This window comes from Chenopodium album, chromosome 27 (genome assembly GCF_948465745.1).
Source record: "Chenopodium album chromosome 27, dcCheAlbu1.1, whole genome shotgun sequence".
NCBI lineage: Eukaryota > Viridiplantae > Streptophyta > Magnoliopsida > Caryophyllales > Amaranthaceae > Chenopodium > Chenopodium album.
The window spans coordinates 8,395,677-8,467,765 of record NC_137860.1 but is presented as its reverse complement, the minus strand read 5'-3'; the positions used below and the strand labels follow the sequence as shown (position 1 = coordinate 8,467,765).

At 39.4% G+C, this 72,089-nt stretch overlaps 4 protein-coding genes across 4 annotated transcripts; all 4 read right to left on the bottom strand.

The window, feature by feature from the left end:
• Window positions 1–11,637: 11,637 nt before the first annotated feature.
• Window positions 11,638–13,760, bottom strand: LOC145619635 (uncharacterized). Its single transcript, XM_081674343.1, has 3 exons — window positions 13,251–13,760; window positions 12,367–13,158; window positions 11,638–12,234 (listed from the first exon to the last, which is right to left on the bottom strand). Exons 1-3 carry the CDS (start codon window positions 13,758–13,760, stop codon window positions 11,638–11,640), a joined length of 1,899 nt encoding a protein of 632 aa, XP_081530469.1.
• A 117-nt stretch (window positions 13,761–13,877) lies between these two features.
• LOC145619634 (uncharacterized) lies at window positions 13,878–15,605 on the bottom strand. Its single transcript, XM_081674341.1, has 2 exons — window positions 14,736–15,605; window positions 13,878–14,636 (listed from the first exon to the last, which is right to left on the bottom strand). The coding sequence occupies exons 1-2, from the start codon at window positions 15,603–15,605 to the stop codon at window positions 13,878–13,880; spliced, it is 1,629 nt and encodes a 542-aa protein (XP_081530467.1).
• Window positions 15,606–23,600: 7,995 nt separating this feature from the next.
• Window positions 23,601–30,713, bottom strand: LOC145620809 (uncharacterized protein C57A10.07-like). Its single transcript, XM_081675524.1, has 3 exons — window positions 29,794–30,713; window positions 25,334–25,455; window positions 23,601–23,959 (listed from the first exon to the last, which is right to left on the bottom strand). Exons 1-3 carry the CDS (start codon window positions 30,386–30,388, stop codon window positions 23,642–23,644), a joined length of 1,035 nt encoding a protein of 344 aa, XP_081531650.1. The 5' UTR covers window positions 30,389–30,713; the 3' UTR covers window positions 23,601–23,641.
• A 5,295-nt stretch (window positions 30,714–36,008) lies between these two features.
• On the bottom strand, window positions 36,009–49,632 carry LOC145621065 (uncharacterized). The gene is made up of 4 exons (XM_081675798.1): window positions 48,817–49,632; window positions 44,924–45,457; window positions 44,589–44,801; window positions 36,009–36,439 (listed from the first exon to the last, which is right to left on the bottom strand). Exons 1-3 carry the CDS (start codon window positions 49,588–49,590, stop codon window positions 44,691–44,693), a joined length of 1,419 nt encoding a protein of 472 aa, XP_081531924.1. The 5' UTR covers window positions 49,591–49,632; the 3' UTR covers window positions 36,009–36,439; window positions 44,589–44,690.
• Between the last annotated feature and the right edge of the window lie 22,457 nt (window positions 49,633–72,089).

The window sequence follows — 72,089 nt, the reverse complement described above, 5'->3', positions numbered from 1 at the left end:
ATTGGAGGACGAGCCTTAGCTGAAAAAGCGACACATTTGGGATATTACTGGCCGAGCTTGAAGACGGACGCCATGCAAATGGTGAAAAAATATGACAAGTGCCAGAGGTTTTCAACCTTTATTCATCGTCCAGCAAATAGTCTATTAGTCATAAGCAGTCCGCTTCCTTTTGCTAAATGGGGCATGGACATTTTAGGGCCGTATACTCCTGCATCCGGCCAGAGACGATATGTACTAGTGGCAGTAGACTACTTCACTAAATGGGTTGAAGCTGAGGCCGTCCGGGGCATTAAATGGACGGATGTGTCAGCCTTCATTAAGAAAAGCATAATCACTCGATATGGGGTGCCTCAGTCAATGGTATTCGATAATGGACCTCAGTTTGAGACGCGCCAACTCAAGGAATGGTTGGGGGACCAAGGCATAACTCATTGTTTTGCCTCGGTCGGCCGACCACAAGCCAATGGTCAAGTTGAGGCCTATAACAAGTTGATCTCAAATGGAATCAAGCGCAAGCTTGAAAAGGCAGGCGGCCTATGGGCAGATGAGTTGGTTAATGTGCTATGGTCCATACGGACAACAGCAAAGAGTTCCACAGGAGAGACTCCATTCTTCTTGTTCTATGAAGCTGAGGCTGTACTCCCAATTGAAATGTACGAGCCCACTTTGCGGGTAATGCTATATGATGAATCGGCCAATTGGGAGGCCATGAAGACCGCCCTAGACTTTCTTCCAGAAGCTAGGGGCAATGTGGCGCTTAGACATGAAATATATCGCTTAAGGATGACAAGGCATATAATCGCCGAGTGTCTAAGCGGTCGCTAAAGATGGGGGATCTAGTGTTGAGAAAAATGGAAGCTGTTGGCCGTGCCAATGAAGACGGCAAGTTGACTCCAAACTGGGAGGGGTCGTACCGAATCAGAGAAGAAGTACGAGACGGCACATATCGCCTTGAGGCAATTGATGGCCGTCAGATCCCACGGACATGGAACACTGACAATCTGAAAAAATATCATGTTTAAGTTTTTTCTCTTTAAGTACTTAGCCAAAAAGTTGTATATACAGCTAGGTCTACTGACCGAGCCATGTAATCAAAGCCATACGGCCATAACAATGTAATTTTGACAAATTAATGAAAAAGTCAAGCATTGTTAAACTATTTTGCTATTTTACTTGTTGTTATTTGCATGTTATGATTTAAGATGAAAGGCCGAGTAGAATCACCTACTAAGTTGCTTCCAACATAGCAACTCGGCCACAAACACAAAAAAAAAAAAAAAAAAAAAAAAAAAAAAAAAAAAAAACTGACTTAATTCAGAAAACAATGCGTCCGCTTCAATTTAAGGCGGACGATTGAGGCAAGGTATTCTGAACTTGGTTAATACAAGTGTCCTTTACAAATAGGGCAAGGGCATACCTAGGCATTTAGCCCGGCCGAGCCAGGAATCTCTAAGTTGAGAAAATACTTGGGATTTCTAGGGTACGTCCGAGCGATAGTTTCAACGGACGACTCGTACAAAGCTCGCTGAATGGCCAACTAAATTGATTCGGTGCTCCACCTAGTCCAAGGGCAATCATTACTATGATTTGATTAACTTGCTAGTTGTCATACCCTTTAAGGCATAAAAACTACCAAGTTAATCAAACCTCTTAGAGTATGGACTAGGCGAACACCGAATAAAGGGGCATACCCCTAGGATCGTACGAAAGAGCATAATATTGAGATGTACAAAAAGCATTCAAAAAGCACAACATTGCGAAAAAATTGCTAAGTATGAAACAGAATTAAAGAACCGCTCAAAAGGCGGACAAAATTTTCATTAATCAGACCGCTCAAAAGGCGGCCGAAATGTTTACAAAACCGCTCAAACAGGCGGCTCCAAAATAAGAACAGAAAAAGAAAAGTACAATAAAAGCTAAGTAAAAGGAAAGCTGATAAAAGGAAAGCTTGAAAGCTGAGCAGACGGTTGCTGGAGGACCTGAGCTCTATTTAGCCGTATCATCTTTGGCAGGCTCCTCCGCACTCTTTGCGCCCTTGGCCGGAGCGGCACCATCGTCCGCCTCCTCCTCATCCTCTTCTTCCCCCTCGTCCTCTCCGGACTCGGGAGAAGTAACTACCAGCTCTGAAGGAGGCTGGCCGGCCTTCTTTGCCTCTTCTCTGAGGCAGACGTAGTTCAGACGCTTTTTGAAGCGCTCCTCATAGTAAGCGGCCTCACCGTAATCCACCATCAGCTCGAAGGCATCGAAGAAGTATGCCTTAAGCCTATCTTCAGCATTCTGCTCAATGCGGACGATTTCCTCCGCGCTGGGCGGCCGAGGAGCTTTGAGCTGCTCAGCATAGTCCGAGACGGACTTCTTCAAGGTCTCAACCTCGGCCTTCAGCGCGTCCGCTTCGTCCAAAGCAGACTTCAGCTCACTCTTCAAGGCCTCAGACGCCTCGAAGCCCTGCCTCCACCTTTCCTTCTCTAGGACGGCCTCATCCCTTTCAACACTCATGGCCTCCCTGGCCAAGGACTCTTGTTCGAGAGCCTTGCCCAGTTTGACTAGGTCTTCTGTTTGCCGCGCCGCCTTGTCGGACATCGCGGTTATTTGGGTCTCGAAATGCACCCTTTGGACGGCGGCCGTCCTAGTTACAGCATCCTCGGCCTTCCTGATTTCGAGCCAAGCCTGCTTCAGCCGCTCGTTTTCCTTGTCCTTCCAATCAAGGAAGGCGTTCAAGCGGAGGAAGAGCTGCGGACAGAAGAATGAGAGTTAGTAAAATAAAAGAAAAATATGCTAAGTGTTGGAAAGAAAATGTAATGAAAGGGAGACGTACCTCAGCACTACAGTTGGGTATGAGGCCGAGGAAGCCCTCATTAATTCCCCGCAGCTTGTTTCGCTGCGCTTGGGGAACTGCGCGAACCATGGCCTCGCGCATAGCCTTCCTGTCCGCGCCAGTAAGTGACTGGCCGGGCAGCCTCATTTGCAACTCCTCTGAGATATCTGCGGACGACCGTGTAAAAAGAGTCAGCTAAAATGTACAAGTACAAGTAAATCAAGATGTACAAAAATAAAGAAGAGAAACTAACCCGTGGAGAAGCTTGGAGGAGAGAGATTGACGGGAGGGGCGGCAGAGAGGCATCCCCCTCGTTTCCTGAACGGCCAGCAGCGTCACTGGCCGACTGACTGGCGTGTAACCAGTCAGATTTTTTGACTAACTCGACATGCGAAGTCGAGATGGGGCCGGTCGTTTTTTCCGGGGACGACTTACCCCCATCGTTCAAAGGGACGGACGCGTCATGGACCTGATCAGCAACAGGGTCCATGGACTTGGAGACCTCGCTTTGTACCAGCCGAGGTTGTTCTCCTTTAGACTGCGTTGGAGCAGTCTACGACTTTGTCTTGGCCGCGGATTTAGAAGCAGGCTTGGTGGCGACCGTCTTCCTTCTCTTCGATGCGTTCGCATCGAGAGTAGAAGAAGCCAGCTGCTTCCTTCTCGCCTTTGGAGTGGAAGAGGACTGTCAAAATACAAGTAAACTTGTTAGGAAAATGGTACAAGGCAAAGAACATGTCAGCGTCCGTGTGAGTTTGAGAAGGAGCTCCCTTCCAACATGCCTGAACGGACGAAATGCGTCCGTGCAAACTCGGGAAGCAGGCTCCTCCCAATACAGCAGGACGGACAATGAGAAAAGAAAAACTCAAAAAAAAAAAAATTAAATAAGTATTTACCTCTTTGAGTTGCTCGTACATCTTGAAACGAACCTTGTATCGAGCAATGTCCACCTCGGACATCTCCACTTCACCCTTCTGTGCAGGGTCAAGCATAGCGTACGCCTCTGCTGCAAAAGAAGAAAAAAGTGTTAGAATAATTTTCTAAGTACAATTTATGTGCGTACAAGAAGTTTATATCTAAGCGTCCACCTTGGGGTATGTTCTGGTACAGGCCGTACGCAGACATGAAAGTAGTGTCCCTAAACCAACTTGATAAAGGAACCTAGTGGCGAGGAACACGGTCAGTTTTGTTACCCCGCTTGACCCTGTTGACCTTGAAGTATTCAAGCTGGTATTCTTGGCTGGGATGGACGGGTGGTTTTTCAGGCTTGTGATCCCCGCGTCCGAGTTGGATAGGTTCAGGACGGCACCTATTCATGCGTAAGTTGAACTCCGCGTCCTTAGTTTTGACGCGGTAGAAACGGTGCTTCCAATCCCTCCACTTGCTGACACGGTCAACCACTACCATGTAGTCCCTGGTTTCACTCAAGACGAGCCAACCGTCCGTGTCCTTCTCCAGCCTTGTTAGTGAGTGCATCTCACAGAATACAGCAAAGTCCGGCTTAAAGCCTTTGCAGATGCACGTCACCAAATACCCAAATACATTTAACCAACTGTTTGGCGTCAGTTGGAAAAAGCCAATGTCGTACTCGTCCAGCACCGTCCGGACGAAAGGATAAAGAGGGAAGCGAAGGCCCACATCCAAAGCAGCCCTGTACACGCAAATGGCCCTTTTGCGCGGCTTCTCATCGTCCCAGGTGGCCACAGCAATGGCCTTCCTGGGAACTTGAATCTCAAACCCCTCCCCAAGATGGAGGGATTCCTTGTACTTCTTGAATTTATGGCCCAAGAACTTCAGGGCCGTCTCTCCCACCGTACAGGCGTACGGGTCTCTGAAATTATCAATGTTGGCGACGTTCTCTTCGGTCGCCGCCTCGCCTTCGGCCGTCTCACCTTCGGCCTCTTTCTCAACTTCTTCTTCTTCCACTAGGTGAGAAGGAGCACTACCAAACTCTGAAGACATCACCCTATCAAGGTCTGCTGCCTCGGCTGAGCTCCGGCCTCTAGAACTGAGTACGCCTATAGGGGAAGTGGCGTCCTCTTTGACTAAGGGATGCTTGCCCTTGTCTTTGGCAGCGGCCACCTCATTTCCCGAAGGAGGGGCGCTGCGAATAGGCAGAACGGACGGTTCTCTGATTGAGATTCCCGTCCTTGGTTTGTCCGTTCTGCCCTGTTGGAGCAGAGATTGAGAGGAAGTGGGGACGGACGAACCAGCAGCGTCCGGCCCAGCTTGGGAAGGATGTTCTTGGCAAAGTAACAGCTCGGCCTCATCCATGACCGTGCTGGCGTATTGGGGGAACCTAAGTTCCGGAGTTGGTGCGGACGAGGCGCCTTGAGCTTGTTGGCGTTCCTCGAATGAAGATGTGACCTCCACGACCAAGTGATGTGAGCCAGTGGAGGCGGTTGTTGTTTGTGTGGTGGAGGTAGTCTCCACATCCATTGTGCTTGGGTTGTTCGGGTCATAAGGGACCCTAGGGTGAACCAGACTACCGTCTGGGTTTCTGGCCACATGACGCTCACGCATACGCATTGTTCTAGCCGTTGCCTGTAGGGACAGAGAAGAACAAGTGGGGGTGAGTACATACGCACTAGACATAGACTCACTCCAAGGAGGAGACAACTTTTCTTCGTCCACTCTAGACTCCTCAGTCCCAGGCGAACGGCCGGCCTCATGAGGAGAGTCGGACGAAGCCGAGTATGGATCCAGAATTGAAATAAAGGAAAAAATACAAGTAAAAATAAAAGAAAGAAGTGTAGACGGCCTACCTTTGTACGTTCTGAAAACCTTGAAAGTGTTCTTGGTGTTCTTGAAGATTGACCGGAAAACTCAAAAAACGTCCGGAAAACTCAAACTCACGGTGGCCCTCTTGAAGATTAAGGAGGAGGATAACTTTCTCTCACTAGAATGCTCTGACTTCTCTCTAGAATTCACAATTGAGTAAAGTGTGAAAATGAGATTTCACCTCCCATATTTATAGAATGAATTTATGGGGGCAAAATGGTAAAACCACCTTTCCCGCCTAAACATTCAAACGGTAACTCTTTGAGAAATTACTCGAAGAAAGAGACGGATGACGTTAGGGTTCTGTTAATTTATATGGAGATCCAGACGGACAATTGAAGGCACGTCAAAGTGAGTTGAATCACAAATTCAAGAAATTTACACCTCCAACACTTAGTCTCCAGAACTCTCAAATAATCTAATGGGGGAATTGCGTCCGCCCAGCTCCCAGACGTTTAGTCCAAAGAGAGATTTCAGACGGACGCAACATGGTGGGAGTACCAGAGAGTACGCCTGAAAACAAGGACGTCCAATCCAAATCTGTGGACGCTCTGGGTAGCTAGGAAATAAGCTCCTGCTAGAGTATGAGGACGTCCAGACCAAAATAGGAGGACGTCCAATCCAAATGTTGTGGACGCTCTGGGTAGCTAGGAAATAAACTCCTCCCAGAGTATGAGGACGTCCAATTCAAATGTTGTGGACGCTCTGGGTAGCTAGGAAATAAGCTCCTCCCACAGTATGAGGACGTCCAGTCCAAAATATGTGGACGTCCAGATGAGCTAGGAAATAAGCTCCTCCCAGAGTATGAGGTCGTCCAGTCCAAAATATGTGGACGTCCAATTAAGCAAGAAAATAAGCTCACCCCAGACTATGAGGACGTCCAGAGCAGAATATATGGACGTCCTGGTAGCAAAAAGAAACCTCAGTCCAAAATATATATGGGCGTCCAGGGCAGATGGGAGGTAAACCCAACCCAGAGTACATGGACGTCCAGATGAAGGATCAGAGGAGGCGGCCAGTAAGCGTACGAGCCACCCCCTCTGAGGGGCAAATGTTTAGGGTAAAAATACCCCAAGTACGTGGCCCAATCTCATAGCGACACGTGGCGCAATAAGAAGGCGACACGTGTCCCTATGAGAGGGCGACACGTGTCCTCCTAATAGGGTGACACGTGTCAGCTGTCCCAAACATATAATAAAACATCAAAAAGAGAAAAAGGCCTTTATTACATCAGGCCTAAATCCCGAGGAAAACCCTTGAAAGCCGCAAAACGGTGCCCCTTATGACACGTGGCGGCCCCTAATTGCGCAGCCAATCACGTCACGAAATTCTAGGGTACAAACCCTAGAGGGGCACATGTTCCCACCCCTATAAATACCCCAATCATTTATGATGGGAGGGGTGGATTGGAACATAACGTTAAAAAGAGCATTAAAGAGCTCCAACTTCTCTCTACTTTCTCTCTCTAGCTTTTCCGATCACCGATCTCTAACTAGATCGTCGGAGGCGAATATTCCGATAAACGGAATATTCGTTGTTTTGCAGGTGTCCGAGTCTCGTTGCCAGTAGAGCGTGACTAGTATCCGAGGAGATCACAAAAAACCCCGAAACAAGCTCCTTTTGCTAACATCAAGCCTTTGAAGATTATCTTTTCAAACTGCCTGCTATTGAAGTTTACCTATCTACAATTTGTTTTATATTATTGTTTATATGCTTGTAAGATAAACTTAAATCACCTAGTGTTGTTTCAGTGCTCTAAGTGTCTATCTTTTGCACTGATGGCTGTTATCATCAGTAACTTTATGATTAAATATATAATATCTCCCTTTTGTATTAAAAAAATGATGGATGTTACCGTTTAACTTTATAATTAATATAATGCCCGCCCAGCCGGGAGCGAGTTCACCTTCAAAAAATGCTTTAATCCGCCCGGTCAACCGGGCACGAGTGAGGATTGTAAAGTAGCAATTTAATCGTTCGATTGCATTACCATTTCCAACAGTTTATACTTCCTCCGTTCCAAATTAAATGACATGGCTTGACTTTGTGCGCTTTTCACATAACTTTTTTTTGACAATGTTTTGTGATTTCGCATTGAGGAAAAGTATAGTTATTTAGGGTCTTGTTAGATTCATCTCAACATTATCTATTTTTTAAACATTAAATTTTTATGATTTTGTTAAAATATAATCAAGGATATTTGCATTAGAAAGTAGGTATTGACAAACTTGCCTAAATGATGTATCATCTAATATGAACGGAAGAACTATCAATTACGGAAATTAACTAATTTAAATGTATAGAAACTAGGGATGTCAATAGAGTAAATTGGATACGAATGTTGATCCATATATTCCTCCCCATCCTCACCAGGTCACCCCATTACTCATAATGAGTATGATTCATTTACATCATTGCCTAACTAAATAAAATTTACTACTACTACCCTAATTTTTATTTTATTTTACTACCTCTATTTTTTTTAGTTAACACGTTTTGACTTTAGCATTTTTTTTACACACACTTCCCTTTCTCAGATGAGAGAATCCCATCTGCCTTTTGGTTTCCCAGCAGTGAGCAGCTCATAGCTTTTTTTTTTAATGCTATACTTACCCTGCCTCATCAAGGCAGGATTATACACACTCTCTCCTTTACTTCACAAATTTGCTTCGAATACCAACTGCAATCAGATAAGATCAAATTTTCATGGATTCATGAAAAATAATACAAGAATTTTAGTAACCTTTAGTCAGCCATAATTTTCTAGCCTATTTTCCCCAAAAATTTTGCCTGAATAAGAGTATAATTTTTAATTGTTGAATAAGGTGTATCAGATGTTATCTAATATTAATATTATAAGGGCTAAGGGAGAGTTAAGACTTGTACTTATAAAATTTTCGTCTAATTTAAACATAATTTATTAAATTTGACCTTAGTTAGAATGATACCAATTTTAAATCAGTTTGGCATTTTTCAAATTTTGAAGAATACAAAAGAATTAAGAAAGAAGAATCATTAAGGGCCTATTAACATTTACTAAACTGAACTGAATTGATTAGAGCTGAACTGAACTGAACTGGACTAAACCGAACTGAATAGAGCTGAAATGAATATTTTATGAGAGAAGGAATTTAGGAGCTGAACTGAACTGGACTGAACTAAACTGAACTAAAATGAAATTAAGCTGAAGTGAACAAGCCCTAAATTGAAGTTTCTGATTGTAGGGAATATTTCAAGCATTACCCCAAAGTTGAACCCCACTGTGATCATACACTTAAGCATGGTGGCGTCCAAAGGGAAGGAAACAAGAGCAAAAGAGTCGCCAACAAGTTTTAGGAACTTGTAAACCGTTCACAGGGTGAAGGTTACACCCCTTAATGATGCAGGAGATCGTCAACTCCAATAGGTCTAGAACCAAGACTGGTGTTCGGGGATGAGGGTACGAATCCAATCTAAAAGAGAAAGAACCCGCCCTATAAAATAGGCCTCTACTTTATTCTACTCGTATTCATGTGCGCTTTCTGACTAACATGCAATCATTATATTAACCCTAAACCTGCTTAATCTATGTTGATTGAATATTAATGCACGAATAAATCTATTATTGGCGATCACTTGAATTAAAATCATATTAGCCTAAACCAAATTATTAATTATATATCTTATTAAGCGTGATTTCAAATACAAACTCCCTTTGAACATGCATAAAAGGCGTGATCAAGCAATAACAATAAATATATATCAAGCAACATGATATCAATCATAATCATAATAAGGCATAATAAAGCTTGATAATAATAGCAAGATCCTAGACATGATACTAACAAGATTAATAACAAATCCAAGCATGTCACTAAACAATAAAGATCAAAGTTTTAGCCCTAACATGGTACTAACATGATATTAGAAATAATAAAAGGCACCCTAGACATGATTCTATAAAGCAATAATAACATCCTAACATGATACTAGAAATTAATTAAATCTAAGCATGCTTTCCACATTGAAATAAAAAGGGAGTACGCTAATTACTTACTTTGAAGCCTCGTACCTCTTTCAAATAAAAAAATACACGCGTTAGTAAACTTCAATGAAATAAAATCAAAGAATTAAATCAAATAATTGAAAGAAAGAGTTAAAAAGTTTAGACTAGATTTGGGACCAAACCCTCATAAGGTATCAACCTTTCACGTCTAGGGCGAAGGCAACTTCGAACTTGGCTAGGTGTTTTCATATCTAATGAGTAGGTGTAGTGTTTGTAAAAGCTAGTTTAGAAAGAGAGAGAGAAAGAAAGCATGTATTGCTCAAGAGAGAAGAGAGAAATTAGATGATTGTAGATGATTTAAAACGGAGGTCCAAGGGCCCTATTTATTGAAAAATAGTCCAGAAATTGATAGAAAATAGTTAGAGTTTGAAGAGGAATAAAATTCCATCTTGTCACCAACGACAGGTTTCGTCGCCAGGTGACGAACTTGTCGCCAGGCGCTGCACTGCAGCGCGAGGCAATGAACCTGTTGTCCAGCGATGCAAGACAGTTTTTTGCAGATTTTGTTTTTATCATACCTTTAGATCCAAAAATTCAAATAAGGCATACAATATGTAGTTGGAAAGCTCTTGAAGTTTACTTTCCAACCCAATTAGAATTATATTAAAATATTTTTTAGATAAAAAGATATGGACGAAATAGTAGGACAGTGTCAGTTTTGGATAGAGTTTCGTATTCCTTTCATATCTTTTTCGTTATAGCTTGGAATTAATATTATAATATATCATTGGAAAGATAATTTCAAGATCTATCCAACCATATAAAATTTTAATAAATATTATGAGTCACCAAAATAATATCTGACTATCTTTAACATCTTTAAATTCGAATAGAATTAGGACTTAAAAAAGGAAAGTTTTAAAAAGGAAATCAAGTTTTATTCAAATTCAAATATCTTGATCTTATCTTTTAAAAAAGGATAATTAAGATCTTTTAGAACCTTATAGAAGCTTCTAATCAATCCTAATTATTTTAGGAATAGGATTAAACCTTTGGACCCTCCTCATGATCATTCGGTCGTAGGTAAAATCCGGTTTGGGCCCAGTTTAGTATTTTGGCCATAACTTCCTCATTATTCATTGGAATTGGGCTTATAAAATATCGTTGGAAAGGTCTGCTCAAGCCCCATCCAACTACACCATTATTGGACCCTTATCATGGACCAAACTAAACTGTATTGGACGTTTTTCATAAATAGAGCAGGTTTTCAAAAACAGAAAGAAAGATTTTTAATAAATACTAACCGCAACGCTAGACTTTTCACACTTTCACTTCATTCGATTATCATTCGACGTAAAAGGTATTCATCACTAGGTTTGGTTTTGGGGAGACACAATTGGGTGTCTACAATAATTTTTAGAAATAATATGTTTGGCTTGCAAATCACTAGTCCAAGAAGTTTGAAATACTCCCTCTGTTTTTTATTATATGTATCAGTTTGACTGGCACATTTTGACGAATCTAATGATATCTTTAATTGTGTATTAGTAAAATTGTGTATTAGTAAAAATTGTAACAAAATTATATTATGAAACTAGACATTATGACGAATCTAATGATATATAATATAATAACATTTATTCATTTTTTAGAGGTGAAAAAATTAAGTCAACCATGGTATGTGAATAGTGCAATTGTCAAAGTGATGCATATAAAAAACGGAGGGAGTATAGAAGACGAAAAGTTTAGGGATCGAATTATATCAATGACTAAGACAATTGGGGCATGATCCGATATAGAAAAGAGTTCATAGATTAATTATTAGCTGAAGAATATAAGTAAGATCATTGGGGACTAAATCTATCCAATATTTCATAAATTATATGAGAATTACGTTCCAAAAACAGAGGGAAAACATCTACATAAGAGAAGTGGGTAAAGCGTTAGAGTCTAAAACATTGTGTAGATGATATGCCTTTCTCCCCTTGTATGTGTTTTTTTTTTTTTTTTTGAAAAGACGATCTAACAAACGAAACTCAAACGAAAACAGAAAAAAAAACTAGAAGGCCCACAACAAAAGACGACGCTGACGAGCTTGAGATGCCAACCAATGAGCCGGAGTTACCCACTGACGAGGTACCTTTCGAATAACGCAAATGGAAAATCGACCAATCAAATCCCTAATGTCCTGGAATAGCCATAAACAAGAAATATCCCGACATCCCTTGGCATTAAGGAGAGTTAACAAGTTAGAGCAATCCGTATAGATCGGCAGACTATGAAACCCACTACGATCAGCAGCGTTCAGGCCCCACAAACAGGCCTGTAACTCCGACTGAAAAGCTGAAGAGGAAGTAAAATCTCTTGCACCGCCACCAATAACTGTGTCAGAATATGGACTTCGAAAAATCCAACCTGCTCCCGCAGCATTATCTCGGGTAGAATAAGCACCGTCGAACACAAGACAGACATCTGCTGGAGTGGCAGAGGAACCCTGGAGGTAAGAAGACGAAAATGCCGGCTGCCTGACAATGCAAGAGACAATCCCGGACTGACGAACAGAAGCTCTAAATTCTTCAGCCGCAGAACTCCGAGAGACCCAGTCTTGCATAATATGGAGAATGAGAGTAGGAGAAATAACAGCCCGGCGAAACACCTTGTGATTTCGAGCAATCCAAACAGCCCAGAGGAAAGAGACAAAGTTGATTAAAGTATCCCAAAGCTTATATCTTCGTAACTCTAAAACCACGTCTACAAACTAGGCAGAGAAACGAATTTCACGACTAACGTGCAAGGAAGAAAGCAAGGGAGCAGTCATCCAGACACTTGAAACAAAAGGACAATCACGAAATAGATGATCAACAGACTCATAATGGCGAAGACAGAGAACACAAGTAGTATCCACTGGAACCCCCCGCTGCTGTAAAATTCCATATAGAGGTAAGGCATTATGAAGAACCTTCCAACAAAATAATTTCAATTTTGGCAGAAGCGGCAAACCCCAGAAGACCTTCCACCATGAGGAAGGAAACCAAGAACTGCTTGAGAGGTAGGCAGAACGACTGATCAACCTAGCATAGGCCGATTTTGTAGTGAAGGTCCCATCTTTGGAATACTTCCAGTACACGAAATCATCCATTGGTCTACTCGGGCGTTCTAAGGCCAAAATACGACTAGCCGTAGAAGAATCAAACAACTGGTGAACCCGAGAAACATCCCACGCGTAAGAACGCGGATCAATAATAGAAGAAACATGAGACGGGAAAGGCGCCTCACAATTATCACGAAACGAGATTGGGTCCCCATTAACCCAAGAGTCCTGAAGAATGCGAACCTGGGAACCCGAACCGACCTTCCAGGCAACGCCATTGTCTAATACCGATAATCCTTGTAAAAGGCCTTGACACCCCCATGAGGAGCCAGGAATCCGCCGAGTTTGGAGGTGAAGGAGAGAAGGATAACGAGCCGTGAAGAGTCTGGAGACAAGGAGCTGGGGGTTATGATGAATGCGCCAGTACTGACGAGCCAGCAGAACCGAGTTGAAAGAATGGAGCTGACGAATTCCCAATCCCCCTAGACCCTTTGGAAGGTGCAAAGAGCATTAGAACGCAAAGCCAAGCCGCGGGAACTGGAATCTGACTTCCACCAGAATCTTGCTAACAGGCTATCCACCTTGGAGCAAATAGACGAGGGCACCTTAAAAACAGATAGGATATGATTAAACGATGCAACCAGGACAGAATTGATGATGACCAACTTAGCTGCTGACGAAAGGCCTAGCGTAGCAAAAGCTGACAGACGTTGAACCACCTTATCAATTAGAAATCTAAAATCAGCAACCTTGCTACGACTTAGCTCCACCGGAACACCCAAATACGAACCCAGAGTAGGCTTGCAATGCAATTTAAAGCTCCGGGCAAGGAAATCCCGATAGTCCGTAGGAGTGTTAGGACTAAATTTAACAAAGGATTTCTGAAGATTAATCACCTGACCAGACAAGGAACAAAAATCCGAAAGAAGAGCCATAAGGTTCTCACAAGCCTCGGGGGAAACTTGCAGGAACAAAAGAGAATCATCAGCAAAGAACAGGTGAGAAATCGCCGGAGCATTCCGAGAGATGCTGATACCCTTAAGAAGAGATGCTCGCTCAGCTTTCTGGATCATTGCAGACAGAACCTCCATGCAAAGGACGAATAAATTAGAAGACAGGGGATCGCCCTGACGAAGACCACACTGAGGGAGTATAGTCGGAAGAGGATTACCATTGACCAGAACTTGATAGGATACCGTCGATACACATTAACGAATAATGTGGATCCAATAAGGGGGAAAATCATAAGCCTGAAGCAGACGAAACAGGAAATCCCAATTTACCCTGTCATAGGCTTTATTCATATCCAACTTGATGGCTGCAAAAAATTTCTTTTTAGCTTTTGACTTATTCATGAAAGAAAGGACTTCATGAGCAATCAGGGCATTATCCGAGAGAAGCCTTCCCGGAACAAAGGCATTTTGGAAATCTGCAACCAACCTAGGCAGCACCTGACGCAGACGACTAGTAAGGCATTTTGCAACACACTTATAGATCACATTACAAAGACCTATAGGGCGGTATTGAGAAATGAACTCTGGATTATCCACCTTTGGAAGTAAAGCCAAGAAAGTCCGATTCCAGTCCTTCAACATATAACCATGAACAAAGAAATGTTGAACCGCTGCAACAACCGAGTTACCTACCGAATCCCATAAAGATTTGAAGAAAGCCGAAGGAAAGCCATCCGGACCAGGAGACTTACCATCATCAATGCTAAAAATAGCAGTGCGAATTTCATCCGGGGTAAAAGGCTTCATCAGAATCTCTATCTGAGCAGAAGAAAGAGTAGGAAGACAAAGACTATCCCACCAATCTGAATTAAACGTGGAAACCTGTGGAGAAACTAAATAAAGCTCTTTATAAAAGGCAAGTGTAATAGAGGTAATCTGATCCGAATCTTGGTGCCAACAACCAGAAGAATCTCGAAGACCCAAAATCTTATTTTTCCGTTTACGAGATTGAACCTTAGAAAACAAAAGACGAGAATGTGAGTCTCCTAAAGAATCCCACTTTGTTTTAGCTCGTTGTTGCTAGAAAATGTAGGCCGCCTTTGCGTCTTCCACTTTCTCATTCTTGATAGAAACGAACAAACACCGGTCTGCATGAGTGCACAGAGATTGCGAAGCTTGATGAACATCAAAAACCAACTGTTTCCAATTAATACCCCAAGCTTTCTTATGGGAGATACACCAAGCGAGAAGTCGATCCCGAGCAACAGACAGTTTTCGGGATAAAGTGAACATGGGGGAACCAGGAAAAAAAGAGGAGAAGACGGAAACGATAATGTTGTGTATAGCTGGAGCTGACAGACACCAGTTCTCAACCCTATATGGACGTTTACTGAAATCAGGATCAGCCGTATCAGAGAGAATAATAGCAGCATGATCTGAAAATAAAATGGGTTGATGTAGAAGTTTAGTATCAGGGTAATTGGTAAACCAAGTGGAAGAGCCATAAGCCCGATCAAGACGCTCGAAAATAGGATCAGAATCTAATCTATTATTAGTCCAAGTATAACGAGGACCAGAGAAAGGAACATCAATCAAATCCAGACCTATCCTCCAATTTATAAAGTCCAATTGACCTGGGATAGAAAAACTACCCCCTAATTTGTCTGAGCTATACTCCACTTGGTTAAAATCACCAATAATTACCACATTTGAAATTGACTCCAAAAGATTACTAATCAAGTACCAAATCTCCAAACGATTAGTAATATGAGGCGAGCCATACACAAACATCACATGTTTTATTTCATCACCTTGCACTAATTTACAAAGATATACATTTTGTGAAGTAAAAACAGGAACTAAACTAATCGCCGAAAACCAACATATGAACAAACCACCACTAAGACCAACAGCATCGATACCACAACAACCCAAAAAGGGTAACGATGCTAGTTTTTGAGCTACTATATCTACAGACGCCATAGTCTCCAAAAGACAGACCAAATCCAAACTATGATAGCGGACTAAAGTAGTAATGTAAGGAATTTTAGGGGAGTCCGCTTGTCCCAAGCCCCTACAATTCCAAAGAGCAACTCTCATCCCGCATTTGGTGACCTTTCTCGGGAGGTCACCGATCCCTCAGATGAAACCGGAGAAGAAGAACGAACATCACCCTTACGCTTCTTGTAAGGGAGAAAACAAGGAAGGCAAGTGGAGTCTTGAGAATGCTGCTGCTGCTCATCAAGTAATGGCGGAGCCGGCGGAGTAAGTAAACCAGCAGCTCTCTTGCGCGGCCCATGTTGTTTGACCCACTCCCACATCTTCTCGCCACTCTTACGGAGCTTCAATGGTGAATAAGATCGCAGCTTACTGCCGACTTTGCGCAAAGGGGAACAAGAGGAGCTTTTAATTGGAGAAGAAACCTCCGCCGCTAAAGGCGGTGATAGTGGTGGCGAACACTCCATGGGGACCGCTGAATCCGAATCAGAAGAAATGAAGTCTTCACCAAAATTATCATGCTCATCAGAAGGTTGAACCTCTTCAATCTCAGGTGTGGTGAAAAATTCAAAAGCCGCTGAAGACGAATATGCAACATAGCCCGAGTTGTCAGAACTGTCGACCGGAAACAAAGAAGAAAGAGTGGGCGATGGTGAAGCAGCAGCTGATGTCCCTTCCCAATTGCTAGGACCGGCACCGAAAGGGTCGTCAAAAACCGGCTCGGAAGGTCCCATTGGAGGCGGAGAAAAATTAGGAATATTCGGAGCTGAATCCGGGACCACCTGATCCGGGTTCGGATGTGGATGTGAAGCTTGATAATACGGATCACCATCAAAGAAATTGGGCCAGCCCAATTCTGAATCTGTTGGAAGCCCATTGTAATAACCCACAGTATTAGAGGGGGAGCTGATTTCGGAGGATATAATACGAGAAGAGAGGGCCCAATCTGAGCCATGAAGACCCATTTGGGCTGGAGTGAGGGTCGTGTGGTTTGGGCCCAAATCTGAATTGCTTGACCATCCTTGAATATCAGAAGAGTCCAAAAAGTGCCGCCAATCGTCGCGTGAATTATTAGGATAAGAATTCCCATCTGAAATGTCAGAAACCCACCCTTCTTCATGAAGCCTACGTGCCGTACTCAAGTCTGCATGTGTGCCACGTGAAGTCAAGGTGTCAATTGGGTCTTGAGTCTCAAACTGCTCCCTTTGAACACGATTAGTGTCTAACACCCTCCGATGAACCTCGTGATCTCGACTCCGGTAAACACCAGGGACAGGCGGTGGAGATAAGCCCGGGAAAGAATCAGCCATGGCATGGTCGTGAGTTATAGAACCTGACCGAGAGTCATCCAAGGCAATAGGAAGACCAAGACCATTACTATGATAGTCCGAAGGTCTTGAATCCGCCGAGTTTTCAATAGGATCCTCATCATCGTAATCACCAAAATAAACTTCCGTGGTCCAATTTGAGCGGATTGGACGGATCCCTCGAAGAGCATTAGAATATAAATTGGTGTCAGTAGGACCATATAGCACACGAGCGCCGCTTTCGTGTAGCTGACGAAAGCGAGCTTCTAGATGGTAGTTAACCGTTGCTTGTGATTTTGCACAATAATTCTTCCCATGCCCGACAAAGCCACACTTTTTGCAGAAACGGAAAATACCCTCATATTTAAATCGAACCCACGTGACTTGATTATTTATAGTAGGAAAATAACAACCAGGAATCAAAGGCAACGATAAGTCAACAAGCAATTTAATACGAGGGTGTGGTATAGGAAACTAACCATTAGTGTCATCCACCATAGTTACCTCACCTACGTGTGACAACACGGTAGATGCTATCTCCGGAGTGGAGTAACGAACCGGAAGACCTTCCACGCGAACCCATAATTCCACTAAGTGCAAATTGAGATTAAGAGGAACGGAGTGCCCCCGGAGACGTTGAAGCACAAACATAGCACCAAGAAAGTGAACCCAACCTCGAGCATCAAGCTCCGCTGCATCCTGTTGCGTTTCACAAAAGAAAATATAATCCCTCCCATAGGGATACACTCGAACTGGAGCTCGAAGGTGCCAGAATCTAGAAATTAGTCGTTGAATATTAACAGGGGTGAAATCTTCCTTATTGAGTCTATCATCCCAACAACGACCTATGACACTACAATTCCAATCTAAGTTGAGATTGTCATCAAGAGGAGGAGCAGGAATATAATCCTCTCCTATTATATGAGGGTAAACGAAGGTGGTAGGATTTAGAAAACGAGACATGGTTGAGAATAGACGGTGATTCCTAGAACGAACACTAGTGCAACTGATGAACAGCTGAAGGATAAACTGATGAAGAAAAGTTAGGAAAAAGTAAGGAGAAAAAAGAGTAAAATTTCGTGAGAGTTTCTCACTCTAAAACTTTCTCTCTCTAAGAGTTTTTTTAAAGATAATATGGACCATCTTCCCCCTTGTATGTGTATCACCCACTAAAAAGGATCGTTAAAAATCTCCTATAAGACACTAAAGGAGAGAAAATTTATTAGTAAGATCAAAATTTTGACTCTAAAAAACTCTTTTTGGACTATTGAATGGGCCATAAATTGCAAATATCACATATTTATCGCAATAATTGGATTTGACACTATTTCATGTACAACCCTTGAATCATATAATCAACGGAATTTTCACCATATACCACTAAGTTTTAACTTAATTCACCATACACCACCAAAAACTTTCTAATTCACCATGTACCACTGAGTTCCTGTGAAATACCACAAAATACATTTTGATAACTGCCGTTAGTCTGCCGTTTGTGATATTTTACTAATTTACCATATACCCATGTTTATAAAGTTATTTCACCTTATCCCTAAAATTTGCATCTACAATTTTTTGCTGCTTCACTACTCTTCTCTTGAGTTCCTTCAACATGCTCTCATCTCCATGACATTGTGTGTTTATGCTTCCCCTACTTTGAAATTCATAAGTCGAAAGAAAATTTTGCCCGGCATTACCCTTGCACCGTCGAAATTTCTCTCATATATCACACTTATAGCACACCTTTTATGGATATTTTACCAAATCACAGCTCTTTATTGCAAACTTCTTCCCACATGTACAAGCTTTGTTTGGCATTCTTATGTATGCACATTTGTAAGATGACGATGATGATTTCGAGTGTGTTGACATCTTTGCAAATGCTTTTAGAAGGGTGAAGTGCTGCTTCAATCCCTCAAGTATTATGTTTAAATACATAAACTATCCGTTATAACAGTTAACGACTAATTTTTTTTTTTTAAGAAAATACCGTTGTAATTTGACAAAGGTAATTATTGCGTCGTTAAACAACTACACCTAAGTTAAATACAATTTATAACACTCGACTCAACCTATTACAAGTATAGGGCAAGAAGAGGGATCGAACCACAGGGAGAAGTACATAAACACCGCATTCATCACTTAGAATCTAAGCTATCTCGAAACAAGAAATGTGAATAACTAGGAGATCAAACTAAGAACGAAATGGATTAAAATCAATATAACTAAGCACCAAGGGAAATGGGTAGATGTAGATGCCGCTTGAACATGCAATAACACAGAAGCAAGTCAATGGTAAACTAAACATGCATGAATATCGAAGTAAGGTCCAATCTAACCACCTTCCGGGGTTAATCGGTTTCTCCTAACATAGCCTCTATGTTTCCACACTAGAACCATATATTAGAAGGTGCAATCAAAGGACTATCGATGGTAATGAACCTTAACTAAGTCAACTTCCGTTCCTTGTTAGCAAAGATTCACCTTTAATCAACCAACAATGTGCACTTGCAAGAAGATCAAAGAATATCAAGCATGCAAAGACTTTAATCACCATTAACATAACCCCGGCATTATAAGCATGAACAATTAGCAACTACACCATCCCCACACCCTTGGCTAGGTGACTACTCACAAATCATGTTGAAAACAATATCAATCATCAAATCAACAAGCATCAACATGATTAATAAGCAAGGAAGGAAAATCAAAGTAAACAAACAAAATAAAATGCAAAGGTAAAGAGAAAGAGTAAGAGGTTGCTCATTAATTGAAGTTGAAGATCTACAAAAGATTGAACAAGCTTCTTCTTCAAAATCCAAGTTCATCAATGAAGAAATCCACACTTTCTCTCTCTACCAAATGAAGACTAATGATGTTTCTCTCTCTAGATTAAGCTAAAAATGTGCAGAGAATTAAAGCTAAGTTAATCTAATTACATCCAATCGTTCTAAAAATGGGACTTATATAGCCCGTACACAGCCAGCTGAAATAGGGGAGAAGTCCGACCGAACACTGGGTAGGTTCGGCCGAACCCTGGGTAGGTTCGATCGAACTCCCCTGATCCTAGTCTAGTTGAACTTCTGAGGTTCGACCACTCCTGCAAAATCGCCAAAATGCTGCTTGAAACTGCCAAAGCTGTTCGGCCGGACCATGAAGCAAGTTCGGCCACACCCTGGTTCGGCCGAACTTCTCCTGAATCTTGTTTCCTTCAGCTTTCCTTGAGCTTAGCTTCCTCCTCTTGAAGACCCCGGTAGTTCCTACAAAGAATAAGCATAAAAATCAAAGTAAAGAGTAGGAAAAGGGGCAAAATCTAGGATAGAAGATGCATAAAGGGAAAGGGAACTAAGTGCAAAGAAAAGGATGCAAACAAGCCGCAAATGTGGGAAAATGACCATCAAAATGAACCTTAATCGTGGCATAAATGCCACTCATCATAATTTCTAGGTATAAAGTGAAATATCTTTTAATTTAATGGTATATGGTGAAATAACTTTATAAATATGGGTATATGGTGAATTAGTAAAATACCCCAAACGACAAGCTAACGGCAGGCTAACGGTAGTTACTAAAAAAGGTTTTTTGTGGTACTGCACATAGGGTTGTACACAGTTTGGTTTGGACCGTAACCAAACCAGACCAAACCGCATTTTAGCGGTTTGGTTTGGTTTACGGTTTGGAAAAATATGGTTTGGTTTCGATTTTAGGGGAAATATGGTTTACGGTTTGGTTTGGTTTTTCGAAAATTATAAACCAAACCAAACCGTAAACCAGTAAACCGCATTTTAATATTTATATAATTTTTAATTAAATTAGAATAGTTATTATATATTATAAAAAAATTTAAAAAATTAAAAAATTAAAAAAAACAAAAAAAAAATGAAAAATCATTAGAAGACTATACGGTAGTATACTACTATACTCTATACTCATTCTCAAATATCAATACTTAAAATTCAATAGGTCATATAACTCATATTGCTCTTATTGTGTTAGCACTTAGCACTTGATTAGTTGGTTGTTATTTTTGTTAAAATTTTGTAGTAAAATTTAATCCCTTTGGGCTACTTATTTAAATTTTATTATAAATTTATTAATATTTGACAATTTTTTAGGAAAAAATGTCGTCTCATCATAAACCGCAAACCAAACCGCATTATTACGGTTTGGTTTGGTTTGGTTTCAATACTAATATGGTTTGGTTTGGTTTGGAAAATTGACCAAATCGTATTTTGCGGTTTGGTTTGGTCTGGTCTGGACTCAAATCGCACCAAACCAGACCATGTTCACCCCTAATTGCACAGGAACTCAATGGTATATGATGAATTAGAAAGTTTTTGATGGTATATGGTGAAAAAACCGTATAATCAATAATTATAATTTGTAACGTTAAAATATTGTCATGTATGATTTTAGATCCATGTCGATGTACATTCACTATTATAATTTATGTTTTTTATTTATAGATAAGTGAAGATATTAATGAATAAAGTAGTACTTAGGAATGCATAAAACTCCTAATGCAATATCAAAATATTGGAAAAAGTTTAGTATTTATGTTCTTTGTTAGAGTAGCACATGACTACCAAAAAGAACTTAGGTAGGTGAAAAAGAATTAGTGTAAATATATGACATAATTTGTTAGGTGAAGTTCTTTGAAAGTAAAGTGAGGGTGAAAAAAATATTTCAACTACATGATATTACTTTATACATATTGTACTAGTTTAACACAATAAAATATTGTGAATCTATGACATTTTGATTAAAAAAAAATTTGCCGCAAATAGTAGGGAAAAAAAAGTAAAAACAATATAAAAATAAAAAAAACTAGAAAAAAAAAAATGATACAAAGAAATTACGAGTGAAGATATAAAGTGTATGAAGTAAGTGAACATGGCATTTGAATAATAGAACAATTTGGCTCTGATCTCTTCACAGGATAGTAATGAGCTAAAATTATACTTTTATATATTTATTAAATTGATTGTTATATATTGAAAATTTTAATCCATTGAAATTGATTTTCTAGCTAATTCAATTGAATCGCTTATCAATATTAATTTTGTTGATTAACAAATGTTTTAAGTTATATGAGTATACAAGTTTTTACTAACTAATTAAAGCTAATTTTTACGTGAAAGGCTTGATCCTTCCTCTTCTCATTCTCTCTCTTCTCTCCCTCCTTTATAATAATCTTAACGAACTTTTGTATGTTGATCTAGGGACTAGGGTCTACCATTGGCTATTTGGTTGATGGAAATCCCGTATTTTCTACTCTACTATTCTATTCTAAAAAGTTTTCTCATTTTGACTATACACATTTGATAAGGCGTACCTACCTTGATCATAATATCTTTAGTTGTGTAATAATAATAAAAAAAATTAAAAAATTGTAATTATAATAATGTACTTATTGAGACAAATAAAATCAGGCATATTACAAAATGATTTTTAAATTTTTAAAAACAATCAGGTCTATATAATTCAGGTTGTTATCAATCTAGGTATGTTTGAGTCAATTAATTTGGGTTGAAACTGATTCAAGTCATTTTGAATTTCAGGTAGTTTTATTCCAGATCATCCCTACTCCCTAGTATCGGGTAATTTTAAATCAGTCATTTCTGGTTAAAATCAGGTCAAGTCACTTCGTGTTTCAAGTAAATTTCAAGCTGGGTAAAAAAAAGTCGGGTCACTTCAGGTACCGAGTCAAAAGTGGGTCAACTCCACTTCAAGTCGAGTAAGATTTCTATTTGAGTCACTTTGGGTCGAATATCACTTTGGGCAATCAGGTCTAGGTCAATTTTGTCAGATCTAAATGTAAGGGATGTATGAGTAACTAATATATCATTTGTATTCCCTCTAATTAACTTAATAATATTCTTACACAAATATATTCAATGATCACCCCTTTTTTGTATTCCCACAAACTAACCTAAGTAGGTCTGATCAGTGAAAGATTCTAGCCTGATAAGGCATTTTCTCCTTAAAAAAAATAATGAGACACCCTAAGTTATAGTCAGTACTAGCTAACTCATTTTATTCATATAATCTGTCAATGAAAAGTTTTCATCATGTACCAAGAATAAGAGCTTACTAAGTCATTGCTATAGCAAAGCTAATCAAGCTGCTAATTGATTGGTGAATATTGAGTTAACTCTGTGCAAAATAGAAAAGTGACTTTTAACACAGACTCTAGAAATTTTCATGTCGTTTAATGAGTAAATACAAGTGGAGTGGCTTGATCTTAATCAGTTTTAATTTCTATCGAGTACTTTTTTTGGTTTTTGTCACTAGTTTGCTTTTCATTTTTTTTTAATTTATGTAGCTTGTTTCTTCCACCAATTATTTTTCCAGTACACTTTTTTATAAGCAACATTCATTCTCTTAGTGGCTTTTCCTTTTATTTTCTCACTTAAAAATACTTTTTCAAAAGCTTCAATTTCCATTTAAATATTACTTAACTTTATAGATCATATACAGAGTATGAAAATTGCATCTCAATTCTCAAATTAACTTATAGGAGAGGTTGAAAACATGGGAAAAATGCCCTACTACTCCTTGGTACTTGGTAGTTCTTAATCCTTCACAGCGAAGTAGATTAATGCCTGATTAGGAATTTTATCCTCTACATCTGCAACAAATCTGGAATAGAACATTTTGGACGCTCATCGTGTGATTGGTCATAAAAAGTATATAGCCACAAAGTATACATTAACCCCATGGGAGAGGGCCTCCGTAAAGTGATGTTCCACAATATTTGAACAAGCCTTCAATTTCGGGACATCCATTAGGATAAGGTATTGACCGATGAAAAGGATCTCGCCTCAATTTTTTGTGATGGAGCGAACTGAGGCAGCCATATGGGTCATTTTCAAACTGAGATCTCACTAAGGATTCACCTTTCTTAGCTGCTTCTGCAGAAGTCGCCGATGCAGGTGTGCCCACGTAGGAAAACCTTGACGCAGGGAAGCCAATTGCCAATCTGTGAAGTTGTGCAAACCTCTCCTTTTTAAAATCATAACTTACAACCTGTTAGTACAAAAAAATATGCAGATTCTGTTAGAATAAAATTTTCAACAATGACAACCAAAGAACTCAACTGCATCCAGATAGATTCAGAACCAGAATGATGCAAATTACAACTGTACTACTTCATATTCAAATTACAGTAGAAAGATGAAACAAATAACTCTCATCTTCTAAGGCTTCAATTAACATGATTAGATTGTCTCAAGGCTCAAATGACACATTGTCAGAAGAATGTAGTGGCTCAATGTACTTTGCTAGTGAGAAGTTTTATGCCTTGAAATTAAATATATAGACTAGAGTCATCTTGTGTTTTTTGAATAAAAAGTTCATTTGATGAGTATCATGTCCTCGCAAATTGAATCAAAAATTTTGATCAAAGGCCACAAATTCATCCTCCCACCTCAAACCTAAATTATCCTTCTCATTACATGCATAAACAATTACACATATATGCTATACACCTAGTATAACACATCACTGGAATACAATTTACACTCTCCATGTTAGATTCTTTGAAGACATTAATAGCATGTAGCATGTAGCATTGTAGCATAAGCATGCCAAATCTTAGGCAGCTCAACTAGAATGGGAATACCTAAAACCTTGCAGCTCGTTTGACAGACAATAAGGTTAATGTGTTTATTATATCCCAAGTATCACTTGGGATGATAGTGAATGGTGATGATATGATAGAAAAGCATTTCGGAATTGGAGTTGCATAATTATAAACATTGGCATGATATTTTCTTACAAATTTCAAATAGTCTTAATACCATTACCACAATGCACAAACAGCTAAGCAAAAGAAGCATGAATTTGCAACTTTATATTGTTACATTCATAAATGTTTGCAGAGCTTCCACAATACTTTCTCTGTTTTTTTATACTTGCAACACTTCTCTTTTTACGTTTGCCGATCCATTGTTTCAATCGTTTATATCTTTAATTAGCAATATGTAAAAATTGTAAATGTGAGATATTAAAATTGTATAAACTGAGACGAATCTAACAAGATCCCACATGACTATATTTTTTCATAGTTATAAATCATCAAAACTTGTCAAAGTGGAGTGCATGAATAGTGTAAAAATCAAACTGTTGCAAGTATAAAAAAAACGGAGGAAGTATTAAACACCATTTAGGAATGACTTATATAAACAATGTAGATGTAAGCTAAGCATATTAATGTAAAACTAATGGGATAACAAGTAAAAATGCATCTATAACAAGTTTTAATTTTTCTGAATTTTAACCATAACTGTATGACCATGTGTTTCTAAACATAATCGTATGAGACTAGTATTTAAATTTTCTATGCATAATGAACATGGTACATGGACAACATATTTACTATACACTAATATAAAAACTTACTGTTATGTTTTGAGGATATGTGCCTGTGAGCTCCCGGAATCGGCAAACACTAAAGAGAAGGTTTTCAAAACTGTCCCTTGCATGCTCTTCTGTAAGTGCTCTCTCCCTGACATTTCCTTCCCCTGCACAAATTATATCACAGTAACAATAATCAGTCAAGGGCACCACACAGATAGAAGTGAAGACAATGCAAAAACATTATGAGCTCTATCCCTTGCTCTATTTGTGAAGTGTTGGGCCTACCCATCCAAACCAGGGTGGTGCCAAATATAATTCATGTGAGGATAAGCCATAAAGGTGATGTAAACATACAGGAAGAGGAAAGAAGCAAGCGAAACAAGTTTTAGATAGGAATTTTCAAAGATTTAGCAGCTTTTCATGAAATGTTACTGATCTCAGTTGCTATGACAAAATAGCAGTTAAATGGTAACTCAGATGCTGAAGGTTTTCTTTCTTTCAGATAATTTATGGCCTCTGAGATAAGAAGGAACGCCAAATATTACAAAGTATTAAGAGCAGATTCCAAAAAATTATTATATAAACACCGCAAAAATTTGAAATTATTAGCCAGCCATTCCTTACATAGTATACATACACCACTAGCCCCAACACCTTTAGCTACCAACCAATGGCAGGTTAAGAGGGTAAATTCATGCAAATTTAACCATGCAGCATTGCAGCTACAAAGAAGATGTTTGCACTTAAACATGATCTAAGAAATTATGAATTCTTGATCTTCAAATGGCTACTTTTATTAGGCCCTTGATCTGATTGGCAACTAATATCAGTAGGAACAGTTCATTGATAACTTTAATTTTGTCCACTGTAACCCTCAGTTGATATATATACACTAAAATAAATTATCTGGTATCATGGCAAATTGGCAACCTTATCTGGTCAAAAGATCAGGCAATGACCCATTACTCCAAGGGCCAAGCAATATAATGTCACCGTACATTTATATCAGGCACTGCCTACTGTAGTGCACCAAACAAAAAAACAATTTCAACCAGCCTGAATGAAGAGATTAACTATGGTCTGAAACTAAATGCTATCTCCAACATTTTAAATATCAAGTATGAAACTATTCAGTCCCTAAATCACAAGTTAAGCTGATGATATAAGTTTTCAAAAGGTTGACAAGAGGTTCAAAAGAAAACATTGGCAAATTCGCATATGATTTAACGGAAAAATATTTATAAAATTATATGAAACAATTTCAGCTCCCTTTACTTATGCTAGAAACAAACCAACCGAACTCAACTGCAAAAACCAAATTACTCAAACTAAGACTTAATTTGAACCTGAATACAACCAATCCCATATCCTGAAATAACCCAAAGGCAATTAAAACAAGTAAGGAAGTATTATAAAATTTAATAGCCTATATCCAAAAGGACACAAATATGTGTTGACTGATCAAAAGTGACCAAAAGCGAACATGGCTTGAATTTATATGATATCTTCTTTTATCTTTTCTATTCCCTTGGTCCTTCAGTGAAATGCATTTCCTGAATTTCATAGCTACCACATTAACTTTCTTCTCTCTCTCGCACCATTTTAAATATATGAAGTCAATCAAGACATTCATGCTTCCCAATATACTCAAATTCTCTATCTTGGTCATCTGATTCATACTTAGAAAAGTACCTTCAGCCATACACTGAGCTTCTTTCTGAATTTTGGAATCTCTAGAGGACTGCTTCCACAATCTTCTTTCCTGTTAGCTTAATTAATAATTAAACTGCTTTCATGGTATCTTCATTTTCCCCTGCAAAGTCTCTCTCAGGTTGGACTCGTTGCCATAGCTCCTCTACTTACTAGCTATCTCCACCCTTTAGTAATTCGAAGCCTTGTGCTTTGGTATACTGTTGTATATCTTTTTCCTAATTCCTAATCTATTAGCGACTAAGACATTTCTAAGATGACTGGGCAAAGCTCAATACAGACCTGTTTAAATAGGTTTCCAAACAAAGCTTTGATTAATGAGTCATAAAAAACCAACAACTAAGGGCTTGTTTGGCATTGTTTTATAAGGTGTTTTCACTTTTTTGTCATCAGTTTTCAAAATTATCATGATTTTAATAAGTTTGACTAGTTATTGATTCATTATATGATATATATATTAATTAAATATATATATATATATATATATATCATATGAGTTTGAAAAACGAAAAATAAAAAAAAAAAAAACAGAAAACCAACAGCAATGCCATACGAACCCTAGGACAAAGCTTTGATAGATTGAGTTATAAGGGAGTCACAAAGATAGGAGAATAAATTATAAAGGGGTCATCAAAGGAAAGTTACTACAGCTTCATCTATTTTCATACCCTAAGCGCTTCATCTATATTCATACCCTAAACATGGCGTCAATTGACTCAATTAGACAAATGTAGCATGTTTTACCCAGCTCTCATGTATGCATATCATTTTCCATAATCATCTACACAACACATACAATGACCATTTTCTGAAATTAGCTTTAGTAGACCTTTTTCTCCAAGAAGGTCTATCTTTGGAAATAAATGAAAATAAAAATAAAAGTTTAGGTTCACCGGGTGTACAATACTATTATTGTACATCACCCAGCTTTATGGTAACTTTTTATCAACTTTGAGTAACTTTTAAGCTGCTTTGGAGACATATAACGAAGTAGTTATAACTTTTAACCTGCTTTGGGGTACATATAATTAAGAAGTTATAACTTTTAGCCTGCTTTGGGGTACATCACCCAACTTTATGATTTTTATTGTAAATTAAGAAGTTTTTTAAGGGATATGTTACATAATTTATAAAGGGTAATATGAAGGAGTGATATTTACACGGTAGGTTTCTTGTAAATTGAGATAACTTCATCTATTAAAAAAATATGTAACTTTGTTTTTTTTATATTGGGATAGCTTTGAATTATTTTAAGGTAACATTACGTTTGATGTAAATTATGTACTGTAATTTAAGCAAAAGTTCAGCAAATACAATAACTTCAACAACAATAGTTTAATTTAAGCAAAATAAAGTTAATTACAGCAATACTAAGCTGAGGGGAAAGAGACTTAGAAGTACTAAGAAAATTGAAATTAGAAACAGAAGATCAAGAATCTTTTTATTTGCATTTACACATCATTAAATATCTTTAAATTTGTGATTTAAAAACTATGAAAATTTAATTTTTGGAAAATACACAAAACTACGAATCCAATGACATCTCATTTGATAAATTTCTATCTTAAGGATTAGTGTACAAAGAATGTCAATCTAGAAATCAGATCTAGTAAAACTTCAGATCATGTGAACTAACATAGCCTAAATCTAGGAATTTGTAAAGGGAAACCAACTTACTAAACAATCTCACCTAAGGAACTATATTTCCAAACAAATATTAGCATCCTAGAATTATCATGAGTGTATCAAAGAATTTTCTCAGTGAAATTCCCTTACTAGCCAGCTTTAGTAAAAGAAAACATACCCCAATTATTCGAAGATTTCAAATGGTAATGGAATCTCCATTAGATTAGGCTAGACAACATCTCCAAATTCACTAAAATTCAATCATATGAACCAAGCATGGACAATATTGTCTACATGTTTTCATGATGGACGAGTCAGCGAAACAACAAGATGCTCATGAGTGAGTTTCATGCCTAAATCATGTGAGCCATTTTCCTTGGATAAATTTTCTGTTGCTCTAAGAAAACAAATTTAAGGGTCATACTATAATAGCTTGATAGATATGTGGGTATGACTATAGTACACTAATACTACGTATACTTTTGGAGAATTGCATTGCTTCTACTTTCAATATTACACTTTGGAGAATCTTCACTTTCATTACCTTATTCATCCTCAAACTTGCTTTTGCTCAATCAAGCTCAACTTTTTACGCGCATTTCCATTTGCACATTTGTACTAGCAAGGAAACTAGTATTCTAACTAGACGATGGCCATCTCAGCAATATTAATCAAAACTTGGACTTTGCTTAAGAGATTTCCTCAAATTCCTATGGAAATTCTTATAATAGTACACAGATTTTAGGACTTCGCTTCAAGGAATTCCTCAAATTCCTATGGAACTTCTCATAGTATTACTCAAAACTCAGGACTTTGCTTCACAGAATTTGTCAGTTTCCTATTCAGAAAAATATTGTGCCTAAAACAAAATATTCAGTAATTCCTCAAAGGCCTATGGAGCTCCTAATAATACGAGCAATCTATAACATGCTCACTTACCTACAATGTTGCATACAACAGAATTTCTGTAAACACATATTGTACCAATGCCAGGGTGGTTATTTATTCAGATAATCATAATGGTGAATACAACAGAATTGAACAATGATAAAATAAAGGACAACATTTAAAATTTAGTTTAAGCCTATCAAACATATGTACACACATTCTTTCAAATAAATTAGGAGCAGGTAACAGGCATAGACAAGCAATAAAGAGGAACTCACCGAACCACCCTTTCGATTCAGCAACAAGCCAGTAACTCTGGGCTTCACTACGAGGACCGGCATCCTTTCGAGTCTCGCCCCCACTAAACAACAACAAAGCCTGATCATCCTTCGCAGCAACTTCAACACCCTCCTTAATATGTTCCAAAAATGTGGCAGCTTGTCCAGGATGCTTTTGATAAGATTCCAAAAACCAGGACTTCTCATTATCAACTTTCCCACAATTACTACTAGTATAAACTGAATGCCCAGCTACCATTACAAGATTTGTAAGCTTCGGAAGCAGATAAAAATCCTGTTTCGCATCGAATTGCCTATAATTATACACTAATTGAATACGATTTTCGTAAAATATAAGTATGGTTATAATTGCAATCCCAAATGACAAAATTAGTAAAAAGACCAATACAGGATGTAATTTGTAATAATACTTGACACGATTTGCAACTGATTTGAACATTCTGATCAAATTGGATTTAGAATTTCTAGTTCTTCTAGGGTTTCTAAAACCTAATGATTCAATATCGATTTCGACTCTAGGGTAAGCATCAAATTTCTTTGGAGTACTACCTCCTCCAATTGAGCGACCACTCATCCTACCAAACAAAGAATTGACATGAAATTACCCAGAAAATGTCGATCATTGCGAAATCATGAAGAAAAAATTGAAGAACAAGATAAAAACAGAAATTTGGGATTCAATTAAAATTACAATTGATAATTGATCAGAGATAGTGATAATAACAATAGATTTGATCAATCAAAATTCAAAACAGATTATGAGATTATGAACCCTTGAAATTTGGATGTGAAAGAGGGATTTGAGAGAAGATTCAGATGAATAATTGGGGAAATTTACTGAAAATGCGCACAAAAAAATTTAAAAAAAGAATACATTGGTGATTTGATTTTTTGTTCTGCACTGTTGGGGTCGTTGTTACTCTTGTTAGTGTTGACTAAGACTATGAATTTTATATTCGACCCGGTCGAACGGATGAGGGTTGTACTAAACATCACTCCTATCTCCTTTCGTGTTTTAATAAATGTTACATTTTAACCAACATATAGTTTTAAGCAATTTAATTGACTTAAATAAAATAAGGGATAAATGGGAGTAGGTTAAGGTGGGGATAGAGGAGAGAGATATAATAATAAAATATAGCTTTTGCCAAAAAAAAAATGTAACACTTATTTAAGCACGACGGCATTTGATAAATGTAACACTTATTAAAACACGGAGAGTGTACGAATCTATTTCATCTTTCACTTTTGCCTCCACTCTTCCATCACTTTTCACATCTTCTAAAATCAATCAAATTTAGAGTTTTTATTTTTTTTAAAAAAAAACAAACAAACAAACAAACAAAAAAACAAAAACACCCTAGAATATATCCACCCACACACCACTAGATCTAGCATAACAAACACCAAGACAAGGTATTATGTTTGGTAAAAAAACGGAAGGGAAAGGACCCCGCCGACACTAGCAGCACCGACGGCACTAGAGGGACTAGCGACACCGACGGCAACGGTAGCGGCTAGCAGGTTTTTTTATTATTATTTTCGGATTTCACCAGGAAACGTCTGGTTTTATCGAAAAACCTTGGTGGTAAGCTTAAGTGGAAACGACCGATTTAAGCGGAACCACCTAGGTTTTCCGAAAAAACCAAGCATTTCCTCTAATTTTTTTTTAAAAAAATCATACACAATAGTTGTTGTTGTTTTTATATTGTTATTATTATTGCTGTTGTAAGTATAATTGTTAGTATTTATGTTATGATTATTATTGTTGTTGTTAGGAAATATGTTGTTATTATGTATTCCAATTAATCAACTTATTGTTATTGTTATTGTTATTATTATTATTATCAAAGTGTTGATTATGGTAATTATAAATTTTTTAATTAATTTATTTATGAAGTGTCTGCCTGTACTTCTAATCTGCTTTTGCTCTACAAGCCTCTAGACCGTTACGAATTGCAACATGTTGACTACCAACATGACAATATACTCGGGCCCATACGGTATGCATAGAACATGTGAATGATTCAATCCACATCTTCATCGCAGAATGTTGGCTCTCAACCCTATAATTACTCGTGTTACCATATCATAGTGAAGCACTTTATTCATCCAGTAGTCCAGCACGTCACAAATTCTTGTTATGACAAAGCCAAGTCTTTTCAACGCACTCAATCACTTTCGTTCGGAAACCTAGCCCAACTGATTTTCATCCTCCACACTGCTAATTCAGAAGCCTGCTCGGTTTCAACATCCATGATGCATTTCCATTTCCCATTTTTGAACCTCTCGCCCACCTTCTTGTTTTTAAACATTGCAGTGACATGAGCTTCCACATCCTTGTTAATGTGCCATCGACAAAGCAAATGCGCCGTGTTTGGAAACACTTCTCTCAAAGCTGCACATAGGCCAAGCTCTCGGTCGGTCAAAAATACAGATGGTTCTTTGTCATATATGATCAACTCCCTCAATCTTTCTTCGTTCTTCCGCAAGGAATTTAGGATTTTCTGAGTTGTATTCCAATATTACATTGGTTTTCAATTGAAATATATCACCACATATATTCAAAACATGTCGTGAATCAAATAGACTGAGTATAGTCCATGACATGCATGATGCATCCTTTGCAAAATGCACAAGGAGCATCACACAAACCCTTAATTTCATTGATCTTTCTCAAAGCATTGAATCTTGTTAAGTAATGTGCCATGTTATATGGAATTGAGATCTTTTAATGTAACGTTGAACTTTATAAGAATCTTATCAATATAAGTCTCTTAACTAATAAGCTCAAACATCCTTTGAGACCTATCTCTATAGATCTTGATTCCCACTTGTACTCATCTTCTTCTTCAAGGTTTTTCATAAAAAAAGCATTATCCATCACTAAACCCTTCAAGCATGGAATAATCGCTCTTGATGCCCACCTTCGTCATTAAGGAAAAATTGTAAGGCCATGTTCACTTCACCTTAAAAAAAAAAATAGTACTTCGTATTAAGTAAAAATAATTTCAGTTCAATAAAAATAAGTTCAATTTCTCGTCAAAAAAAAAGTTCAGTTTAGTAAAAATAATTTCAGTTCAATAAAAATAAGTTCATTTCAATAAAATTCAGTAACTTTAAAGAAAAATAAAAAAAAATCAATAAAAATAATTTCAGTTTAGCAAAAATAAGGTGAAGTGAATGAGGCCTTACTCTCTCGAATCTCTATTCATTTGTGAAGTGAATTGAATGAGGCCTTACTCTCTCAAATCTCTATTCATTTGAATTTGGCTTGGTCAAAGTTCGATTTGGATTGACTTGACTTGAAACATTAAAAGCACTCTCATCAAAGAAGAAAAAAAAAAATTCCCTCCTCACTCTCTCTCTACCTTTTCTCTCCTCCACATCAGATTTTAAAAGAAATAATTTTTTTCATCCCACCAACACACAAATCTAAATATTCCCTCACTTACTCTCTTTCTTACTTTTTACCATACCCTACCATATTCTCTCTTACTTATTTAGAGGAAAAAATCATTATAGTTGGGACAACCCCGAGTTATTCAAAAGATGAGACCTTTTAAAGAAGATCACTCATAGTTGGGACTTTTGTTGTTAATTTTTCCTTCTTTTGATGATCATATCTTCTATAAGAAGGATGATATCATCTATTATGTCTATGATATAATCCATTACCTAATTAAATGATAGTTCTATAATATCATCTATAACTAAATGATATCAATGCTTGGATGATATTATCTATAGGCAGGATAATATCCTCTATTGGTTTTGTGGTATTGTCTATCACAAATTCTTATATGTGGCTAGCCACACAGTGTGGCCACTTCACATAAAAGGTAATTAATTGCATATTAAGGGTTACAATGATGAGTAAGCGGAGTTATCCTGATGTATAAGAGATTAGCTCAATAGGAAAATAGGGAACTCTCATAAAGAACTCGAGTTATTCTTTCATTAGTCAAAAAAAGGGGGAGGTTACTCAAAGGAACAAATGGGGTTACTTATTAAATTAATCAATATTACTCGTGTAATAATTTTGGGTTACTTTTATAGACAAATTGGGTTACTCATTCAAATGAATACTAACTAGTTTTAGGGCCCGGGCGATGCGCATGCCCCGGATTATTACATTAAATTGAACATTAATATACGTTGTAATGTATGATTTAATTTTCTTGTAATTAAATTTGTTGTTCATATTTTCATTTGCTAGATATTAATATTTTGTACTCAAATAATTGCATGAAAAATCACATAGGTTGGTGGTAAGATAATTAGTTTTAGAATTAGAGGTTGTGGGTTCAACTCTTGTAGAGAACTTCTTTTTTTTTTTTTTTTTTTTTTTTTTTTTTTTTTTTTTTTTTATGATGAGTGCTTGACATGGAATGAAAACCAAATAGAAGGAGAGCCACGTGGTATAATGAATAGTTGAGTAGGTGACGTGGCATAGTTAGAAGGGTTTACGTGACACGTGTACGTTCTTAGGAACGCCTTTTAACATATTAGTATAGATTACTGCTATAAACCAATGTGGTCACACCGTTTGACAAGCCACACACTAAACTTACTAATCATGTATAAGGTAGAAGATATTACCTATTGTGTTTATGATATCATCTATTGCCTGAATATTATCATCTATGGACCGAATGATGTAATTTGTTAGTTTTAACTTGGGCTGCTTGTTTTGAGGCTCACCTCACAAAACTATTGGTGAAGCTTAGCTTCTCGGAAAAAAAAATGCACAAAAAATTCTAATTACTAGTGTTATTAGTTATAGGTGAGATACAATAACTCAGAGAAAGTACTCTAGTTATATAATCTAGCATCTCCCAAAATATATTTCATACCTTAAAACAAAAGGATTTCAATTAGATTGCACAGCATTAGTGCTGTCAAATTTCAAACCGAAACCGTTTAACTGTTCGAAACAAACCGACCCAAATGAGAACCGAACCAATTGAAAGCCGTTTTTTAAAACCGACCCGAACCGTATGTGAATGAACCCGAAACTAACCGATCCGAATAACGTTACGCTGTATAAGAACCGAACCCGTTAATGAACAGAACCAGTTCTAACCCGAACTGAAATCAAACCGAACCGAAAAAGAACTGAACTGTTTCTAACCCAAAACCGTTTTCAACCCGAAACCGTTTGAATCGGGATAAAAACCGTTTACACCGAACCGTTAACAACCCGCCACCCGTTTGCACCGAACTGTATATAAATCGAACCGTTTATAAACCGAACCGCTTGCAAACCGAATCGTTTTATTAACCGGACACTTATAAACGAATTGGCTACAAACTAGTAAAATCAGTATGGCTAAACTTGAAACTAAACAAGATATGTATTTATAAAATCAATGAGAATTTGTATATTATATGATGCCTAAATATGAAATGATGAAGTCTCGACTTAATATAAAACTTATTAACCAACAAAAGGTTAGTAAGTATTATCAAATTTCAAACCAAAACCATTAAACTACCCGAATCCAAACAACTCGATAAACAATCGATTTTTTGAAATCGAAAACCGACTTGAACTATAATTTAGTAAACTCGAAATGGAACTGATCCGAATAACGTTAAACCGTAGAAGAACCGAACCAGTTATAAACTGAACCGAAAAAGAACCGAACCAGTTATAAACTGAATCGAAAAAGAACCGAACTAATTATAAACTGAATAGAAAAAGAATCGAACTAATTATAAACTGAATAGAAAAAGAACCAAACTGTTTCTAACCCGAAACCGTTTCCAACCCGAAACTGTCTAAACCGGGATAAAAACCGTTTACACCAAACTGTTAACAAACCACAACCCATCTGCACCGAACCGTTTATTACCCAAACTGTTTGCAACCCGAACTGAATTAAAACCGATCAAGAATAAACCGAAACCGAATTGAACCGATAACTATTTAAACCGTACTAAAACCGACCCGCGTGACACTTAAACTGATTTCAAACCGACCCGATTTAATACTGAATTGAACCCGAACTGTCAAACCGTTTTGACAATATTACACAGCATACTATGAGAACTGAACTGAACCCGAACTGTCAAACCGTTTTGACAGTATTACACAGCATACTATGAGAACTGAACATGCATGCTACACGGTAAACTCTCATTATTCCAAACGTCTCACAACATAAAATCATTCATCTTAAAAACTACAAGTATCAAGCCATTGTAAATTTGTAATGGTTATCACAATGTTTCTACATCATAATCGGACTTGGAAAATATTAACAGAATAAATGATTGTTTGACAAGACAAAGGCGACTTTTAATAACAATATACATGTTGAATTTCATTGATAAATGAGGCGACACTTTCAGTCTAATGGCATGAACCCATCTCCTACTAAAATTTACCTTCAACAAAAGACATACAAGTGAGTACATGAAAAATAAAAAATCTGAAATTCCTATATCGGTGCCGTGTTGCAGACTTCTAAAATAGGCTATGAAGGAGCTCCTAATATACACCATAACAGCAGGTGGTAGAATCAATTATTATGTGAACGGAGCCAGCATTTGGCACCAACACCACCTTCATTTGGGCCAATGGTTGGAATCCGTGTTGAGCAGGACAAAAGGTGCAAACCTGCAGGAAGAAAAACAGCAATCAACAAAGGACGATAACAATAGCAAATAAATTAACATATTAGCAAAAATCAGTGCGCAATAAAACCCTTCAACCTCCCAAAAATGAAATACAGGAGATCTAATTTGGCAAAGGGAATCAGTTCATCATGGAGAAGACGAGAGCTTGTTTCTAAAAAGATAAAATTTCAATAAGAAGGTCAAAGGTCTTTCTTCTAAAACATGAACAGGATTTGCAGAAATCAGTATTGCTCCCAACAAGGAGAGAAACATCTTTTTTAAGTTTCGTTCATGTTTACTTCAAGTTAAAAAAAATTCTTAGGTATTAATAGGTTAAACATGTTTTAATCAATACAAAACAAGCTTTATAACAGTGGCTGGGTTCCAAATGTAAACAGCAAAAAGAACAGTTTAAGATCTAAAGATTCCTGTTAGCTGCACTACATAAATGGTTCATGTCATGTGATGTGACAAAGTTTTACACTGGCAATCACTGGCCTACCGTAACCCTCCTCCTTTATCCAAGTTTGGGACTGGCAGCAATAAACCCACTGGTGGAGTTGCACCACATTGATGGTAAAATATTAAATGTAGAAAATTTGGGGTAATACCTCAACATGGACTGGTGGGGATTCAGGTTTTCTGCAGCCAGCAACTGGTTTGAAAATTACATGATGACAGTGAGGCATCAAGTCCATTGCCACAATTTCTACTTCTACAGTAGCAGCACAGGTGGCTAAGAAATCTAATATGGAATATTATTCTTTGATAATTGAATGGCCTTATAAAAAAGTTCAGGCACATAATGGATATTAGCGTGATTATACCTTATTTTTATCTTACAATCCATTGAGGAGAAATTGGCCGTCACCCTGTTAGAATTTAAACATGTGAGGATGACGGAGCCACGTAAGGGGTCAAGAAGAAGTGAGAAGATAAAAAATAATAAGAATAAAAGCTGCAAGTCTCCTTCCTTATCCAAGGTTATGAATCCATCATACTCATCTCATCATATTTATCTGTCTAATAAATAATCCCTTTTAAGCTTTTATGGTTAACCCCTCTCTCACTAAAAAAGCATACTTTTTCCTTCTCCTTTACACCTCGCTGCATTAGAAAACCAACAAATGATCGGCAAAAAAGGTAATAATGGTAAAGGTCGTCACTCTTTGCTGAGTGGAGGCCGTATTTGATGAAATATTAAAGCTTAACTGTCAGATCTTAGTATTTATTGGATCTTTTGAAAAGAAAAAATACACACAACAAGAAGGCTAAAATTTTAAGATCTCAAAACAAATCTAAGAGTTCATAATACTTTAATGATAAAAGATTATTAGCATTTAATAAAACTTGTACTTAAAGATATTGTTCATTTAAAACCTTCTAAGAGATGCAACGAATGCCGTGGGTAGCAAGCACAACAAGGGCTGGATCACCTATGAGCGCAGAAGGAAGAAAGGACAGCAGCAGCAAGGCCCATCAGAGGAGCCACCAAATCAATGAGCTGCTAATGATTGCTGGCAGAGCCCTCTCTATGAATGACAGCTGCAACTTGTTTGTCCTCTTTCTTTTTTGGCAGATTGTGTACATATAAGTAAAGGGGGAGTGGGAGTGTGCTAGGTAGCTGGAAAATTGTAATCACTAGAGTGTAGAGCATTGTACCCTAAAGGTACTAGTGGGAGAGTAGTGGCCTCAAGCCACCTTGTTTGCAAGATTCAATCTTAATTCAATGAAATAGCTGCCTTCTTCCCTAAAGTTATCATCTTTATTGCTTTCAAATCCCAATATTACAGTAAAGTATAAGTAAAACGTTACAAGTGGTATCAGAGCAGGCGGTCCTGCGACCTCCGGTGCCGGAAACCACCACCTTCACGAACTCTGTCTATTAAAAAAAATGGTGACTTCTGCAACTCAGAGGTGTGAAGCTCTAGAAGAGCAAATGACGGGGGTTCGAACCCAACTGGAGGCCTTGGAGACGACAATGAAGACTCAGGAAGAGACCAGCAAGAAATCGATGGAGGAGGCTGTTCAGCGGCTTGATAGCCGATTCGAGTTGTTCCGACAGCAGCAAGAAGCTTAGATGACGGTGAACACCACCACTCAGGCTCAGTTCTTCGAGGAGCTGCGAACCCTGGTGAATCTTTGGAATCACGAGCAAGGGCAAGGGGGTAACTTTGTGACGCGCAACTGGAATGAAATACATGGCGGCGGCGACCACCGTTGGAAGCCAAGGAAGTTAGACATGCCACTCTTCGAAGGCGCAGACCCCGACGGGTAAATACTCAGGGGGAGAAATACTTCCAACACTACCACCTCACGGAGGATTAGAAGCTACAAGCCGCCGTCTCCGCCTTAGAGGGTGATGCCCTGAGGTGGTTCCAATGGGAAAATCGGAGGCGACCTATTCCGAATAGGGATAGCTTGAAATCTAGGGTCTTGCGTCAATTCCGACCAACCCACGCCGGAAGCCTCCATGAGCAGTGGTTGGCTGCAAGCCAAGAGACCACCGTGTTCGAGTATCGCAAGAGGTTCATTGAACTATCAGCTCCATTGGAAGATGTACCAAAGACTATTATGATGGGCCATTTTATAAATGGGCTCAGGGATGAGGAGATTAAGGCTGATGTTAGATTAATGAATCCATTCAACCTAGAACAAGCCATGGAAATTGCGGGTCGGGTCGAAGAAAGGAATCGGGTAGGCGGGCAAAAGAAGGCACCCAACTACTTCGGGTTGGGTAAGTCTATTGCAAGTGGATCTGGATCGGGTCTCATTAGTACATACGGAACCCCAACCCAACAAGCATCTTCATTCAAGGGGTGGCCCGTCTCAGCTAGATCTAGCGAGCCACGGCGGTTAACTGATGCCGAACACCAAGAACGGAAGGCGAAAGGGCTGTGCTTTCGTTGCGATGAACGCTGGAGTCGAGGTGTAAGAATAGGGAAATGAGCGTGTTGCTTCTGGGCGGAGGAGGCGACGAGGGAGCCGGACCTTCAAAACCGCCGGAAACCGACTCCAGCGACGACGAGATAGCACCAGGGGCATCTCTTTGCTCTGTTGTGGGCCTCTCTACACCACGAACCATGAAGCTTGAAGGAAGAGTGGGGCCAAAACCGGTGGTAATATTGGTAGATCCGGGGGCTACCCATAATTTTATTTCCGACGGCTTGGTGGCGGAAGTCGGGGTGCCGGTGGAGGGCACTCGTGAGTTCGGTGTTTTTCTAGGAAATGGCGACATCATTTGGGGAAGGGGAAGATGTAAAGGAGTGAGGGTCATACTTAAGGATGGGTTCGTAGTGGTGGATAACTTCCTTCCACTCCGACAGGCAACGCCGACTTAATCCTAGGGATCGAGTGGCTGGAGAAATTAGGACCAGTGGTCCATAACTGGAAGACTCGCTTCCGGATGGGTGAAGAGAAGATCACACTGAAGGGCAATCCTGCCTTGGAACGAACTCAGATTACTCTCAAGGCGATGCTCCGCACCTTGCGCCATGAAGGAGGAGGTTTGTGGCTGGAAAATTAACCGTGTGGAGGCGGCGAAAAAGGGGGCAAAGGAAGAAACCACCGTACCAGGGTGGTTAGCCGAGACTCTGGAGCAATTTCAGGAAGTCTTTTCACTTCCAAAGGGACTTCCACCGAAGCGGGGGCACGAACATGCCATTGTGTTAAAGGAGGGGAGCAACCCCGTGAGCGTAAGGCCATATCGATACCCACAGTTTCAGAAAGATGAAATGGAGAGACTGATTAAGGAGATGCTTGAGGCGGGAATAATCAAGCCGTCGGTCAGCCCATTTTCGAGCCCGGTTTTATTGGTCAAAAAGAAGGACGGGTCTTGGAGATTCTGCGTGGATTATCGGGCTTTAAATCGGGAAACAATTCCCGATAAATATCCCATCCCTATCATCGACGAACTACTCGATGAACTCCATGGAGCAGCAATATTTTCAAAACTCGACCTTAAGTCGGGTTATCACCAAATATTGGTACGAGAAGAAGATACGCACAAAATAGCCTTTCGAACCCACGAAGGCCATTACGAGTTTTTGGTCATGCCCTTTGGGCTCACGAATGCACCGGCCACCTTTCAAGCCCTCATGAATGAGGTGTTCCGGCCGTTCTTGAGAAAGTTTGTACTCGTGTTTTTCGACGACATACTCATCTATAGTTCCGATAGAGCGAGTCACTTGGAACACATGAAGGTGGTGCTGTCCAAATCACAGGAACATTGCTTGGTGGCTAATTTCAAGAAGTGCGAATTTGGTCAGTCAAGGGTGGCATATTTGGGACATGTGGTGTCACAAGAAGAGGTGGCGGTTGATTTGGAGAAGGTGAGAGCCATGGTAGAGTGGCCAATTCCACAAAATTTGAAGGAGTTGCGCGGATTTCTCGGATTAACCGGTTATTACCGGAAATTTATTAAAGGCTATGCTCAAATTGCAAGACCTTTAACACAGCAGTTGCGTAAGGACAATTTCGGGTGGTCATCGGAGGCTAAGGCAGCCTTTGAACGGTTGAAAAGTGCTATGACTTCGGCCCCTGTTCTGGTGATGCCAGATTTCATCAAAAAATTTATAATTGAAGCAGATGCTTCGGGATTTGGGCTGGGGGCTGTCTTGATGCAAGAATCGAGGCCTGTAGCTTTCTAGGCCCGAGGTCACAAGCGAAGGCCATATATGAGAAAGAATTAATGGCGATTTGCTTGGCCGTGGTTAAGTGGCAGCATTACTTGCTAGGGCGTGACTTTGTAGTAAGGACGAACCAACAAAGTTTAAAGTATGTGATGGAGCAAAGAGAAGTGAGTGGAGAGTATCAAAAGTGGGTTCGGAAACTATTGGGATTCGATTTTGAGATCCAATTCAAGCCCGGTGCAAGCAATAGGGTGGCGGATGCTCTGTCCCGAAGAGGTGAGGGAGTTGGAGAGCTGGCAGCCATGATTTCAATTTCGGGAATTGATTGGGGAAGACTAGAGAGGGAGGTGCAAGCCAATAAAGACCTTGGCAAGGTTCTGGCACCTGGCAGCAAGGCAGGGAGCTCGTGATGGGTTCACACTCGAAGAGGGTAAGCTACTCTTTAAGGGAAGAGTGGTAATTCCAAAAGGGTCACCTCTAATTTCCAAGCTCTTGATTGAATACCACGATAGCCCGGTGGGGGGACACCAAGGTGAAACGAAGACCTATTTAAGGTTGGCTGCCGAATGGTATTGGTTTGGGATGCGAAAAGATGTGGGAATGCATGTGAAGCACTGTGCTATTTGCCAACAAGCTAAACACTCACAATTGCAACCGGCGGGGTTGTTACAACCCTTACCTATTCCCGAGAGCATTTGGGAGGACATCTCAATGGACTTTGTAGAAGGGCTACCCAATTCTAAGGGAATAGACTCGGTGTTGGTGGTAGTAGATAGGCTATCCAAATATGCGCACTTCATTGGGTTGAAACATCCATATAGTGCCTTAACCATTGCGGACATGTTCACTAAGGAGGTTGTGAGGTTACATGGGATGCCTACTTCAATTGTGTCGGATAGAGATCGAATCTTCATGAGTGTGTTTTGGAAAGAGTTGTTTAGATTGCAAGGAACGGACCTCAAGAGAAGCACCGCGTATCACCCCCAAACCGACGGCCAAACCGAGGTTGTCAACAAAACCTTGGAAACATATTTACGTTGCTTTGTCAATGGTAAGCCCAAGTCTTGGGGTAAGTGGCTGCATTGGGCGGAATATGCCTACAACACAGCCTATCATGCTTCTACTGGGTTTACACCCTTTCGGGTAGTGTATGGGAGGAATCCGCCTAAACTAATCAAGGTGGGAAAAGGGCAGACACCTGTGGATAGGCTAGAGGAGTGGCTGCAAGAGAGAGATTGGGTTTTAGATGACTTGCACATGAACTTGGTTCGGGCACAACAAAGAATGAAGCACAATGCCGATTTGCGAAGGAGGGAGGAGGAATTTCAGGTAGGGGACTTTGTCTATTTGAAATTGCAACCTTATCGGCAAAAGTCTCTTGCAAGGAGACCAAATGAGAAGCTAGCCCCTCGTTTCTATGGTCCTTTCAAGGTGCTCCAACGCATTGGTCAAGTGGCTTACAAGCTGGAACTTGCAAGGTCCACCCCGTGTTCCATGTTTCTCAGCTCAAACGCGCCTTAGGAGACCAGATGGCAAACCCCACCATACCCATCCAACTGACTGAAGAGTTGGAGCTCAGAGCTGAACCTGAGAGCGTGTTGGATTTAAGGACTGCTAAGAGCAACCCCGACATTTTGGAGGTCTTAATTAAGTGGCAAGGTCTGCCCTTAATTGAGGCAACTTGGGAAGAGGCTGCCATCATACAAGAGAGGTTTCCGTCCTTTCACCTTGAGGACAAGGTGACTCTTGTAAGGGGGGGGGGGGGGGGGGAGATGCAACGAATGCCGTGGGTAGCAAGCACAACAAGGGCTGGATCACCTATGAGCGCAGAAGGAAGAAAGGACAGCAGCAGCAAGGCCCATCAGAGGAGCCACCAAATCAATGAGCTGCTAATGATTGCTGGCAGAGCCCTCTCTATGAATGACAGCTGCAACTTGTTTGTCCTCTTTCTTTTTTGGCAGATTGTGTACATATAAGTAAAGGGGGAGTGGGAGTGTGCTAGGTAGCTGGAAAATTGTAATCACTAGAGTGTAGAGCATTGTACCCTAAAGGTACTAGTGGGAGAGTAGTGGCCTCAAGCCACCTTGTTTGCAAGATTCAATCTTTATTCAATGAAATAGCTGCCTTCTTCCCTAAAGTTATCATCTTTATTGCTTTCAAATCCCAATATTACAGTAAAGTATAAGTAAAACGTTACAAGAGACTGTTTCGTGCTGGAAATCTTATATTTGTTCAAACACAGAAGTGTATGCTACAACTCCATATTGAGGCATGTATACAAAGTTACAAGATTGAGATTGAGATCATAAATGATTATTAGTATGATCAAGTATCAATATAATACATTTACAAGTATTACTTCCTTGATCTTTCTTAGTTGACGTGTAAATTTTTTATCACGTTTGCCAACGCACAAGTTCAACCATTATATCTAATTATCAATGAGTAAAAATTAGACAAAAGTTATTAATATGAAAAATATGTTGAGACAATTCTAACAAGATCCCACACGATTAAGCTTTATCACACCTAAAAGGCTAAAAATCACAAAAGTTAGCCAAAGACTCAAAGTAGAGTTTGTAAATAGTGTCAAAACTCAAGTGTGTCAACACAAAAAATAACAGAAAAAGTACTTATGTAAAGTTTGATTTTATCAACCAATTATGAGTCAACTTGTAGCCTTGACAATCTGCTTTATTTTCCTGTTATGTCAACTAGTGCCTTTTAGTTGATATAGGCTTTTTGGATGTCTCAATATTGGGAAAAAAATTCAATGTCTTCTCAAATCAAGTTGAAAATATGAACTCCTAGAACCAAAAGACAATTCAAGTTGGTTTAATTTCATGTAGAGTTTGAACATCATAATTAAACACAAGACATATTGCTACAAGTCCTTCAACCTTAAAAATTGACAAGGGAAATATATACACTTCTAATGATTGTGTTCCAACTCAAAAGGGATTATGTCAACAAAGGATTTTTGTCCAAGGAGGATTCAAACTTGACATTTAAGATTCTAAGTAAATATAAGGCTGGTGCTATATTCAGCTCATTAGGTAAACCCATGGTTGCAAAGAGAAGTTATTTAATTAGATCTTTGCAGAATGTTATCAAGGTATCTGTAATTCTGTAATCCTAAGTGAAATTTAAGGAGGCTAAGCCCTAATACAAATCGAAGGATCCACAGACAGCTACTGATGACAAAGCCATGGTCAACAAATATAGGTGCCACTCACAAGAGTAACCACTATTATATAACTACCTACAGTACTTAATGTTCAAATCAGCACTCAAAAGCACTAATAAATGCAAAACTTTTTTCTTTCAAAAACAGTAAGAGTTTAGTTTTGGTTGCATCAGTTTATTTATAAGACTCACATCATAGGAAAAATGGACGTAATTTCACTGGATAAAGAAGTGGTATGCATCATACAATGAAGGCAAAATTATGCCATCTATGACAACTAAGTAACTGACATGTAATGCATGACAGTAAAAGAGGACAAGAAGAAAAAATACCTTGATGATGCAATCAATCAGTATTTCATAAAGCAGCTATACATGATTCCCACCACCAGAACTTCAACACAAGGAACAGGCTAGTCATCAGTGCCCCTAGTGCTAAGGATTCATGGCAATCAACTCATTAACGCCACAATGCCTGATGTCAATGACCATTGATTTCTTAAACGGATGTATTATGTCACAGCAATCACGACGGGGTGCCATCACCTGAAATGAGACAAGTCTGTAGTGTAAGAAAGCAAAGACAAAAATATAAAGATTAAGAACTGCTGAACAACAAAAGGTACCAAAAGCTGAAATTTTTCCCTATGCAAGACAGAAAGTATTACCTGTCCAGCATTGTGCTGTAGCTTTTTGGAAAACACTTTCACATCTTTTAGGTTTTCAATAGCATCAGGTCTAGAGCAGCTATGAGAATTATTCCGCCTATATTTGCTCCAGACTCTTCCTGTCCCGGAAGCAACATCTTCCAAAAAGAAAACCACAGGTCTTTTACATGGATCCTGAGGATAGTCCCTCGTGTCAAATACATATTGGTTTGGTATATTGATGCCACGCCTTCTCCAAGGCGTAAAAGATCTCTGTGCAGCAAGAATATCCGGGAGAAGTAGATGGCCTTCAAATACTTGAATAGCATAGCCCCAAGCAACTGAAACAGTCAAATTACTTGAGTGATCATAGCAAACTGTTTGCTGCAATATTCTACCAGGATCAGCACGCACAGCCTTAAAAAGGTGTTGTACTGCCTCTGTCCGATTCTTGCGAGGAAAAATAGGCTCCACAATCTCCAAATGATGAAGAGATATTAAAGGTGACAAAGGATGAGCAGTAAGCAAACCAAACAAGTCTCCTCTGACATCAAGCTGACAAGTAAAATAAAGAACATTCAATCATTCAACTCGTTATCCAGATACAACTATAAGAATAATGAAAACAAAAAATCCGCTCAAAAGTGAATGACATATATAAGGCAGTCAAAATTTATATACAGCAATACTGACCACAAGCATCTAATGTCAATTGGTTCAAACAAGCATAACCAACTTAAGAAGTAACATCTCTCTGCTTCATAATTTTGTTACTATAATCTGCATCTCTATGCTATAATGAGTAACATACACAAACAAATATTAACTACTGTTATTCGCCAAAAAAGGGGGGAAAGAAATCCTAATCCTAACGTAAGCTCCAGGCTTCAATCTGCCAATGTATTGTAGGCAAGTAGCTCATCAGCAGGAGAGCAGGAAAGGCAGTAGGAACTATATTCATTGGCATTTCTCCCAGTGCCTCCATTGTGTAAAAACTAGTTTTGCCTATGTTATCTAAAGAGACCTATAAAATATTGAGAATCATAAGAAGTTGCAAAATAATTCTTACTCAAAATTGCATAAAGAAAGAATGGTGGTATTATGATTAAAATCTTTCATCACTTTGGCTTACTTTGATTTGACAGATTTGACTAATTTGAGTGTTAAGAAACAGCAATTTAAGATTTGGCACAAAGCTTCAATTAATGGAGTCACAAAAAGAAATATAAAGGGATACACAAAGTAGAGTAGTTGCGACAAGATAATAACGCTTCATCTATGTTCATACCCTAAACATTCTAGATTGCTCATAGCTTAGACCAATGAAGCAATTTCATTTTATTATATAAACATAAATAAATTAAAATAAAAAATTACCCTGGCCTTGTATTAGATACTTAAGTCCAGATTAGTTGTGTTTCAGGGTAGTAAAAGAAGATAATTAAGCTCATATGCTACTGCACTGTCTAAGTGTGTACAGAAAATAGCTAACAGCCAATAGCAATCAGTCATGGTAGAGGGCCAGGTGGTCAGTGGTCATAGAGAACCAACAGAACTCCACAACAACAGAAAAATGAATACATGATGAGACCACAAAGTGATAATTCAAGATTTCAAATATGTAACATCCTCATACTCATCAAAATTACACATATGGACATGCTAAAATAATTTTGGGAAATTCTACATTATAACCCGCTACTTTTTAAAATTCTACGTTGTGCCCCTACTTTTTGAAACTTCTACACTGTAACCCCAAGGTCTCGTTGGTAACTCTGTTGTACCCTTGCCGTTAAGTGTCCGTTAATAAAGTTCCGTTATCCCAAAAAAATAAAAAAAAAATAAAAAAAGAAAACCAAAACCACCAATCCAACCACCCACAACCAGCCGCTGCAACACACGGCCCGCCAGACCCCCTTTCCCTCCCCCGGTGACTGCGCCGCCCCGATGACCCACCCTCCCCTTTCCCCGTAAAACCACTCGTAACCCCTCCCCCTCCCCCTCGAAAAAACCTTAAAAACCTCCAATCGCCGGAAATCAACGAGCCGCCATCTCCCTTCACCGCAGCCGTAGCCTCCGCTGTTGTTCCTTTTCTCTCTCTCCGATCTAGCCTCCTGCTGCCAGAAATCGAAAGTTAGGGTTAGGGTTTGGGATTTGGGGGTTGGAATTTGAGTGATTTTGTTGAATTTTGTGGTGGGTGTTTTGAAGGGGAAAGGGGAGGTGGTCGGGGCAACGCGAACGTCGGGGGAGGGGAAGGAATCTAGCCATCTAGGCGGCTGACGCTCCGAGGAAGGGTGGTGGGCTTGCGGTGGCAGCGGGCTGACCATGGGGTGGTTTTGGTGTTTTGATTTATTTATTTATTTATTTAAATAAAATTTTTATGTCTAACGGAACTATATTAACGGTGATTTAGCATCAAGGGTACAACAGAGTTACTTACTATACCTTGGGGTTACAATGTAGAAGTTTCAAAAAGTAGGGGCACAACGTAGAATTTCAAAAAGTAGCGGGTCATAATGTAGAATTTCCCAATAATTTTAGTAGATAGTAGTAAATTACTTACAATCCCTTTAAAGTCATAGATCATCTACTCCCTCCATCCCTAATGATGTGCTTGTTTTCCTAATTTGGCATCCCAAAATGATGCGCCTATTTCTAAAAATAACACTTAATCTATACTTACTTTTAATCTTTCCTATACAAAATACATATAAACCCAAAAAATTATTACTTACTCACTTTTTATCTTTCCCATACAACATTCTCTACTTTTTATCTTTCCCATACAATATTCTCATACTCTCTTCATTCTCCTTAATTACCATATAATTTGAGAAACGGGCACATCATTAGGGACAGAGGGAGTAAGAGATGTAAATCCACATTCTTCTAACCCATTCTTTGTGAATTGCATCACTTCAGCCTTTGGAGTAGTTCAAATCGGGAATAAACAGATCACTCATAGTATGGTAAAATTCAGCAAAACAGGCCTAAAATTCAATAAAAACAATTAACTTAATTTTTATTTCACATTTCAATGCCTTTTTAGCTTGTTTTAGTAACCTTTAAGGGCAGAAGAAGCAGAAGAACAGGTGCATTTTGGAAGCAACAACCAGATCATGGACTAGCACAGATTCCTACTCATACAGGGAAAAAGAAATGATAGAGATGACAAGAAAGATCACTCCTAAATGTGCACCAATTTTAAAGGAATGAATGCACCCTACTGGCCTACACTATGATGAAATACTTTTATGGAAAGAAATGAAATAAAGACAAAGGATATGTATCCAACTAACAAATACTAAGCAAAATCCAAGATTAGATCTCAAAAACAGGCTAAGAACAATAGAACACTAACCCCACCTCTTAGGAACTTGAAGTAAAAATTTAATTAATTAAAGAAGTGACTTCATTAATACATTACATAATGCATAGTAGTTATAGAGCTTATATTACAAAATCTGTTACTAGGAAGTTATAAATGGAATACATTTTATTATCCTAAACAATATCAACTAAACAGTTATTTCCTTTTTAAAAAATTTAAAAAAAAAAAAAAAAAAAAAAAAAAAAAAAAAAAAAAAAAACATAATAAAGATTACAAGAACATTAATTTTAAACAGAATATTAGAACTAGCTAAATACGAATATGAAAAATAGGTCCGCAATCATGGCAATTCAAAGAACAATACACGAAATTCCAACATTCCGAAAACAAGCCAAACCCAAGCACATTATAGTCAGCAGCTTATAAGAACACAGAACAAAATCTTAGTACTAGGCTACTAACAACAATCAGCTCCTAATCAAGGCAATTCAAATTTCAAATTAAAAACATTTCCAAAGCTATTCACATTGTAATTATAATGAACCATAAAACAAACAAAATATACCCTCAATCTCAATCATACCTGATGAAACCCGGGTTCTCGAGTTAACTCGACACCGAGCTCATAAATACAAGAAGAAATCCGATGATCACTCCCATACAAATGGGGGTAACGCATCAAACAAGAATCCAAAACCCTACTCAAAGCCCTAGCTAAAGGAGAACTAATAGCAAACCCACCCCCACCATACGCCATCCCAAAAGTCATCCTCAAATTCTGCTCGGAACTCTCGGAATTACACCCAATATAATACCACTTCTCATGATCATACTTCGACAAAACACCCACCAAATTCTCGGGAACAAAAACAGTGTCATCATCCCCAAACACAAACCACCTGACATCACTTTCGCCGCGATCAAAGACTTCTTTGACGATTCGGGCGACACGAACAGCAGAGCGATGACCGCGGGGGAAGGAGTAGGGGAACCGGGAGGTGTCGGACGAGACGAAGAAGGGGAGAGGGGGAAGGGAGAGAGGAGGTTTGTCGAGGAATAGGAGGGCGCGGGTGGTGTTGGGGGAGTACCAGAGGGAAAGGAAGGGGAGGCGGCGAGAGAAGGAGGAGGCGGAGGATGCGACGGAGAAGAAGAGGTGGTGGAGAGATGTGGTGGGTGGTGGGGTGGTGGAGAGGGAGGTGTGGAGGAAGAGGTCGGAGGTAGTGGTGGGGGGAGATGGGCAGTGGAGGTTAAGGAGGATGTGGTGACGGTTAAGGAGGTAGAATGTGGAGGTTGTGAAGAGGAGTATGAGGAGGAGTTTTAGGCGGCGAGCTGGGAGTTTCGCCGCTGAATTTCGCATTTTTGTTTCTGGAATGAAAGAAGAGTAGACTGTTGTCGGGGAATCTTGGTTGGCGGAGAAATATAGGTATATTGGTAATTTGGTATATAGAGTATAGATCGAGTCAAAGGATGTTAGGAGGACTTAGGGAGTTAGGGGTGGTTGTTCTTGAATCTTAAGTAAACCAATACGAGAGATTGAGGGTAGCGCGTATGGGAAAACATATTCAAAATTTTAAATTTAGAAAACAGCACACTCCACATAGTCCATGCTACAAACATTGTAATGCATTAATTTTTAAGAAATTTTGTGCTAAGAGCACCCACATCGTGTAACTCACTAACCTCCCTACAACACTCTCTCTCATACTTTGGGGTAGATCACCATTGTAAATGGTGACTTGTGACTAACCCACCCCATGAGGCACTTCTCTCTTCCAGCTAATTGATATCCTTGGATCGTGTGCATCAAGTTCAGTATTTTTTTTTTTTTTTTTTTTTTTTGCCTTCTGATTGTGTAAAACGTCGGTTTTGCAAGAAAGAGAGAATTGTGGGGTGACTCACCATTGTAGAAAAAACTAGAAGTGATTTGCAATAGTAACTCATAATAGTGAAAAATGATGTGGAGGTGATGTGGAGTAAAAAAAGTAAGATTGAGAAAATAATGAGCAAGCCAACCAATGTGGGTGCTCTAATATTCATAGTGTTTTTATACGAGCTTTCTCTTTGTTTAAGAAATTGGAATCTCGATCACTTTTAGGAGGAAAACCAGATTAATATCCTATATTAACAAAAACATGTTAATATCATCAATTTTTCTCTCTCCTCCCCTCACATGACCAATTTTTTCTTCTCTCTCCTCCATTCCCATGCCCAAGATCGACCACCTTCGCAGATCTAAAGTGGCCAACCGGCCGATCAAACAAAAGACACCCTAGTAGCAATTTATGAAAATTGGGCCCATATAAACCCCTTAGGTAAAGTGATACTTTCGTACTGGTGGTGTTGCCGCGGTCGAATGGTGGTGCTCGGTCGGCTGGTGGTGCTAAAGATTGTGTGCGGTGGTCGACTGGTGAAGCCGTGCAGTGGTCGGCTAGGGTCGATTGGTGAAGGTAAAGGTTGTGCGGTGGTCAGCTGGGGTCGATTGGTGAAGGTAAAGGTCGTGCGATGGTCGGCTGGTGAAGCTAAAGGTGGTGCGGCATGTGGTACTAAAGGTTGCACGGTGGTGATAGAGGGGAAAGAAAGGGGTTGTGGTTGCTAAATTTTTACCTTTGGTGTGGCTGTTAAATTTACAAAATTAGCCTTGAAATTAACAAGTTTTGTTAATATAGGATATTAATTTGTATTTTCTTCACTTTTAGTTGTCATCGATCCATAGTCTTACTATTGCATCACCTTTGCTGCCTCCTCTTCCCCCCCCCCCCTCCCATCATATCTTAGGCTCCTCCTCCATAAGGTTTTTGTAAAGTAATTTTGATGGCTCAACCTGTAATACCCCAAAAATTTCCTTATTTTAAAAAACTCTTTTTACTCTAATTAAAACTAATTTAAGGAGATAACCAAAATATTACTGTTTAGGGTAAAATTACCCCAAATACGTGGCCCAATCTCATAGTGACACGTGGCCCAATAAGAAGGCGACACATGTCCCTATGAGCGGGCGACACGTGTCCTCCTGATAGGGTGACATGTGTCAGCTGTCCTAAACGCATAATGAAACATCAGAAAGAGAAAAGGCCTTTATTACATCAGGCCCAAATCCCGAGGAAAACCCTTAAAAGCCGCAAAACGGCGCCCCCTACGACACGTGGCGGCCTCTGATTGCGCAGGCAATCATGTCACGGAATTCTAGGGTACAAACCCTAGAGGAGCACATGTTCCCACCCCTATAAATACCCCAATCATTTATGATGGGAGGGGTGGATTGTGACATAACATTAAAATAAGAGCACTAAAAGAGCTCCAACTTCTCTCTACTTTCTCTATCTAGCTTTTCCGATTACCGATCTCTAACTTGATCGTCGGAGGCTAATATTCCGGTAAAGGAATATTCGTTGTTTTGCAGGTGTCCGCGTCTCGTTGCCAGAAGAACGTGACCAGTATCCGAGGAGTTCACAAAATACCCCGAAACATTTGGCGCCGTCTGTGGGGATACTCGTCCGTTATGGAAATAGATGGTCAGACACCTAATACTAGTCCTCGTCCAGGAGAGGACGGATATGTAGAAGATTTACACACTACCATATATTCTAGCAATCCTTTGACCGCCTCATTTCAAGAGGCCGAACAACCTCCTGTTACCCCAGCTACCCTAATGGCCGAGCTGATTAAGCTTCGCCAAGAGTTGGCCTCTAAACAGCAAAAGGGGGGAGGAGGTGCCTCCAAGAAAACACACAACAAGACCAATGCAACTGATGCTGGTAATACTCCATTCCGCCGTCCGCATGGAAGGTCTCCCCGAGTCCTACGGACCAATCTCTCTAGTCTGTTGGCGAAAACACAGTCGGCTGGGGGGAGGGGCAGACAGCCAAAAAGAGTGGAGACTGAGCCGTCACAGCGTTTCAAGGACGCAAGGGATTACATTCGGCACAAACAAAGGGAGAGGGCTGCATATTCTAACACGGCCTCTACCCCAACCATGCCGGATGAAGTCTCCAACCAATCTTTCTCTCAATATACCAACACGGCCGTCTCCAGCAGAAGTCAAGCCGCTCACACTATTACTCCCATTCCAATTCAGCCATCACAATATCAGCCCCTCAAGTTCTCAATGGGTTGATACAGCCAACTCCCCAGATCTTCGGGCAGTATGGGCCGTATGGCCAGACATTCGGCCAAGCCCCCTACCTGGCTGGACCGTCCGCGCAGCCTCAGCCCATTAACTGGCAGATGCGCTTGTTGAATTTAGGAGATAAGCCGCCTCCGTTTTCGCAAGACATACTAACGTCCCCTCAACCAGCAAAAGTAAAGAGTGTGCTAGTGGGTGCCTATGATGGTACGGGCAACCCAGAGGAACATATTACCTCGTACAGGAACTTGATGTATTTGCAAAGCGTAGATGACGCTACTTGGTGCAGATGCTTCCCGGCCACCCTCAAGGGAGTGGCTCAAGATTGGTTTAATAGCCTTCCAGCCGGATGCATAAATTGCTTTACCACCCTCAGTCTGTTGTTCGTGGGAAATTTCTCTTACAACATCCCACCAAGAAAGACAAGTCTCAATTTGGCAACAATTGTCCAAGGAAAGAACGAAGGACTACATTCGTACGTCCAAAGGTTTAACCAAGAAAAAGCCCAAATTCATAATCTCCCGGACGAAATGGCATACTCAGAATTTCTTCGGGGATTAAGGCATAATGGTTTCAAGTTTGATTTGGTAAGAAAAAAGATTCGGTCGTACGCAGGTGTATTGCGGGAAGCCGAAGCCTACATTGAGGCCGCGGACTTCTGTTCACTCACCAAATCAGAACAGCCGACCAAGGGGGCTGAGAAGAAGCAATCTTCTCAACAAGACTCGGTCGGCCAAAAGAAAGAAGGAAACAAAAGAAAAGAAATTTGGGTAGCTGATGACAAGCAACCCAAGTCAAAGAAAAGCAAGACGTACGAGCCTCAGTATGAGTTCAACAAGGACGGCTACTCCATTTTGATGGAGATAAAAGACAAGTTTAAGTTTGAGAAGCCTCAGCCTTTGAGAGGCTCGGCCCAGTACAGAAACAAAAACAAGTATTGTCATTACCACAAAGATGTTGGTCACGACACGAACGACTGCATCAATCTGAAGAGGCTATTGGATAAGCTGGCCGACAAGGGTCTGTTGAATCCTTATGTGATGAAGTCCAAGTTCACATACAAACGGACAAACAACATGTCCGAGAAAAAGAAACAGAATGATAAGAAAAATGACAAAGAAGATGATGGGAACAACACTGACTCAGGTTTTTTGGCCGTAATATCAGGAGGCTTTGCTTCAGGCGGCCCTACCATGAAAAGAATCAAGCAAGACGCTCGAAATTTGTCAAATGTGATGCAAACGGATGCCGTTAAGGCCGAGCCTTTTCCTGAAGTGATCATCAGTGAGGCTGACCGTGGGGAGGTCAGGGCCTTGCATAATGATCCCATGGTCTTTGTCATGAAGATAGCAAATTTGAAGATGGGACGAATAGTGATTGATACGGGCAGTTCGGCCGACACCATCAGCCTGACCGCCCTGAGGAATTTAAGCTTCCCAGAGGATGCACTCCAGGACATTACCCACCCATTGGTAGGATTTGGGGGGAATGTCATTCACCCAGTTGGACGGATAGAACTTCCCATCCGCTTCGGGAAAAAGGGAGAAGGGAGAGATATGGTCGTCCGCTTTCTAGTTGTCAAAGAGTTGACAGGGTACAATGTCATTCTTGGCCGCCCTACTCTGAATGTAGCCAAGGCGTTCATTGTGCCCCACTTGGTGTGTTTGAAGTTTGAAAGGTCGGACGGTAAGATAGGAACAATTCAAGGAAGTCAAAAAATGGCTAAGGAATGTAATCAGTTGGCCGTGAAGCCCACAGCACGCGGCCCAAGACTGTCTGAGCCAAAAGAAGAAGGAACCTCACTCCCAGCATACCAGGTCGGCTAGAAGCGTAAGGCGGCCAAGGTAGAAGAAGCCTAGCAATTAATGACTGTCGGCCGGCCAGATGAGTTGAGGCCCCAGCCGGCCGGCAGCCACCAGGATATAGTGCTTGACCCCAACCACCCAGAACGGACAGTTAGTGTTGGCACTATAGCCTTGGGAACTCTTGGGGATGGGTTAGTTTAGTTGTTAAGGGAATTCAAAGATGTGTTTGCATTTGAAGTTGGTGAAATGCCAGGGATAAGTCCCGACCTGGCCGTACACAAGCTGGTCGTGAATCCTTTGATAAAGCCTGTCCGCCAGAAGAAGAGGAATCATGGAGAAGAGAGGAATCAGGCGGCCGCAGCTGAAGTGAAAAAGCTGCTGGACGCCGTTTTCATTCGGCAATGCTTCTACCCAGATTGGATGGCTAATGTAGTTCTTGTGAAAAAGCCGAATGGGACTTGGAGAATGTGCGTGGACTACACGGATCTGAACAAGGCGTGCCCTAAGGATAGCTTCCCTTTGCCCAAGATTGACCATTTGGTTTATTCTACGGCCGGGCACGCCCTAATGAGTTTTATGGACGCGTACTCCGGATTCCATCAAATTCCCTTGTGGGAAGAAGACCAAGAAAAGACAGCGTTTGTGACCGAACAGGGGTTGTATTGTTACAAGGTTATGCCATTCGGCCTCAAGAACGCCCCTACTACCTTTCAGAGGCTTGTTAACACAGTTTTTAGAGATCAGCTCGGCCGGAACATGGAGGCGTACATTGATGACATGATTGTTAAGTCAAAAGAGCCGACCGACCATCTAAAGGATCTACAAGAAACATTCACCGAACTCAGGCGGCATAAGATGATGTTAAATCCAAAGAAGTGTGTCTTTGGTGTTGAGTCCGGTAAATTCCTCGGATTTTTGATTGACCAACGTGGAGTTGAGGCCAACCCTGAAAAGATTTAAGCCGTCCTTGACATAAAGTCACCAAGAACAATTAAGGAGGTGCAAAGACTGACCGGCTGTTTAGCAGCCCTTGGGAGATTTTTGTCAAGGTCAGGGGATAAGTGCCGTTATTTTTTCCAAACCATTAAAAAGAAAGCCATGTTCGAGTGGACAGAGGAGGCTGAGGAAGCATTCGTACAGTTGAAAAGTCACTTGCATACATTGCCTCGCCTTGTCAGTCCGCTCAGGAATGAGAAGTTATTCATCTATCTTGCCATCTCCGAACATTCTCTAAGTGCCGTCCTCCTTGCTGAGAGGGATGGCCACCAGGTCCCAGTTTATTTTATCAGCCATGTACTTCATAATGCTGAGCTTAAGTACCCCCCAATTGAAAATTTTGGCCTGGCCTTGTACATGGCATCAAAGAAGCTGCGGCCGTATTTCTTGGCACATTCAATTGTGGTCTATACAGACCAACCCTTGAAGAAGCCGTTCTCAACTTTAGAAGCAAGTGGTCGCATGCTCAAATGGGCTTTGGAACTCAGGGGCTTTTACATTACGTTCGAGCCAAGAAAGGAAATCAAGGGGCAAGCTTTTGCGGATTTCTTGGCTGAAATGACACGGCCTGATCTTCAGCCGGCCGGGGACCAGGTTTGGAAAGTGTTTGTGGATGGTAGTGCAACAGCGACCGGGTGTGGTGCTGGTATTATATGTGAATCTCCTGAAGGAGATAAGTTTGAATACGCATTGAGATTTCAGTTCCAAGCGTCAAACAATGAAGCTGAGTACAAAGCATTGTTGGCCGGCCTAAGGATGTGTAAAGCGGCTGGGGCAACCAAAGTTGAAGTATGCTCGGACTCCCGGCTAATAGTCCACCAAGTCAATGTGTGGATTTGAAGCCAGGGAGCCGGCCATGATGAAGTACATGCAGCTAGTGAATAATGAGGCCGAGTGCCTAGAACATTTCTCTCTCAGACAAGTTCCTCGTTCAGAAAATCATCAAGCGGACGCGCTCTCCAAATTGGCTTGCTCGGCATCATGTGACACTCCAAGATCAGTATTTTGGGAAGTAAAAGAGAAAAGGAGTATTGATGCCGAGCCCGTTCAGATAATAGATAGAAGTTCAACCTGGATGGACAGAATTATTTCCTATCTGAAGGATGGAATTCTTCCGGACGATCCCAAAGAAAGTTGGCTAATGAAGAGGAGGGCGGCCTGGTTTGAGATGAAGGATGGGGAACTATTCAAAAGAGCCTTTGTGAAGCCCTATCTTAAGTGCATAACTCCTGAAAGAGGGCATGATGTGTTGGACGACCTTCATCAGGGGCACTGTGGCTCCCATATTGGAGGACGAGCCTTGGCTGAAAAGGCAACACATCTGGGATATTACTGGCCGAGTCTAAAGACGGACGCCATGCAAATGGTGAAGAAATGTGACAAGTGCCAGAGGTTTGCAACCCTTATTCATCGTCCAGCAAATAGTCTATCGGCCATAAGCAGTCCGCTCCCTTTTGCAAAATGGGGCATGGACATTCTAGGGTCGTATACTACAGCGTCCGGCCAGAGACGATATGTACTAGTGGCAGTAGACTACTTCACTAAATGGGTTGAAGCCGAGGCCGTCCGGGGCATTAAATGGACGGATGTGTCAGCCTTCATTTGGAAAAGCATAATCACTCGGTATGGGATGCCTCAGTCAATGGTATTCGACAATGGACCTCAGTTTGAGACGCGCCAACTCAAGGAATGGCTGGGGGACCAAGGCATAACTCATTGTTTTGCCTCGGTCGGCCGACCACAAGCCAATGGTCAAGTTGAGGCCTATAACAAGTTGATCTCAAATGGAATCAAGCACAAGCTTGAAAAAGCAGGCGGCCTATGGGCAGATGAGTTGGTTAATGTGCTATAGTCCATACGGACAACAGCAAAGAGTTCCGCGGGAGAGACTCCATTCTTTTTGGTCTATGGAGCTGAGGCTGTACTCTCAATTGAAATGTACGAGCCCACTTTGCGGGTAATGCTATATGATGAATCGGCCAATTGGGAGGCCATGAAGACCGCCCTAAACTTTCTTCCAGAAGCTAGGGGCAATGCGGCACTTAGACATGAAATATATCGCTTAAGGATGACAAGGGCATATAATCGCCGAGTGTCTAAGCGTCCGCTAAAGATGGGGGATCTAGTGTTGAGAAAAATGGAAGCTGTTGGCCGTGCCAATGAGGACGGCAAGTTGACTCCAAACTGGGAGGGGCCATACCGAATCAGAGAAGAAGTCCGAGACGGCACATATCGCCTTGAAGCCATTGATGGTCATCAGATCCTACGGACGTGGAACACTGACAATCTGAAAAAATATCATGTTTAAGCTTTTTTCTTTTCTTTAAGTACTTTGCCAAAAAGCTGTGTATACAGCTAGGTCTACTGACCGAGCCATGTAATTAAAGCCATACGGCCACAACAATGTAATTTTGACAAATTAATGAGAAAGTCAAGCATTGTTAAACTATCTTGCTATTTTACTTGTTTTTATTTGCATGTTATGGTTTAAGTTGAAAGGCCGAGTGAAATCATTCACTAAGTTGCTTCCAACATAGCAACACGGCCTATCAAAGGCTTACTGTAGAACCCATTTGTGTCTCCTCAAAACCAAACCCAGTGATGAATGCCTTTCACGTCGAAACATAATCGAATGAGGTGAAAGTGTGAAAAGTCTAGTGTTGCGGTTAGTTTTTGTAAAACTCTTTCTTTCTGTTTTCGAAAACCTACTCTATTTTATAAAAACGTCCAATCCAGTTTATTTTGGTCCATGATAAGGGTCCAATAATGGTGTAGTTGTATTGGGCTTGAAAAGACCTTTCCAACGATATATTAAAAGCCCAATTCCGATGAATAATGAGAAAGTTATGGCCAAAATACTAAACTGGGCCCAAACCGGATTTTACCTACGACCCAATGATCATGTGGAGGGTCCAAAGGTTTTATCCTATTCCTAAACTAATTAGGATTGATTAGAATCTTCTATAAGTTTCTAAAATATCTTAATTATCCTTTTTTGAAAAGATAAGATTAAGGAATTTGATTTAAATATAAACTTTTCTTTTTAAAACTTTCCTTTTTTAAATTCCTAATTCTATTCGAATTTAAACATGTTCAAAGACAGTCAGATATTATTTTCGTGCCTCATATTTTTTATCCAAATTTTATATGGTTGGATAGATCTTGAAATTATCTTTCCAATGATATATTATAATATTAATTCCGAGCTATAACGAAAAAGATATAAAAGGAATACGAAACTCTATCCAAAACTGACACTGTCTTACTATTTCGGCCATATCTTTTTATCTACAAAAGATTTTAATCTGATTCTAATTGAATTAGAAATTAGACTTCAAGAGCTTTCCAACGACATATTATATGACTTATTTGGACTTCTAGATCAAAAGATATGATAAAAACAAAATCCGCAAAAAAATGTCTTGTCGCGAAACGACAAGCCTGTTGCCTGGCGACAGGTCGAGTTTCTGGCGACAGGTCTAGTTTTCTGGCGACAGAGTGGAGTTTTATTCCTTATCAAATTCTATGATTTTCCGGACTATCTTCTTATAAATAGGGTCCCGAACCTCTGTTTTTATTCATCAACTATCAATCTAAAATAAACTCTCATTAAGAATTACTTAATTCTCTCTTTCTCTCTCTTTCTAAACTAGCTTTTACAAACACAATATTCCGCATTCACAAGACTTAGAATCATCTAGCCAAGTTCGAAGTTGCCTTTGTCCCAGACGTGCAAGGTTGATATTTTCTGAGGGTTTGGTCCAAATCTAGTCAAAACTTTATTCAATTCTTTAATTATTCTATATTATTTTCCTTGAAGTTTACGAACTTGTGTATTTTGTTATTAGAAAGAGGTACGAGGCTTCAAAGTTAGTAGATTAGCTTACTCTCTATTTCTTTCACAATGTAGAAAGCATGTTTATTATTGTTTTATGCTTTCTAGTATCATGTTAGGATGTATTTAATATTCCTAGTATCATGTTAGGATGTTATTATGCTTTCTAGTATCATGTTTAGGGTTGCTTTTTACTTATTTCTAATATCATGTTAGTACCATGTTAGGTTTAAAGCTTTGATCTTTATTGCTTAGTGACATGCTAGGGTTTGTTATTAATCTTGTTAGTATCATGCCTAGGATCTTGCTATTATTATTAAGCTTTATTATTGACATGATTTTTATTGACATTATTATTATGATTAATATTATGTTGCTTGATATTATCATTGTTATTGCTTGATCACACCTTTTACGCATGTTAAAGGGAATTTGTACTTGAAATCACGCTTAATAAGATAATTAATAATTTAGTTTAGGCTAATATGATTTTAACTCAAGTGATCGCCAATGATAGTTTTATTTGTGCATTAATATTCAACCAACATAGATAAACAAGTTAGGGTCAATATAATGTTTGCATGTTAGTCAAAAAGCGCACATGAATACGAGTAGAATAAAGTAGAGGCCTATTTTATAGGGCGGGTCATTTCTTTTGTAGATTGGATTCGTACCCTCATCCCCGAACCCTGTTTGGTTCAAGACCTTATGGAGTTGACGATCTCCTGGATCGTTTTGGGTTTACAAGTTCCTAAAACTTGTTGGCGACTCTTTTGCTCTAGCTTTCTTCCCTTTGGAACGCCACCATACTTTAGTGTATGATCACAGTGAGGTTCAAGCTTGGGATCATAGTGCTTGAAATATTCCCTACAGTTTTTGGCGACTCCACTGGGGAGGATTTCTATTTTAATTTCTAAAATTTATTTTGGCAATGATTTAGAATGAGCGGATGAGACTCGAAAAATTCTAAGTATTTCATGTGCGTAATTTTGATTAACATTATTGTCATATGCATAAAAAGGTCCTCATTGGATAGACCAATGAGTCAAAAACATAGGATTTTACACGTAGGAAATTTGAGAAATTTCTTTCACAACTAGAATCGAAATAATACTGCAAAATCTGGAAAATTCTAAGAACACATATACCTGCTGAGGCATGTAGGAACTAGCGTCTAGAAAACAGAGACCGTCGCCTGTAAAGAGCTTCTGTCGCTTGGCGACAGGGGTTCTTTTGCGGCGACAGTCCCTGTAGTCTGGCGCCAAGTTCTTCCAATACCGAGCCAGAACTCTGGCTTCTTGTTTTGACCATTTCTAGTACTGTTGGCTCGATTCTACTTCCTGATTGAGCTTTTCTCACTTTTCTGAAACCATATGTGTTCTACATATGGACATAACCCTCTAGGGGTTCACGCTTCATCTACCCAAACGAACGCTCCTGGCAACGACGGGTACATGCAAGTTTGTGAATCCACCAAACCATGGAAGTAAGTTTTTAACTTGCGGGGTCCCATCCATACGCGCCAACCCTTCACGATTAGGCTTCCGCGCGATTCATCCGGACTCATAACCATGGACCCTCTTTGACTTAACTCATATCCTTGAACTTTAGAAAACTAGAGCCATTGTTAGGTTGCAAACTCATTGCATCATATTGTGACTATATGAACTACTTGTGCATCCTTGTTTGTGCATACTATATATGTGCTAACCGTTTGTTTGACTTGTGTTTAAGACTAAATAAATTGACTAATGACTAAAGGACTTTGTTTAATTAATTAGTTAATTAATTTGAACTAATGAATAAGCCTTAAATCGAGTCATAGTTCCTTTAAGTCAACCCGGATTTTTATTCCCGTATATTGCACATGCGTCAACTTGTTTTGGTCATATCCGGAGTTCCAGGAAGAACCACGAGTCGTATAACCTATGGATCTGTAGCCCCGAGTTTTATATTTAATATGGCGTTGGTTTCGTCTCAATCAGAGTCACAGATCAAAAGTTATGACTAAAATACCACAGCCTGTCCAGTTTAATGCATATACGTGAAGTCTTAATTTAGTCTTTGCTTGAGTCTAGCCACATAGTCTAGCCACATGGTCATGACACAAGTCTTAACATGTCACCTACACTCCTTAGTCTTAGCACACACTTTGTACATATCACCATGACCATGTTTTAGGTTCATGCATGAGTCGTTTTTTTTCGTCATTTGAGTTGGGGGGGTTCTTTCTATTTCTAATTTCCTCCATATTTCTCTATCTACATCATCTTCCCACTCTCCACATACTTTCTCCACACATATCTTTCATAATCTTTTCCCATCTATTGCATGTTGAATAGAGCTTGAGTCAAAATAATTAGTATAAAACTTATCCCTAATTTCCCTTTCTACAGTACTTGGTCAAGGAGAGAAGGGCGATTAATCAAGGACAACACTTTCATTCAAGTAGCACTTTTTGACAAACCAATTGGTAGGAAAAGGAAAGCTAAGAAGATAATGGCTAGTCAAGAAGAACTTAACGAAGTTAAGGGAGAGGTAGCTAACTTTGCTGAGATATTGAAAAACTTAACCCTGCAAATGAATGACCCTGTGAAACAACAGCAAATGGACCTAATCCAGGAAAGCTTGGGCAAACTGTCCAATGACTTTAGATTCCAAGGGATTAGCTCACAAGGGGTCTCGGTGGATAAGGACCTTCTCCCACAGAAGTTCAATGCCAACGACATCCCTAAATTCAAGCCTATAGACAACCCTTATTTTCATTTAAGAGCTTTTGAAACCATAATGAATATTAAGGGAATAGATAAGAAATCATTTCATTTTGTGTTCTCTTTATCTTTAGAAACTATGTGTCAACAATGGTACTTTTCTCTTGACAAAGAGAAGACCTCCAATTGGGAAGAAATAAAAAACGCTTTCATCGATAGATATAAATGTAACATTCAAGTTGAAACTGACCATAGACAGCTTGAGATGCTAAGACAAAAAGAAAACGAAGGTTTCACTTTCTTCTTCAACAAGTGGAGGGAAACTTCCGCTAATATGATTGAAGTCCCTACTGAGAAGGAGTCTGTGAGGTTGTTTATCAAGAATTTACAAGAGAAGTATTCGAAGCATTTGAGATATCAACACAACCTAAACACTTTCAAGGCAGTCTACGACATAGGCATAGAGATTGAAGATGACCTTGCAAAGCAAAAAGCTACTAACAATAGTAACCACAGTGGCTGGAAAGGAAAGAAGAACGACAATCCTTCTTCTTCCGAAAGCACCCACTCTAGTAACAATGTTAGTACCTTTGACCTCAACGAAGTCTTAGCCATGAATAACCAAGGATCTAAGAAAGAATTAAGGAAAGAATTCACCCATATTGGGATGAGCTATGATGTTGCCTTCGATCGACTCCATACTAGGGGTTCATTACCCCCATTGGACCTATTCAAGATCCCGCACCTGAAAAGAGATTGCCTAGTTGGAATCGAGATGCACATTGCAAGTACCATCAAGGTAGGGGTCATACTACTGAGAGCTGTTGGAAGCTAAAGGAGGCCATCCAATATTTGATCGACAATAACAAGCTTCCTATACCTCTAGTCGGCAAGAAGACCGAGTGATGATAAGGCACAAGACGAGAGGCGAGCTTCAACGACAAGATTCCATGACCTCTTTTTCTATTTCTTTTTTATTCTTTTCCCCAATAAGTCTAGCATAGGCACCTTTCATTTTCCCCTAGTTTTTACTTTGTAGGACTTTCATTTACTTTTTACTTTTTCCTTTTAATAAAATGAACATTTTATTTCTTGCATATGATCATTGCATTGCATTATTCAAAAAAAAAAAAAATCGCCGAATTAAGCACAAGATATACCAATGATTTGAGGCACCCCTTGTAGCCATATCATATCACCTTTCACCTTTTATATATAAAATCCTTTTTTGATAAAACACTTTGAGCCTCGTCTAACGATAGACCTTTCATTTTTCTTCAACCCATATCTACTTAACCTTGGGATGGGATGATGTGTAACTTATGCAATTTTCAAAATATAAAAGCTTGAGCGATCTCAAAAGAATAAAAAAAAAATAAAATAAAAAAGTGTACAAAAGGGCAAGTGTTCCAATGTCTATGATATGAAAATATCTTTGATAAGAACACGTCTCAGATTGCGTCTCTTATCGAGTGCTCGGTACCGTGCCTGAGAAACATGAATGCCAAGTGAGTGATAGACCGCATGATCGAGATTGCCCACACTTAAAAAAAAAATTCAAAAAAAAAAATGCAAAAGCAAAAAAATAGAGAAAACAAAAAAAAAAAGAAAGAGAGCTCAAAAATGAGAAACCTCAAGCATAAAAATACAAAGATTCAAAAGCAAGGTTGCACACCTTGGGGGCTTATCTAAGGTCTTGAGCCTTTATCCCCTTCTTTCTTTAACCTTTAGCCTAACCACGTTACAACCCTTAAAAACACCTTTTAGAGGTATACACACACTTGTGCGAGGTTCGACTAGAGCTACGTTTGGCCTGATTCCCAAAGGATACGTAGGCAACCTCACATTGGGGTGCGGCCATAATAAAAATGCATTCACTTTCACATTCACACACTTACACCAAGATCATATCAAGGGATCTCCGATGCTCATCCCTATTCACTTAGAGCTAGACTTGGGGGCTTGATCCTTACATCATTAGCCTACCTAGCCTAAGAGTCATCATTATTTGACTCTTATCAAATAATATTTTTCCATACACTTAGCCTTTGCAGCCTAACTTTAGTGTCACTTTCACACACATCACAGATACATGACCAATAGACCTTCCCTTAGGAACCCTTTGTCATGAAGTCTTAACATAACGTCGAAGCATGCCTTATCAAAATCACACATCACTCATAATCATCATTGCATCAAGAAGTATGAATTACTTAGCCTCCGCGCCTAAGTTACCCAAATACTTTCATCATTGAGTCAACAATTGAGATAGCTTAGGAGGAATTAATCCTTGCACCTTGAGAGATAGCATAAAATGCATATACTTGATTAAGCTCATTCAACATGCACCATTAAACACTTTGATTCTTTTTCGCGTCTTTCTTTTTCGGGAGAAAGTCGGTACCCTCCACAAAAATGACGAAATTTTTTTGCTTTTTTGCATTTTCGAGTTGCACATCATACACGAGTCGCACGTTGAGTCATGTTGTATCACATTGAGTGGAGTCTAACACATGTGTCAAATGCTTTGAGTCGAGTCATGTCAAATCAATAAGTCAAACAACACTAAGCCTTAGGTCAACCCTAAGATAATAAAAGATTAGCAAAGTCCTATAGTCCAAAAATATAGATGCAGGTACATTCCAGCGAGCAAGAATATTTCCGGATTTTTTCGAAAAAACCGCGAATATAGATATATGAGATTCTTCCTAGATGAGAGAAGTTTGAGCAAAATTATGTGGAGATGAAGAGCTTTAATTTGCAGAAGATTTGAGCAAAGTTGGTTGTAAGGAAACAACCAAAAGTTCGGAGTGAAACCAGGCAATGAACAGCAGCGGCAGAATTGAAAAAGAAATCTGTCGCCAAACGACAAGGTTGTCTCCTGGCGACAAAGCGATATTGCGGCGACAAGCACTTTTGGCTTGCGCTGGTGCGGCGACAGGTCACGTGGCTTCATGATGTGGTCATATAGACCTGGTTCAGCAATTTCAGGTTCCTTGGTACGCCAGTTAGCCCCTCTAAGCAATTTGATATGATTAAGTAGTCTGCTCGATTACAATCGCAATGAGCGATCGACCTGACAAAAGACCGTCTCACTTAGCTTAAAACGCCTAAGCATTGGCTCATCGCAAGCACCGAAACAACGGTTCACAAAGATTTCCTAGGAAGGAAGAAGATTTGAAGATTCGAGATGACGAAGCCTTCAATAGGGGGATTTAAGATTAAAAAGAGTCTATTACTTGGATTTGAGAAGGACGGTTTGAGATGAAGCGACCTTCAATAGCTTTCACTATGATTGGGGAGGTTATTATTAGATTTAAGAAGAACGATTCAAGATGAAGCGGTCTTTGATAGCTTTCTCTATGATTGAGGAAGTTATCACTTGATTTGAGAAGATGGCACGAGATGAGCGATCTTCGACAACATTCGCTAAGATTATGGAAGTTGTCACTTGATTTGAGGAGATAGCACGAGATGAGCAATCTTCGACAACATTCTCTAAGATTGTGGAAGTTGTCACCAAGATTTGAGAAGAAAGCACGAGATGGGCGGTCTTCGACGGCATTCGCTAAGATTGTGGGAGTTGTCACCTATATTTGAGAAGAGCGGTTCGTGATGAGGCGATCTTCGACGACATTCGCTATGATTGGGAAGGTTGTCACCATGATTCAAGGAAAAGCTCGAGATGTGGCAGCAATGATAGACAGTGTTCCATAGGATGTGGAGAATTGTCGCAAATTCTGAAGATGACAAGATATTGTCACCTTCGACAGTCCCTCAAGATAAAGAAGAGATTGTCTATAGCGGCGACGCACTGCCGTGGCGACGTACTGCCACAACCCTGAAGATAACGACGTACAGTTATTTTCCACAATGTTCCCGAGATACTGTGGAGGATTGTCACCAAGAGATGTTGAAGATGATGACGCAATGTTACCTTCAAAGATGGCGTTCTCTAGCTTGTAGAAGGTCGTCAAAATAAATGCAACAACAAATAATTACCTTCAGAGACGTGTGCCCTCGACGGTGTAAGATACGCGTTTCTTAACTCTCTTTTATCTGTTTAACTAACATTGTTTGCAGGTATCGGCGTTACAAGAATGATTTGGGATCGCAGAACGTTCTGAATCATTCTCCGTCCATATCGCTACTTTGACTTTTGTTTTCAAAACATTCGTTTCTCCAAACTCAGTCAAAGTGGGGGGCTTCTGTAGACACCCATTTGTGTCTCCCCAAAACCAAACCCAGTGATGAATTCCTTTCCCGTCGAAACATAATCGAATGAGGTGAAAGTGTGAAAAGTCTAGTGTTGCGGTTAGTTTTTGTAAAAATCTTTCTTTCTGTTTTCGAAAACCTACTCTATTTTATAAAAACATCCAATCCAGTTTAATTTGGTCCATGATAAGGGTCCAATAATGGTGTAGCTGGATTGGGCTTGAAAAGATCTTTCCAACGATATATTATAAGCCCAATTCCAATGAATAATGAAAAAGTTATGGCCAAAATACTAAACTGGGCCCAAACCGGATTTTACCTACGACTCAATGATCATGTGGAGGGTCCAAAGGTTTTATCCTATTCCTAAACTAATTAGGATTGATTAGAATATTCTATAAGTTTCTAAAATATCTTAATTATCCTTTTTTGAAAAGATAAGATTAAGGAATTTGATTTAAATATAAACTTTTCTTTTTAAAACTTTCCTTTTTTAAATTCCTAATTCTATTCGAATTTAAACATGTTCAAAGACAGTCAGATAATATTTTCGTGCCTCATATTTTTTATCCAAATTTTCTATGGTTGGATAGATCTTGAAATTATCTTTCCAATGATATATTATAATATTAATTCCGAGCTATAACGAAAAAGATATAAAAGGAATACGAAACTCTATCCAAAACTGACATTGTCCCACCATTTCGGCCATATCTTTTTATCTACAAAAGATTTTAACCTGATTCTAATTGCATTAGAAAGTAGACTTCAAGAGATTTCCAAAGACATATTATATGACTTATTTGGACTTCTAGATCAAAAGATATGATAAAAATAAAATCCGTAAAAAACTGTCTTGTCGCGAAACGACAAGCCTGTCGCCTGGCGACATGTCGAGTTTCAACGGACGACTCGCATAAAGCCAGCTGAACGGCCAATTAAATTGATTCGGCATTTCACCTAGTCCAAGGGCAATCATTACTATGATTTGATTAACTTGCTAGTTGCCATACCCTTTAAGGCATAAAAACTACCAAGTTAATCAAACCTCTTAGAGTATGGACTAGGCAAACACCGAATAAAGGGGCATACCCCTAGGTTCGTGCGAAAAAGCATAATATTGAGACGTACAAAAAAGCATTCAAAAAGCATAAGATTGCGAAAAATGGCTAAGTATGAAACAGAATTAAAGAACCGCTCAAAAGGCGGACAAAATTTCCATTAATAAGACCGCTCAAAAGGCGGCCGGAAAAGTTTACAACACCGCTCTAACAGGCGGCTTCAAAAAAAAAAAAAAAAGAGAAAAGTAAAATAGAAGCTAAGTAAAGTGAAAACTGGTAAAGGAAAGCTTGGAAGCTGAGCAGACGGCTGGTGGAGGACCTGAGCTCTATTTAGCCGTATCATCTTTGGCAGGCTCCTCCACATGCTTCTCACCCTTGGCCGGATCAGGAGCGGACGCTTCCCCAGATGGCTTTTCAGCACCATCGTCCGCCTCCTCCTCCTCCTCATCACCCTCTTCTTCCCTCTCGTCCTCTCCGGACTCGGGGGAAGTGACAATCAGCTCCGGGGGAGGTTGACCGACCTTCTTCGCCTCTTCCCTGAGGCAGACGTAGTTCAGGCGCTTGGTAAAGCGCTCCTCATAGTAAGCCGCCTCACCATCGTCCACCATCAGTTCAAAGGCATCGAAGAAGTATGCCTTAAGCCGGTCCTCAGCATTTTGCTCTATGCGGACGATGTCTTCAGCGCTGGGCGGCCGAGGAGCTTTAAGCTGCTCAGCATAGTCCGAGACGGACTTCTTCAAGGTTTCCACCTCGGCCTTCAGCGCATCCGCCTCGTCCAGAGCCGTCTTGAGGTTGACTTGGGCCAGAGCCAACTCACTCTTTAGGCTCTCAAAAGCCTCAAAGCCCAGCCTCCATCTTTCCTTCTCCAGGACGGCCTCGTCCCTTTCTACCCTCATGGACTCCCTAGCCAAGGTCTCTTATTCGAGAGCCTTGCCCAGTTTGACCAGATCTTCAGTTTGCCGCGCTGCCTTGTCGGACAGCGCGGTGATTTGGGTCTCAAAGTGGATGACAGGCTAAAGTCGTATCACCTAATCAAAAGTATTACCTAAATCCTCTAACTAAATTAGATAAGGAAGTAGGGTCGAATCCACAAGGAAACTGGTCTTTCTATTCCTGATTAATTAATTATAATCTAAATTATTATAGTAACCAATTGTTGTTGTTTAAAGGTATTATACTATGAAGAATATGAGTAGGGAGAAATATAAGTAGGAGAAAATCAATGAATAAAAGACCTAGGGCATAGGTTCACCAATAAATAATGCTCCAGGGTAAAACATAAAAATCAATCATCAATGTATCAATTAACCAGATCGTAAAGGGCTTTCGCTACATATTACAATCACAGAATTAATCTACCAGTATTAAATCTTATCTCTCGAATCTCGACTTAGCCATTTATAAATTAACCTGCCTATTGAAACTAGGCCTAAATATCAATTCTCATCTCTCGAATCTCGAATCAATATTGCGTAACTCATACAATTAAACCAGCGCTAATCTAATTGCATAGTATTAAATCAATCAATAGGAAGTTAATCTAGCATTGACAATTAACAATAATAAATTACCCCTTCATATTATTTATGGATCCCCATAAACCCTAGAATTAAACTACTCAGACATAAAAACTAAACTAATCAAAACAATTAAATAAAACATGATTAAAAGCAATAATTAAAACTCAAAGAAAGCACTATTAAAGAAAACTAAGAAAGGCAACTGGAATAAAACTAAGCAAAAGCATTAATTAATACTAATAAAAACGGGAGTAAAGAAAACTACCCAATTATGAAAGTAACAAAACGAAGATTGAAATCACCTAACTAATGAAAACTATAATTATAAAACTAAAGTGCACAAGAGTAAAATAAAAGTCAACTTAACTTTCTAAGCAAAAACACTAAAAAACTAATACAAAGTATAAAGATGCAGAACATAAACTAAAAGCTACTCCCTCCATCCCTAAATTACATTCCTCCTTTCTATTTTTGGTATTCCAAAATTACATTCCTCCTTTCTATTTTTGGTAAGTTTTTTTTAGTAAATCAACTCTCTTTTTCTGTTTTATATTTAATGCTTTCTCACTCATCCTTACCTAATCTCACTCATAATCCTTGTGCCAAATTACAATGAATATGATTGGTTAAAAAATTTTAATTAGGAGCATGTGATTGGTCCTTTTTTTTGCAAAGGATTGATGACTTGTCATGAGTAATAACTAATCTATCTTTGTACTTCCCATTGCATTATCTAATTATTGTTATTTGTCTTATTCTTCTCTCCTTAATTCCCGTGTAAATTTCCAAAGAGGAATGTAATTTAGGGACGGAGGGAGTAAAAGAGTTAATCTAACCTCCCTTAATCCTACGTAATACTCCCCCCTTTTATAATGAATGATCACTAAACCCACTAACAATCAAACTCCTATCAACCAAATCCTAATCAAATTAAGACGCGTGAATTTGGAGTAAGGCCCAAGGATTTGCAGCAGCCCAATCTATACACTTGCATCCCACGACCAACTTCGCAGCAAGCTGGATCTTGATTTGCGGGAATTGGGCTTCGGTTTTGAGCTTTATTAACTTGAGTATACTTTGGACCTCTTATATTTAATCGAGCCATTAATTACCGTACTAAATTTATTTAGTACGATCTTGAGCATTATATATTCGGTCATAAAATACGATCCGACTCTAATATCATCATAGTGGCTTAATAAGCTCGGGAATCGTCATAAGTCTGCAGATTCCTACAAAATAATACGAACTATACAAAAACACTAGAAAACGTATATTAGTAATAAAAATAGGTTCGTAGAGCTCAAATAAGCACAAATATGACCGTGGGACGGGGAATAAAATATATATAAAATAGACTCATCAAACTCCCCCAAGCCAAACCTTTGCTTGTCCCTAAGCAAAGCAATGAATAAATATATCAATACTTCACCCCCAAATACTATTAAAATCAATAAATATAATTCAAGGTAAATACGAAAAATATGTATCAAAGTCAATCAATCAAATTCATCCAACTACCAATCTTCCCTAACAATTGTCAAATAGAGCAAACCACATGAGCATATAGAATTCAAGACTAGTGCTCACACACTCAACTCTCATTTATGTGGCGAGTAAAAGATGTACTCAATCGCTCTCCAACCAACCCCTTTAATGTGAACAATGCCCTCCCAAACTCACAACCTCGTGTGTTTAAAAAGACATACACTCAACCTAATAGTCGACTCGGAATATGTCAAGTCATAAATTGCATTGATAAGCAACACTTTCACATTTACACAACTCTATGCACAAGGTCGGAAGGTCTTTAAAGCTTGTAATGTAAGGCTAGGGTAAAGGTTAGGATAAATTTGGGGAACTGTGAGAAAAAAACTATGCATTAAGGGAGCCAAATCATAATAAACCCATAATCAAAAATAAATAATGATCATACACATCTCCAACATAACCAACTCTAACAACAATCCACCAAATATACTCCAATCATAATAATCAAACCCATTACTTACAAAATTCACTCCCAAAAATATGATAATAATGAACTAGAGTGAATAAACAAACTTTGAACTCAAACTTCAAATATTTACATTGAAACTCAACCTTTTTTTTTCTTTTCTTTTTCTTTTGATCAACCTTCACTTAGATCATTTGAACATCAAACACTTTTTTTCTTTTGCTCTTTTTCTTTCTTTTTTTTTTCCTTAGAAGTTCACTTTCTTTTTTTTTCAAATTTCTCACTTTTTTTTTTTGAACTTCTTCTTTTTTTTCTTTTTTCATCACACTTTTATTTTTCAAGAATATATACAACTTTTAAACTCATCAAACAAAAATATGATTAAGAACAAATTACTTCTCAAAACCCGCCCAAATTGTGCAAATAATGTGCACACTACAAACTCCCTCACCTCACTCACTAATAGCTCCCCCAAGCCAAGCTTGGGACTAGTAACCAATGGGGCAGAAATAGGCTTGTAATGTGGCTAATAAACAACAGATAAGTCAAGGCAACAACATGGGTAGCAAGAAGGGAACAAATGTATCTAAATAAATCTGAAGGCTACCTTAAAGAACAAATGCCTTCGTCCTCCACATGTGCATAATAATGAGTCATGAAACATTACCATAGTTGCAAACCAATACTCAAATTCATTGACATACCAGGAACTAACACACATTCCTAACCAAATCAACTAGTCAAGCATTATATTTACAAGTAGTTGGACAAAATTGACGCATGTTAAGGAATCCAAGCAATCAAACTTCAAATCATGACCAACAAATCCACAATATTTACCATCAATAACCAAGAATCAAAATAATTTCGAAAAATTTTAATCAAGGGGCACAGGGAAGCATGATTCATAATTCATTGGAATGTATTTTTGGATTTTTTTAATTTTTCAATTTTTTTGTATTTTTTTCATATAGGAAAGCAATAAAACTATACTAGAAAGAAATAAATATATGCTAAGAAAGCATTAAAATCTAAACTAAGCACACCAAAGAAAAATAAAAAGAAAAGGGAAAGAAAGAGTACCTAAATATACAAGAAATCCCCCCCAAGCTAAATCAGACAATGGCCTCATTGGCTTAAAGGGAAGCTTGTAATCCATGTGACTACCCCTCATCATCAAACTCGTATCCACCACCATCCCAAACATTGCAATGCATCACCTTGGTACAATTTTGGACAAAAAAGAAACAAAGTGTTAGTAAGAGAAGTGGCAAAAACGAGTCAGGTTCACTATTTTGCTCATAACTTTTTTTATACAAATGATAATGACGTGATTCCAATTGCATTGAAAATTAGAATTGAAGAGCTTTCCAATGATAGGTCACACGCAAAATTTCGTTAAGAAACGCAAAAGTTATGGCTTTTTGAAGTCGGCCAGTTTTGCTGCCGCGATCTCGCGCCCGACCGGGCGAGCGTGGCCCGACCGGGCCCGTCTCCCAATTCCGAACTGACGTCTTTTCATTACTTGCTGCACGAAATTTGCCTATGGCCTTGATTTTCTTCGTTTTTCTACAAGCTTGAGCATTTATTACCCGATCGGGTGGGACTTTCACCACGCGCTCAATTTCTGCAA

Bases quoted from the DNA above. Each gene is read 5' to 3' on its own strand.
- LOC145620809 (XM_081675524.1), bottom strand. From the start codon at position 30,388: ATGAGTGGTCGCTCAATTGGAGGAGGTAGTACTCCAAAGAAATTTGAT. The intron at 25,456-29,793 runs GTGAGTTCCTCT...TAATTTGTGCAG, and splicing joins TGAATCGAAAGGGTGGTTCG to GGGAAGGAAATGTCAGGGAG. The intron at 23,960-25,333 runs GTAAGTTTTTAT...TTGTACTAACAG, and splicing joins CATATCCTCAAAACATAACA to GTTGTAAGTTATGATTTTAA.
- LOC145619634 (XM_081674341.1), bottom strand. From the start codon at position 15,605: ATGGCGTCTGTAGATATAGTAGCTCAAAAACTAGCATCGTTACCCTTT. The intron at 14,637-14,735 runs GTGGAAGACGCA...TTGTTTTCTAAG, and splicing joins TTTCTATCAAGAATGAGAAA to GTTCAATCTCGTAAACGGAA.
- LOC145621065 (XM_081675798.1), bottom strand. From the start codon at position 49,590: ATGCGAAATTCAGCGGCGAAACTCCCAGCTCGCCGCCTAAAACTCCTC. The intron at 45,458-48,816 runs GTATGATTGAGA...TTTACTTGTCAG, and splicing joins GAGAACCCGGGTTTCATCAG to CTTGATGTCAGAGGAGACTT. The intron at 44,802-44,923 runs GTAATACTTTCT...GTCTCATTTCAG, and splicing joins TACAGCACAATGCTGGACAG to GTGATGGCACCCCGTCGTGA.
- LOC145619635 (XM_081674343.1), bottom strand. From the start codon at position 13,760: ATGGAGGTTCTGTCTGCAATGATCCAGAAAGCTGAGCGAGCATCTCTT. The intron at 13,159-13,250 runs GTGGATAGCCTG...CACCTTCCAAAG, and splicing joins CCTCGTCTATTTGCTCCAAG to GGTCTAGGGGGATTGGGAAT. The intron at 12,235-12,366 runs GTTAGTCGTGAA...CGAAATCACAAG, and splicing joins CCTTGCTTTCTTCCTTGCAC to GTGTTTCGCCGGGCTGTTAT.